Raw genomic sequence first — 72,089 nt, 5'->3', positions numbered from 1 at the left:
CATTCCACGGCATGAACCTCCCCCAGTAACACCATGATTTGCACATTGCTGGGGCCTGTACTTTGTGAGAGGTCTATGTCCATGTCAATTTCCTCATCACTCTTGTCACCGCGCTGCAATCGCTGCAATCGCCTCCTCGCCTGGCATGTTCTGGCTCTGCATATATTCCAGGACAATACGCGTGATGTTCATAGTGCTCATAATTGCACCAGTGATCTGAGCGGGCTCCATGAACCCAGTGCTATGGCATCTGGGCTGAAAAAAGGCGCAAAACTATTGTCTGACAGAGGGAGGGAGGGAGGGAGGGAGGGGCGAGTGACGAGATGGCTTACAGGGAATTAAAATCAACAAAGATGGCTGTGCATCAGAGATAAACACAAACAACTGTCACACAGAATGGCCCCCCCAAAGATTGAACTCAAAACCCTGGGTTTAGCAGGCCGTTGATTTCACGGAGGGAGGGGAAAGCAAATGAATACAGAACAAATCCGGTCCATCTATCTTTTACATCTTAGGCTGGCAGCAGACGGTGCAGCATGACTGATAGCCATCGGCATCTTCTGGGTGCTTGGCAGAAGATGCTGCATTACGACTGCTAGCCATCATCGTCAAGATGGAGCAATAGGACTGCCGGCAGGACTGAGTCTCCAGGAGACAAAACATGTCTGCCCAGGTGCCTCTGACCGAACTCACTGAGGAATACGACGATGATGTATACCAGTGGTAGTACACCATCTACTGCCAAAAGGCAAGGATCTGCTGCTGTATAGCAATGCAGCCCCACGTCTGCCAGCACCCAGATATGACGGCTACCGAGACTTGCATCTGAAGAAGTGAGGTTCTTACCCACGAAAGCTTATGCTCCCAATGCTTCTGTTAGTCCTAAAGGTGCCACAGGACCCTCTGTTGCTTTTTACAGATTCAGACTAACACGGCTACCCCTCTGATACTATTCCAGAATAATTTCTTGAGTAGACAAGGTGCAAAACCCTTCCTCATGTTGTACCCATTCCTTACTCCAGTTGCGGCCCTATTGAGTTCAATGGGGTCACTCACCGAGTAAGGTACTAGTCAGCATGAGTAAGGGTATGAGAATCTGGTCCAAAATGAAACATACCCCAGAGTGACCCCAAGAGTGTCACCATGTTTGAATCCTACCACCAGTTCCAGAACCAGTCTTGTCTCCTACTGAAAATGGCATGTGGCAGAGCATCTCCTTCAGCAGGTGTTCATGTACTTGAGGAAACTGAAAGCAAACAAAAGGCTTTGTCGAATGTCTAGTGAGAAACAAAAGCAGCAAAAGAAAGACGCCTCTTTTCATTTCTGTCTGAATAAGAAATTCCAAGACATTATTATCTTATTTGCTTAAATACACAGACAAGTAACAGGCGAGTCATTTCCTTGTGTGCAGCACATTAGCTGCATTAAAGAATATCAGGCAGGCTGGCCAGGCCCTGGAGTTAGGATGTAAGTTAGCTTTAATTAATAATCTGTAAATTTTGTAATCATTAGTGGCTTCCTTACATTCAGGGGGAATAGCTAGAGGGGGCCACACTGGAGGAAAAGAGAGAAAAGTATACAAAGAGTTTTGGAATGTTTGCAAGAATTAGAACCTCCAGCCTTTCTGCAGACTCTCTCTGAACACTGGAGGGAATGTTACTGATGAGATCCTCTCAGTGCTAAGAACTATTTCCTCCCCAAACATGAACGGACTTTTCCAGAAGCAGGCACCATGCTAGCCCTGCAGTTCCAATCAGGGCCGGCTCTAGGATTTTTGCCGCCCCAAGCAAAAAAAATTTTGGCCGCCCCCCCAGTTTTTTTCTTACCCCACCTCCAGCCCCGCCACAACTCCACCCCTTCCCCAAATCCCCAGCCCTGCCTCCTCCCCCCAGGCTCTCAAGCCTAGGAGGGAAGGAGGGAGGGAGGGGGAGAAGCAGCGCATGACATCGCTCGGGGTCTCCCCCTGCCTCCCAGGCTCTGAAACCTGGGAGGGAGGGTGAGCAGCGGCGCGCGAATCAGCTGTTTCGTGCCCCACGGCCACTCGGGATCTCCCTCTCCCTCCCAGGTTTGAGAGCCTGGGAGGGAGGGCGAGCAGCGGCGTGGGAATCAGCTGTTTCATGCGCTGTGGCGCACGAGCGGCAGCAGCAGAGGTGAGCTAGGACGGCCGGGGCGCATTTTTAGGGGCAGCATGGCAGGCGCCAGAATGCCGCCCCTAGAAATGTGCTGCCCCAGCACCAGCTTGTTTTGCTGGTTCCTAGAGCTGGCCCTGGTTCCAATACAAATCGTGTCTAGCTGCTATTCCTTCAGTAGAAGAATCTGAAACACCTCTCCCGTCTCTTTTTGTAGCGTGGGGGGTAGCATTCCTTTAAATAGTTTGATAGCCCATGCCAGCCTTCCTGTCTTCTACTGCAAATGTCACAGGGACCCAAGTATATACACTGCTGCTCTTATCTAGTAGAGCTGGGCAGGAACCGGATTTTCCATTTGGCAAGACATTCTGCCATTTCACTTTTTTTTTTTTTGGTAAATTCCAAACCAGAACAAAAACAAATTGTTCAGATTTCTCACAAAATGAAATTTGGAAAAAAAAAAAAATCAGGTCAAAGTGTTTTGAACCACTAAAACCCGAACATTTTGTTCTGATTTTGAGCTTTTAAACCTTTTTTGTAATAAAATAAATAAAATCCATTTTGGAAAGAAAACTTGAAATGTCTCCTTCCAAAAGCGTCAGTACGGGACATTTTGACATTATAAAGATGCTTCATTTTGGAGTTTTTCAAAACCAAAGCTCATTGAAATTGGCATGTTTTGATTTTGATGAAAAAGGCATTGTTTGTCAAAATATTTTGACAACGTTCTTCCCACCAGCTCTAGTACCTAGGCCTTGTATGTTTGTATATAGTTAGTAAAAACAGTTATTTGAAACCCAACTCTTTCCCTGTTGTTTCCTCATATTCTTAATGTTTCATACACACAACCACACCCACCACTGCTTTGCTGATCCAGTGGATGGGTCCTGAACTCTCCCAGGCACTCTCTGCTTCCACCAGATATTGAGGGTCATTCCAATACCACCGCTCCCTCCTGCCATGTCAGAGATACCGTCTGGGTGAGGGTCATGGTGGGAGAGACTCCGCTTCTCTGGCTCACTGAACCCTCCTATCAGGCTTGGCTCTTGTGGGTTATATAAATATTCTATGCCTCTTCTTAAAAAATGAGGATTTAGAAATTAAGGACTTAGGGTTAGATCCTCAACTTGTGTAAAATATCATAGCTCCATGGAAGTCAATGGAGCTGATATTTTTCACAGGCCGAGGATCTACATACAACTTCTACAACAAAATGATATGATAATTAACTGGCAGCATCCGGCTAACTCCTGAAATGTAAGCAGCTCCCATGAAATCTTCCATGGCCCGTTAAGAAGAGCAAGCGTGTGAGCACCTGTTTCAGCAATGCACATATTAGACCAGTTTGTTCATGCAGTGAACAAAGTGAAAGGAAATGAAACTGACTATTGACAGATGTAAAACTGACTATACACAACGGGACAAGATAAAGAACTCATCACCTATAACCAGGGCTGGCTCTGGCTTTTTTGCTGCCCTAGGCAAAAAAGCCACCTGCTGCCCCCCCCACCCCACCCCCCACTCCAGTGCAGCAGGGGAGGGCGCCGAGCCCTGCCGCGGGCCTGCAATCCCCGACTGGCCGGAGTGCCGGGAGCAGGGCGGAGAGCCCGTCCGGGGCCCCGCTCTCCCCGACCGGCTGGAGCACCGGGGGGGAGGGCGGTGATCCCAGTCGCGGCCCCGCTCTCGGGCCGGAGGGCCCCACCGCACCGCCCCCCTCCAGGCGCCTCCCCAAGCACATGCTAGGTGGGCTGGTGCCTGGAGCCGGCCCTGCCTATAACTAGGGCCCTACCAAATTCATGGTCCATTTTGATCAATTTCATGGCCAGAGGGTTTTTTAATTGGTCAAGTTCACGTTTTCAGCTGTTTACATCTGAAATTTCATGGTGCTGTAACTGTGGGGGTCCCAACCCAAAAGGTACCTGAGGTGGGGCTGCTCTCCCCACCCTCCAGCAGCCCTGCAGGGAAAGGACAAGTCCTGTTGCTCTCCAGCCCGGCAGGGACTCACAGCTAGGAGCCCAGGTGAGGTGCTCCCAGCAGCAGGGGGAGATTGGACTCACCGCCACAAGGTTCCTCCAGCTACATGGGAGGTCCACTTCCTAGACACCACAGTATAAATAAGCGATGGCCACGTTAACACCACCCTATACCAAAAACCCACCGACCGCTACGCCTACCTTCATGCCTCCAGCTTCCACCCCGGACACACCACACGATCCATTGTCTACAGCCAAGCGCTGAGGTACAACCGCATCTGCTCCAACCCCTCAGACAGAGACCAACACCTACAAGATCTTCACCAAGCATTCTCAAAACTACGATACCCACACAAGGAAATAAAGAAACAAATCAACAGAGCCAGACGTGTACCCAGAAGCCTCCTGCTACAAGACAGGCCCAAAAAAGAAACCAACAGTACTCCACTGGCCATCACCTACAGTCCTCAGCTTAAACCTCTCCAACGCATCATCAGTGATCTACAACCCATCCTGGACAATGATCCCTCACTTTCACAGACCTTGGGAGGCAGGCCAGTCCTCGCCCACAGACAACCCGCCAACCTTAAGCATATTCTCACCAGCAACCATGCACCGCACCATAACAACTCTAACTCAGGAACCAACCCATGCAACAAACCTCAATGCCAACTCTGCCCACATATCTACACCAGCAACACCATCACAGGACCTAACCAGATCAGCTACAACATCACCGGCTCATTCACCTGCAAGTCCACCAATGTTATATATGCCATCATGTGCCAGCAATGCCCCTCTGCTATGTACATTGGCCAAACTGGACAGTCACTACACAAAAGGATAAATGGACACAAGTCAGATATCAGGAATGGCAATATACAAAAACCTGTAGGAGAACACTTCAACCTGCCCGGCCATACAATAGCAGATGTAATGGTAGCCATCTTACAGCAAAAAAACTTCAGGACCAGACTCCAAAGAGAAACTGCCGAGCTCCAGTTCATTTGCAAATTTGACACCATCAGATCAGGATTAAACAAAGACTGTGAATGGCTAGCCAACTACAGAAGCAGTTTCTCCTCCCTTGGTGTTCACACCTCAACTGCTAGCAGAGCACCTCACCCTCCCTGATTGAACTAACCTCGTTATCTCCATACTGATTTATACCTGCCTCTGGAGATTTCCATTACTTGCATCTGAAGAAGTGAGGTTCATACCCATGAAAGCTTATGCTCCCAATGCTTCTGTTAGTCTTAAAGGTGCCACAGGACCCTCTGTTGCTTTTTACAGATTCAGACTAACACGGCTACCCCTCTGATACTTAACTCCCATAGCTACTTTTGAAAATCCCACTCTGTCCCTTTAAGAGTTTGCTCTGAGTACTTATCTTTTCTAAGGAGCATTGGGTAGCACAGAGCAGCTTTCTGAAGAGCTATTAACATTTTATTTTCTTAATTTGGGGATTTAATGAATGCCACTAGAGTTGAAAGGAAAGTATGTGCAGAGAGATCGCCTAAGAGCAAAAGCCTCATGCATCAAAATGGAAGGCTCCTGGGGGAAAACCACAAAGGATTTAGGTTCTCCAATAGTGGGCATCCAGGAACAGCACTGCAAACCCAACGTAGGCACCTAGGCTTCCTATACAGTGCCTTGGACAAACAGGTGCCTACAAACGTGATCCACAGAAGCCAGCATGCTAAGTGGGGAGCCACCTCAGCTGATCAATGGGAGATACTGACAAGAGGAGAGTTTCAAGGAGCAGAACGCAGGGGCTCACGCCTAGTAGCTGGAGCAGGAATCAGTAGCCAGGAAAGGGAATCCAAGGTCAGGAACCCGAGCGGAGGGTCAGAGCCAGCTTACCTGAAGTGCGGGGAAGGCAAGTCCAAGGCAGACACAGGTACTGTCAGAGCCATAGCTGACTCTTTCCCCAATCAGGGAGTGCAGCCAATCAGGCAGCCTGCTACAGGCCAGGTGTGCTCATTAGGTTGCCTGGAGACTGGTTCAGCTACAGGGCTTGGTCCCTGACAGTGAGTGCGCTAAGCTCTGCCCCACTCTCAGAGATAAGTGCCAATGTCCAGGCTGCCAGGAGGCACCCGTCTCTGCTTAGCGATCCACAAACTGGAACCTGTCACCTGGAATCAGGCAGTTTAGACACATGACGCATTTCCTGCTGGAATGAGTTAGGCCCCTGCCTTGTTCCACACAAAATGGCTGGCAGAGGTAGTGGTGGTGGTGCCCCGTAGTTAGAGTGCTCAGCACCAGTGGGGATGGTGGAGACCAGGTTCAATCCCCCCCTCTCCTCCAGAAAGGAAGAAGATCTGTCACCAGAGGTCTCCTGCATTTCAGGTGCATGCTTTAACCAACTGAATGGAACGCTTACAGAGCCAAGGTTTTGAAGACTCTTTTATTGCTACTTATCATCGCTTCATTGATGGAAATCCAGCTGAGGACCTAGCGCTGTATCCATGATGGTTTTGGGCCCTGTATGATCTTTATTTTAATATAAGCTTGTGGAAAGTAACTGAAAATCATGACCATTGGTGGCCCTAAGTCACATGAGTTGGTCTCTATCCAGTTCCTGGATGACAGGTATCGCCTCCATTAGCATTAATTGACAGGCTCGCTGGCATTCTCATTGGAAAGCACAAGGATGGAATGATCTAGAAATCTCACTGCCCTGCCATCTGGAGTGGGTGCCTCCTGCTAAGTGGGGGAGCCAGTTGTTGGAGTACAATGAGGAGTGGGAAGTTTGTAGTACTGCCCAAGCGACACCTGATCTGAGGCTAAAGAGGGAACTTTCCAATAGCTTTCACAAGCCAGAAGTCCACTTTCTGTCTTGAAACAAACAGGGACTAGCACTAAGCCAAACAAATCAGACTGCAGACTGATGCAGTGAAAGCTTCCTCATTCACTCCCCCAATGTACCCCAATAATGATCCGGGTGTCTCCCGAGCAAAGGCTGTCGCTAACTCAAATCGAATCCCCGATGAAACGGAATCATTGCAGGACCTGTTTCACGCTCTAGGCACCAATAATGGCGACAGTCATGTAAAAACAGAATGGGATTCTCAAATGCACCCAGTGTTGAGAGAACTCTTGTCCCATTGAAGACGAAGGTAGAACTCCCAATGGCTTCAATGGGAGCAGAGTTAGCTCAAGGCTGAGCTCTTCTGAAAAATCCCACTCACAGATGATATAACGAGAAGGAACCAGTGGCAACCCCACAAAGTATGAGGATAGCTAAACAGACTGTCCACACAGCACCGATAAAAGGAAATATCTCATCATAGTGAACACCCCCCCTTTGTGCCCCATCTCCCTCTACAATAGCTCCCTTGAAAAGACGACCTCCCTTGCAGCATGTCTTGGAGGTTAACACACCCAGGGGATTTTGGACTGTTTTTCCTGGCTTGCTGACAACACGTGTCTATGTTTGGAGCCTGCTTGTCCACAGTCTTGCCCCTTGTGTTGTTACTTTTGTGCAAAGCAGGTGTAAGATGCTATTGGTAATTGTGTGTGGGGGGGTGTCAGATGCTATTTCCTTGAGGCTGAGGGACCATTTTCACATAACCATACGTACCCACTGGTAGGAATAAGGCCCTGCAGCTAGACAAGCTAAGTCTCCGGATAGCCTGACAAGCACAGCTGGGCTGCACCAGACAGACCAATACAATTCCTTGCCTGAGGAAGCCGGCTGGCTTGCTCCTAAGCCCACCAGCAGTTCACTGATACTTGCAGTGTTCACCCTGTCTGTGATAGTGCCTGTCTTGTGCTAGCCTTAGGGTCCTGCTTTGGGTCTAGCTGGGCCTCACTCCATGTAACCTGTTTCGACTCTTGGCTCTGATTCCTAACCTCTGACTTCAGCTCCGGTAGCTGGCTTCAGGCTCTGACCCTCAGCTCTGGTCCAGACTTGTGTCTCTTGCTCCAACCACTAGGCCCCCGATCCTGATCTCTGACTTCCCGCTACCTATGCACTCTCTGGGGTTTTTCCTTCAGTGACTGATGGTGAACATCACTATCTGTGCACTATCAGAAAGAAGTTTCCTTGCTTGTAGGCAAGTATCTCAACTTAAACTGATGACCCTTTCTTGGAAGTCCAAAAGCTTTCATGGCCCCCCTTCACAATAAAAGTAAGAACACAAATGTACTAAGGATCATCATCATCATCATCATCATGATGTTCATATTATGTCTCTAGCATTTAGGGCAGTGACGAAGCTCCTCCACTCCTGGCTGTTTTTGGCAAGTCTTTCAGTGGTTCCCCAGCTGTGCCCCAGGTTTTTCAGCTCGGCTTCCACAGCTCTTCACCATGTTGTTTTCGGGCGGCCTCGTTTTTGCTTGCCTTCAGGCATCCATCTTATTTCTACTCTGGTGATGGAATCAGTTTCCACCCGAAGCACATGGCCAATCCATCTCCAACGGCTTCTGGCAATGATGATGTTCATATCTTCTTGAATGCACTGTGTCAATAGATCTTGGTTTGAGATTGTTCTGGGCCAAAAGATTTGGAGGATTTTTCTGAGGCAGGTTGTGTGGAATGAAGACAGTTTGGACATGTCATACTTTCTTATTCCCCAGCATTCTGCACTATAAAGTAATGTTGAAAGTACACAGTTTTGGTTTTGTATGTTGATGATTTCCAGACTATATTTATGCTCCTGAAGGTGTTCCTGGCTTTATTGATTTTGTTTTGGATGTCCTGGCTTGTTCCACCTCCTGGCTGATGGTGCTGCCCAAGTATGTGAATGTTTCTACGTTGGTGAGAACATAATTCTCTATCCGTGATGGTTTCAGAGTAGCAGCCGTGTTAGTCTGTATCTGCAAAAAGAAGAACAGGAGTACTTGTGGCACCTTAGAGACTAACAAATTTATTAGAGCATAAGCTTTCGTGGACTACAGCCCACTTCTTCGGATGCATCCACGAAAGCTTATGCTCTAATAAATTTGTTAGTCTCTAAGGTGCAACAAGTACTCCTGTTCTTCTTTTTATCCGTGATGGTGAGGCAATATTACAGGTCATGATGTCTGTCTTATTGCAATTGATTTTCAGTCCAATTTGGTGGCTGAACGCGTTGAGTCGAGTTGTTTTTTCTTGTATATGGTGTTGGGTATGTGATAGGAGAGCGAGATAATCTGAGAAGGCCAGGTCTTTAAAGGATGAGAAGGGTGTCCATTTAATTCCTCCTGGCATGTCTTCTGTTGTATGCTGCATTACCCAGTCGATGGCAATCTTGAAGAAGATTGCAGACATGAGACACCCCAATGTACTCCTGTTTTGACTTCAAAACTGAGCTCACTGTGATCAACACTGCATGTAAAGTTGAAATAAAAGCTTTTGATTATGTTGATTATATGGAAAGGGATTCCATATGCCTGCAGAATGCACCATACGCTGGTCTTATGAATGCTATCAAAAGCTTTCTCAAAAAGTCTATGAAGTTTATGTAGAGCTGCTGTTGCCATTCTAAACATTGTTCTATTATGTTTCGTAGAGTGAAGATCTTGTCTGTGCATCCATGCGCTTTCCAAAAACTGGCTTGCTCTTTTCTGAGAAGCTATCAACTGCGTCTGATGTACACCAGAGTATGATCTTACACAATACTTTGCTTGGCACAGATAAAAGTGTGATACCACACCAGTTATTACAATCACTGAGAATTCCTTTCTTTAGTATCTTCACTATAACCCCATTGGTCCACTCATCTGGCACTTTTTCCCTTTCCCAGACTGATGTAAATAGAGGGGCCAGGATAGATGCTGCTAACTTAGGATTTACCTTGAATGATTCTGCATTCAAGTTATCCTTGCCAGGAGCGTTCCCATTTTTTAAGGATTTGATGGCTTGAATGATCTCTTCCTTAGTTGGGGTGTCTGTGTTGATATCAAGATCTTCTTCTGCTTCCTGGATGTTTGCTTCCTCTTCAGATGGCTCCCTGTTCAGCAATTCTTTGAAATGCTCTGTCCAGCGCATTTCTTGTTCTTTTTCGGTTGTTAGTAGGTGGCCTTGTTTGTTCCTGATGAGAGTGTTTGTTGGTGTCTGCCACTGATAAGCTGCGTCATTTTGTAGACGGTTCCTTGTTCACCACAATAAGGATAAGCATGTATAATTCATGTGTGTGCACATGTTTTGGGGGTCTGACAGAGTCCTTGATCCTCAAAGGGGAAGGGGGTATGGGGAATGAGATTCTTTGCTTTACACTGAAATGAAACTTTCAGTGCTTTGCTACCATCCAATTGCCTTTCATGACCATCTCGCCCCACCCACCGCCCAGGGTGCTGTAGTCCATCAGCTGAAAACCACTGTTTTAGATAATACCAACCCAAAATTTCTCCCATAAGAAAATGCATAAGACCCTGACACATTATTTCCTTTGTAAGACCAAGGCCATCACGCATAGCAGCTGTAAAACTGAACGCCAGTCCTTAAACATTATTTTGATCAAGCTGAAGCCTCTTTGTAAATGAACAGTAGGCTCCTATCTTTTCCAGTAGAAACACTGGTTTTCTGGGACACTTGCATTTAACACGTATTGAGGTGTTGGGTTTTTTTTTGCCCTGGCTCATTTACATTTCTGGGTCTACATCCCACTGGCCTAGTCATTTACACCCATATCCTTGAAAAGCCAGCTCCTAACATTGGAGAGGGAAACGAAACTTGGCAATCCTGCTAATGGGCTTTCATTCCTTGATGCTTCCGAGGAAGCCTTTCGTCTGGTGTCTCAAAAATATCGACTCATGTTAATAATAGCCATCACTCCTGGGATTGCAGGTCTTTGTTGACTAGCTCTCGTAAATTAGAAGTGTGCATGTCTGAGGCTCCAGCACAAGCATGATTTTGTAAGAACAGCCATAACAAGTCGATACTTAAAAGCTCCTGGAAAAGACTCTGCTCCATTGAGCTAGTCACTTGTTTTTTAAGGGAAGTCTTTTTCAGTGGCTTAGATGTATGTGCTCATATAGGATTTCCATCTCTCCAAAAGCTCCTAGGATTGGGGGCCTGCAAGTGTTGTCTACAGTGACTTGTCTCAATAAAGTAAGGTAATAAGGAGACCTGATCACCAAAGCTGTACTCTTTTCAACACCTGGATAACACTCTAGCTCAACCACAAGTTATTGAGCGTGATGCAGGCATCACTGGGTGAGGTTCTCTGGCCTGTGTTATACAGGAGGTCAGACTGGATGATCATAATAGTCCCTTCTGGCATTGGAATCTATGGAACTCCTGAATGTGGAATCTGTTTCTCTGGCTGTTCTGTGAGGACACTTGGTATATTGTACAGACTAAAGGAGTCTCTCTTGTATAATGTCAGAGTTGCTTAGGAAATTTAGTTTTGAATGGCAGTATTTCTAGTAATAAACGATGGCCTTTCTTCTGCGCGCCTGTCTAGCCCTCCAGTAGGCAACACGGTGTTTTCTATGGACAGTGTATTTTCTCCCCACATTTTCAGTGCTCAGAGGATCTCCATGGAAGAAACCCTGGAGGGAGACAAACAACTCCCTCAAAGCTGCACTGCAGAGCTTATGGAGTTTTAGCTATTGCCTCCTCTAAGACTGGTGGTTGGCAGATTCGTCTGGTTGGAAAATTTCAGAGAAAACATTTTTTAATGGAAAATGGGGTTTTGTTAAAACTTGATATTTTTCCTTGGGAAAAGATCAATTTTGCCAGGATTTTCCAATGGAAAATCAAAACAATGGCTCTTTTTGGGTCAGAATTAGCCTCTGGCATCTTCCAGAGCTATTGTGGTATCTCATGGGAGTTGTAGTTCATAGACTCATAGACTCATAGACTTTAAGGTCAGAAGGGACCATTATGATCATCTGGTCTGACCCCCTGCATGCTGCAGGCCACAAAACCCTTCCCTGGACTCTGCTGTTGAAGTCCCCAATCCTGTGTTTCAGTGACTTCAATCGGCAGAGACCCTCCTGCTAGTGATCCCTGCCCCATGCTGCGGAGGAAGGCGAAAAACCTCCAGAGGCTCAGCCAATCTACCCTGGAGGAAAATTCCTTCCCGACCCCAAATATGGCGATCAGTAAGACCCCGAGCATGTAGGCAAGAGTCTCTAGCCTGACCCCTGTTGGCCATTATACTATTTACGTACCATTGCTTGGTTTTCCTTGACTACTATGTTTTACCATTAAACCATTCCCTCCATAAACTTATCTAACTTAATCTTAAAACCAGACAGGTCCGTCGCCCCCACCGTTTCCCTCGGAAGGCCGTTCCAATATTTCACCCCTCTGACGGTCAGAAACCTTCGTCTAATTTCAAGCCTGAACTTCCCCACGGCCAGTTTATATCCATTCGTTCTCGTGTCCACATTAGTACTAAGCTGGAATAATTCCTCTCCCTCCCTTGTATTTATCCCTCTGATATATTTAAAGATAGCAATCATTTAGTTCCAGGTCGTCCCATTGGCTTACTAGGCAACAAGGGAGATCGAGGTTAGATATTAGGAAAAACTTTCTAATTGTCAGGGTAGTAAAGCTCTGGAACAGGTTTCCAAGGTGTGACGTTATTGACATGAACTGTGACTGTATAGATCATGGTTGCAGCCAAGGTCCTATAGTGGCACCAAATGTTGTACAAAGGTTGTCAAGTGAGGTGTCTATGAAAAGATTATGATTTGCTGGTTATGGTTATGCTATCTGTATGCATGTATCATTTTTGTATTTAAAGTTATAAGTATTGGCTCTATACTGTCTGTATTTCAAACTTGTGCTATGCTTCTGGGTGACACCTCAGAGAATTTGGCGTCAGTACTGCCTAGCCTGCTTGATGGCCCATTAAGGACCATCAGCTATACAATTGACCCATTGAGAGAAGGCAGATACACCTTGTGACCCAGCAAGGAATGCAGGGACATGCCTATGGACAGAACCCTAAGGTTTCTCCATGACATGTGCTGGGTAGCTTGTTTTTGGAACAAAGGAAGCACAGGCCGCATGTCAAGAGACTATAAAAGACTGCTGCATCTCCTCCATCTTGTCTTCAATCCTGCTTCTTACCTCTGGAGGAACTTTGCTACACTGAAGCTCTGAACAAAGGACTGAATGACCCATCCAAGCTGGGGATGTACTCCAGAGACTTGATTTGAGCCTGCAGTTAATTCCATCACTGCTACAAGCCTGAATCAAGAACTTGCCAGCACTGTATGTAATTGATTCCTTTAACCAGTTTTAGCTCTCATCTATATTTCTTTCTTTTTATGAATAAACCTTTAGATTTAGATTCTAAAGGATTGGCAACAGAGTGATTTGTGGGTAAGATCTAACGGGTATATTGACCTGGGTCTGGGGCTTGATCCTTTGGGATTGGAAGAACCTTTTTTCTTTTACTGGGATATTGGTTTTCATAACCATTTGTCCCCATAAGGAGTCGTGCTGGTGGTGATACAAGGGAACAGGAATATCTGAGGGAATTGCTTGTATGACTTCTGGTTAGCCAGTGAGGTAAAACCGAAGTCTTCTCTGTTTGGCTGGGTTGGTGTGCATAAAGGAACTCCATTTTTGGGCTGTAACTGCCGTACTCTAAGCAATTTGTCCTGAATTGATACTCTCAGTTGTGTCCTGCCAGAGGCCGCATTGTTACACAAGGGACGTTGTGAAATCCCTGTCATTGGATGGTCAGAGATGGTGTGGGTTTACTTAGTCCTAACTCAGCACAGGGAGGCTCCCTTCCAGCCCTACATATGATTCTGTGCCTGCCTTCTCCATTGCGGGCCCTGCTTTCTAGGTGGATTACATTTCCCACAATGCACAGTGGTCTCTCCCTGCTGCTGCACTGCCACAGTGCATCATGGGAGTCTGTGAAAAGTTTCAATATTTTGACTTTCCAGCTTGATTTGGGATGAAAACAAATGTTGAACTATTGGCATTTTGTGTGGGTCAGAAATGCCATTCTTCAATCAGAGAGACAAGGTGTGGCAGGTAAGATCTTTTATTGGACCCACTTCTGGTGGTGAGAGAGAAGCTTTTGAGCTTATGCAGAGCTCTTCTTCAGGTATTCAGAGTTACAGAAAAAAGGAATTAACAGAGATTGGGAGCTACTTTGAAAAAGTAGAATAACGAGCAAATTGGGCTACTGAGCTGTGAAATTTTACAGAACAGAGGGCATTCCTCTGAAAGGAGGAAATAAAGAATGGTGGTGTGTGGGAAAAAAGACAGGGTGGAAATCTATTTACAACAAAAGCTCTTTTAAAATATAGAACAGTTTTGCTATTTTAATATTTGAAAGAAAATTACAATGCTATTACCATCCAGCCCTGAAGAATTGCTCTGTGTGAGCTCAAAAGCTTCTCTCACTCACCAACAGAAGTTGGTCCAATAAAAGATATTGCCTCATCCTCCTTCTCTCTCTAATATCTTGGGACTGGCACAGCTACAACACTGCATTCCTCAATCAATTCCATTAGGAGCTCTAAACTGTGAAAGGGGTAAGACCTGCAAGTTCCATATTGGCAGGGTGGGAAGCAGACCTCAACCTAGAAAACACCAAGCTGTCACTGGGAATAGCTTTCTTCTCCATCCCTAGGGAGCTTTCCCTACCATTGCTACTCTCCCTATGCACTATCCTATTTTCCACCTGAGAGCGCTGTGTCTGATGACCGTGAATGCTGCAGGATTTCCAGCTCACATTTCTGTGGGATCCTGAAGAGAATGTCATGGAGAACAGCAACTCTCTGTCAACATTCCTCTCCTGAAATTTGTCCTTCTGTGTTATTGTGGAGGCACTCTGTATATTTCCAAGGATGCAGTAAGCATGTGGGAGATCTGTTACTCCAAGTTTACTTAACCATGCTGCTAGCTAGTGCTGCCCTCCACCAGCAAAAGAGGAGGTGCACGCAGGGCAAGAGAGACATGTGAGCAGCAGCTATGAAGCAATCAAATGTGTAAAAAAAAAATCAGAGATGCCCATCAGTCAGAAGGTGCTTCTTTTTTTCCTGCCCTATGATCAGGGGGTGGTGATGTAGGGGACTCCCAACCAGCAGCTACCATTTAACGAGGCGGCAGCCCCTCCCAGTGGACACAGTGCAGGCAGGGTAGGGGAACCCGGGCCCATCCTACTCCACCGGCTTCCAACCCAGGGCCCTGTAAGGCTGGTTTGACTGCTCACCTGTCTCTGTAGAGTGTCAGCCTCCAGTCAGCTTCCCTGGGCCTTTTCCTACTCTAGTCTGTGTCCCATTCGGCCACCTCCCAACTCTGGAGAGCGTCGCCTTCTGGGCTTCCAGCCCTTGTCCCAGCGAATGGGTGCTGTGTCTCCCCTGCTCGCTGGCTCAATGCAGGCTCAGTGCAGTCCTCCGGGGGAGCTCTCAGGGTACTTCCTCTTCCTGACTTGCCAACCACAGACTGAGCTGCCTGGCTGACTTTTAACTTCAAGTGCCTCCAACCTGAGCATGCTCAGCAAGGGCATAGGGTGGGGCCTGCTTAGCTCGTAACTGTTCCTTAACCCCCTCATGGCCAGTGAGGTGTTTATATACCCGGTCACATATCCTTACTTAAAGTGGGTGGCTCCGCACATCTCTACTCCCACAGTGATTCCGTGAACTCAAGCCCTCCTTGAATATTTTTGGTAAACAATTAAATATTTATCAGGCTTTTACTACACAAAGAAGGGAAGTGGCTTTAAGTAATTAACGCAATCTTCTCGGCTCCTACAGCAGATCTTGTAGTTCTTTTTTAGGCCTTAGGACAGTTCTATGTCTATTAATACTTATGCAGTTTGATGTTCAAATAGTAATAACCATTGATGATTAAAATAGAAATTCACATTTTTGTCAGATTTCAATGGCAAAAGCAAACAATGTTTTGTTTTTCAAGCAACTGTAGCAATAACAAAAAGCTTAATTTCTTTTAGCTACTTTTATCCTTAAGAATCCAAAAAGCTTTACAAAGTTTGTACAGGAGTCATTTCACTCACCTGTGAATGCAGCATCCTCTGGGTTGGAATATTACAACTGTGACAGTGTACATCTAGATTACAAAACAGGACAGGAAGTGACTAGAATAATGTATTCATTTAAAACTGCAGGGAGAGTGTATGTCAGCAAAAGACAATTACTTAAACTGGAATTTGGCCAGGGCACTAGGGTTAAAAACCTTACTTTTGCAAAAAAGCAACATGGGATCTTAATGATGACAAGGTGTCAAGAGCTAAGATTTATGGCCTCGATCCAGCAAACACTTAAGCATGAAAATGCTCATCTTCCTGACCTTATAATCAGACTTTGAGGCCAAAAGGGATCATCATGATCATGTAGTCTGACTTCCTGCACATTGCAGGCCACAGAACCATGCCCACCCATTCCTGTAATAGACCCCTAACCTCTGGCTGAGTTACTGAAGTCTTCAAATCATGGTTTAAAGACTTCAAGTTACAGACAATCCAATATTTACAATAGTTTAAACCGGCAAGTGACCCATGCCCCATGATGCAAAGGAAGGCACCCCCCCAGTGTCTCAGCCAATCTGACCGAGGGGAAAATTCCTTCCTGTCCCCAGATATGGCAATCAGTTGGACCCTGAGCATGTGGGCAAGATCCACCAGCCAGTCACCTGGGAAAGAATTCACTGTAGTAACTCTGATCCCTCCCCATCTAGTGTCTCATCACGGGCCATTGGGGATATTTTCAGCAAGCAGTCACCCATCGGCTACATGCCATTGTAGGCAGTCTCATCATACTATCCCCTCTATAAATTTATCAAGCTCAGTCTTGAAGCCAGTTAGGTTTTTTCTCCCATTGCTCCCCTTGGAAGGCTGTTCCAGAACTTCACTCCTCTGATGGTTAGAAACCTTCATCTAATTTCAGGTATAAACTTGTTGATGGCCATAGAATCATAGAAGATTAGGGTTTGAAGAGACCTCAGGAGGTCATCTAGTCCAACCTCCTGCTCAAAGCAGGACCAACCCCCAGCTAAATCATCCCAGCCAGGGCTTTGTCAAGCTGGGCCTTAAAAACCTCTAAGGGTGGAGATTCCACCACCTCCCTAGATAACCCATTCCCGTGCTTCACCACCCTTCTAGTGAAATAGTTTTTCCTAATATCCAACCTAGACCTCCCCACTGCAAGTTGAGACCATTGCTCTTTGTTCTGTCATCTGCCACCACTGAGAACAGCCGAGCTCCATCCTCTTTGGAACCCCCCTTCGGGTAGTTGCTATCAAATCCTTCCTCACTCTTTTCTTCAGCAGACTAAATACGCCCTATTCCCTCAGCCTCTCCTCCTAAGTCATGTGCCCCAGCCCCCTAATCATTTTGTTGCCCTCTGATGGACTCTCCAATTTGTCCACATCCTTTCTGTAGTGGGGGGCCCAAAACTGGATGCAATACTCCAGATGTGGCCTCATCAGTGCCGAATAGAGGGGAATAATCACTTCCCACGATCTGCTGGCAATGCTCCTACTAATACAGCCCAGCATGGCGTTAGCCTTCTTGGCAACAAGGGCACATTGCTGACTCATATCCAGCTTCTCGTCCACTGTAATCCCCAGGTCCTTTTCTGCAGAACTGCCGCTTACCCAGTCGGTCCCCAGCCTGTAGCAGTGCATGGGATTCTTCTGTCCTAAGCGCAGGACTTTGTACTTGTCCTTGTTGAACCTCATCAGATTTCTTTTGGCCCAATCCTCCAATTTGTTTAGGTCACTCTGGACCCTATCTCTACTCTCCAGCATATCTACCTCTCCCTCCAGCTTAGTATCATCCGTGAACTTGCTGAGGGTGCAATTCATCCCATCATCCAGATCATTAATGAAGATTTGAACAAAACCAGCCCCAGGACCGACCCCTGGGGCACTCAACTTGATACTGGCTGCCAATTAGATATCGAACCATTGATCACTACCCATTGAGCTTGACCATCTAGCCAGCTTTCTATCCACCTTAAAGTCCATTCATCCAATCCATACTTCTTTAACTTGCTGTCAAGAATACTGTGGGAGACCATGTGAAAAGCTTTGTTGAAGTCAAGGTATATCATGTCCACTGCTGTCCCCATATCCACAAAGACAGTTATCTCATCATAGAAGGCAATCAGGTTGGACAGGCATGACTTGCCTTGACATGTTGACTGTTCCTGATCACCTTCCTCTCCTCCAACTGCTTCAAAATGGATTCCTTGAGGACCTGCTCCATGATTTTTCCGGGGACTGTAGTTCCCCGGATTCTTCTTCTTCCCTTTTTTTAAAGATGGGCACTATCTTCCCTTTCTCCAATTGTCCGGGGCCTCCCCCAGTCACCACAAGTTTTCAAAGATAATGGCCAATGGCTCTGCAATCACATCAGCCAACTCCCTCAGCACCCTTGGATGCATTGCGTGTGCATGTCCAGCTTTTCTAAATAGTCAACCTGTTCTTTCACTACTGAGGGCTTCTCAATTCTTCCTCATACTGTGCTGCCCAGTGCAGCAATCTGGGAGCTGACTTTGTCTGTGAAGGCCGAGGCAAAAAAAGCATTGAGTACTTCAGCTTTTTCCACATCATCTGTCACTAGGTTGCCTCCCCCATTCAGTAAGGGTCCCACACAAGGGACCTTCTTGATGCTAACATACCTGTAGAAACCCTTCTTGTTACCCTTCACGTCCCTTGCTAGCTGCAACTCCAAATGTGCTTTGGCCTTCCTGATTACACCCCTGCATGTTCTAGCAATATTTTTATACTCCTCCCTCATCATCTGTCCAAGTTTCCACTTCTTGTAAGCTTCCTTTTTGTGTTTAAGCTCACTGAAGATTTCTCTGTTAAGCCAAGCTGGTTGCCTGCCATATTTGCTATTCTTTCTGCATATCGGGATGGTTTGTTCCTGCCCCCTCAATAAGGCTTCTTTAAAATACAGCCAGCTCTCCTGGACTCCTTTCCCTCCCCTCATATTAGCTTCCCAGAGGATCCTGCCCATCAATTCCCTGAGGGAGTCAAAGTCTGCTTTTTTGAAGTCCAGGATTTGTATTCTGCTGCTCTCCTTACGTGCTTCTGTCAGGATCCTGACCTCGACCATCTCATGGTCACTGCTGCCCAGGTTGCCACCCACTTCTACTTCCCCTACCAATTCTTCCCTCTTTGTGAGCAGCAGGTCAAGAGGAGCATGATCCCTAGTTGGTTCCTTGCACCAGGAAGTTGTCCCCAACATGCTCCAAAAACTTCCTGGATTGTCTGTGCACCGCTGTATTGCTCTTCCAGCAATGTCAGGGTGATTGAAGTTCCCCAGGGCCTGTGATCTTGAAACTGCTGTTAGTTGTCTGAAGAAAGCCTCGTCTACCTCATCCTCCTAGTCTGATGGTCTATAGCAGATGCCCACCATGACATCACCATTGTTGCTCTTGTCTCTAAACTTAACCCAAAGACTCTCAACAGGTTTTTCTCCAGTTTCATACTAGAGCGCTGAGCAATCATACTGCTCTCTTACATATAGTGCAACTCCTCCAACTTCTGTCCTTCCTGAACAGTTTATACCCATCCATGACAGTGCTCCAGTCATGTGAGTTACCCCACCAAGTCTCTGTTATTCCAATCACATCATAGTTCCTTGACTGTGCCAGGACTTCCAGTTCTTCCTGCTTGTTTCCCAGGCTTCTTGCATTCATGTACAGGCACCTAAGAAAACTAGTGGATTGCCCTACTTTCTCAGTATGAATCAGGAGGCCTTCCCTGTTGCACCCACCTCCTTGTGTTTCCTCCCAGTATCCTGCTTCCCCACTTACCTCACCAACCCCCAGTGAACCTAGTTTAAAGGCCTCCTCACTAGGTTAGCAAGCGTGTCTGCAAAGATGCTCTTCCCTCTCTTCATTAGGTGGATCCCATCTCTTCCTAGCAATCCTTCTTCCTGGAACAACATCCCATGGTCGAAGAATCCAAAGCCCTCTCTGACACCACCTGCGTAACCATGCATTCGCCTCTACAATTCAATGGTCCCTACCTGGGCCTTTTCCTTCAACAGGGAGGATTGATGAGAACACGACTTGTGCCTCAAACTCCTTTATCCTTCTTCCCAGAGTCATGCAATGACCTGCTCAAGGTCATTCTTGGCAGTATCATTGGTGCCCACGTGGAGAAGTAGGAAGGGGTAGCGGTCCGAGGGCTTGATTAGTCTTGGCAGACACTTTGTCACATCCTGAATTCTAGTTCCAGGCAAACAGCACACTTTGAGTTTCCTGGTCTGGACGGCAGATGGATGACTCCGTCCCCCTGAGGAGGGAGTCCCCGACCACCACCACCCGTCTCCTCCTCTTGGAAGTGGTGGTTGTGTAACCCCCATCCCTAGGACAGAGCATCTCATGCTTTCCGATCGATGGGGTCTCCTTCTGATCCCTTCCCTCAGATAACTCTTGCAAAGCATTCTCCGCCATAGTACCTGTGCAGAGAGCCTGAAAACAGTTTCTTATCTCTATCTGCATTGGGGGTACATGGGTTCTCCTCTTTCAGTTTATATCCATTTGTTTTTGTGCCCACATTGGGACTTAAATAGCTGCTCTTCCTGTCCGGTATTTATCTCTGTGATGTATTTAAGTCTCCATAGTGCAATCATATCTCCCCTCAGCCTTCATTTGGTTAGGCTAAACAAGCCAAGCGCTTTGAGTCTCCTCTCATAAGGTAGGTTTTCCATTCCTCTGACCATCCTAGTAGACACAGGTGCTGACTTTTCCTTTTCCCCAGGGGTGCTCCACCCTGAGGCCCTGCCCCCACTCTGCCCCTTCCCCCAATGCCCCACCTTTGCTCTGCCTCTTCCTGCCCCTGCTCTGCCCCCATCAGCTGTTTGGCTGTAGTGCCACCCCCATCAGCTGATGAGCAGGGGTGACGAACAGCTGGCACTGGTGGGTGCTGAGCACCCACTTTTTTTTTTCTGTGGGTGCTCCAGCCCCGGTGCACCCATGGAGTCGGCACCTATGCTAGTAGTCCTTCTCTTCGTCTGTCCCAGTTTGAATTCATCTTTCTTAAACACAGGGGACCAGAACTGCTTACTTAACTTGAAGCATGAGTAGTCTCATTGACTTCACTGGGACTGCTCTTGTGCTTAAAATTAAGCTACTGGTTAAGCACGTTGCTGCACTGAGGCCACAGTGAGCCTTGACTTGCAAGGAAAAATGACTTTAAGAGGTTTTTCACTCCACATATTTAGCCAGATTTTCCAGTGAGCTCGGCACCCAGCTGCTCCCACTTAGGCACGCAAGTGTCTGGATTTTCCAGAGTTCTCGGTACCCAGCTGTTACCATTGCTCTTAAGGGAGCTGAAGGGTGCTTCCTTTTGGAAGTCTGGCTACTTCATTTGAGTACCTAATGGAAGCTGAGCTCATTAGCAAGTCTGGTCCCAGGGGTGGCCTGTATTTCGCCAGATGCTGGTGACCAACCAGAAGTTTAATAAAACATTGGAGTACTATTGAAATCAGCTGATAAACACATAGTAGCTCCAGGTCCGGGCTTTGAAGGCTAATAATGAGACGTGCTTTCAATCCATGCTTTTATTATTAGAGCCCTGCAAAGCCAGGGGTATCTGCTGCATAGAAAGAATTGTAGTCTCTCTGCCCAGAGTGGGGAAGGAGAGGTATGGGTCGGCGGAGTGGGCAGCAGAGCAGGAGGTCTCTGGGGAGAAGTGGGGTGGGGGGGCTTGACACAGCCCTGCGTCACTGCTGCATGGTGACCTGTGGAGCTGTTTAGAGCCCTGCAAATCTGCAGATAACCTTTTTGTATCCACGCAGGGCACTATTTATTATTTTTTTTATACAGAAGTTTTAATTTTTTATGAAGTGATCCTCTCTGAGTTGTTGCATACAGCATGTCTCTGCATCCTTGGGTAGTGGCCTAGATACTCTAACACAGCTAAGGCCACCACCCAAATGAGATGACTTTTCTTAAACTCTAAATAAAACAATCCACTTTAATTAATTTGATGTGCTTAAGAAGCACATGTATTTATTATGGGTTGTTGTTTTAATGTATCCGTACAGAATGAATTTATTACAGTTGGGCAATTTGGTACATCCTTGTTTTAAAGTTTAATTGGATTCTTCTTTTAACAGTCTATGCTTAACCCTCAGGCTATCAGGTTTTAAATTCCCTTGTGCCGCATCTTTCATCTTTTTCCATTTTACACCTCGATGTCATTCTCTTTGCTGTGGAAGTTTTAAAAGTTGCAAGAGTAACGATGTTAAAAGAACCCATCTTTGTATGTAATAAGACAGCTTATTATTAAAACTAGTCAAATACAAAACTATTCATGACCAATTCTGAATCTTTGAAGTTGTTTTCATGAACAAGAGACCCATTTTTCCTTTTTCCCCAAATAAAATCAATTTTAAAATCAAATTATTGAAAACATTATCAAATTTTCATTTACCAAAACCATTTTTGGTAAACAAAAAATGTCACTACTGTTTTGATAATTATTTCAATAAAAATTGTAAAGTAAAATAAAATAACTAATTTAATTCAATTTTCCCAAACTTGATAGTTTCCTTGTGAAATGGACACACTTTTAGGTTTTTGGATTTTGTTTTTGATTTAAAAACAAATAACGCAACAGCAAAAATATTATTGAAAATGGTAATAAAAAAAGTTGTTTACCAAAACTAGGCTTTTTGTTAAACGAGAAATTCAACATTATTTTTTAATTAAAAAAAATCCTAAAAATAGTTCAGAGAATAACTGACAATATCAACTATTTTTCTTGGGGGGGGGCATTCTGTGTGACTGTTGTTTGTGTTTCTCCCTGATGCACAGCCACCTTTTTGTTGATTTTAATTCCCTGTAAGCCATTTCGTCACTAGCACCTCCCTCCCTCCCTCTGTCAGACAATAGTTTCGCGCCTTTTTTCAGCCCAGATGCCATAGCACTGGGATCATGGAGCCTGCTCAGATCACCACGGCAATTATGAGCATTATGAACACCACGCACGTTGTCCTGGAGTATATGCAGAGCCAGAACATGCCAAAGCAAAACCAGGCGAGCAGGCGATTGCAGCGCGGCGACGAGAGTGATGAAGAGATTGACATGGACATAGAGCTCTCCCAAAGTACGGGCCCCAGCAATGTGCAAATCATGGTGTTACTGGGGGAGGTTCATGCCGTGGAACGCCGATTCTGGGCCCGGGAAACAAGCACAGACTGGTGGGACCGCATCGTGCTGCAGGTGTGGGACGATTCCCAGTGGCTGCGAAACTTTTGCATGCGTAAGGGCACTTTCATGGAACTTTGTGACTTGCTTTCCCCTGCCCTGAAGCGCCAGAATACCAGGATGAGAGCAGCCCTCACAGTTGGAAAGCGAGTGGCGATAGCCCTGTGGAAGCTTGCAATGCCAGACAGCTACCGGTCAGTCGGAAATTCATTTGGAGTGGGCAAATCTACTGTGGGGGCTGCTGGGTTCCAAGTAGCTAACGCAATCAAAGACCTGCTGATATCAAGGGTAGTGACACTGGGAAACGTGCAGGTCATAGTGGATGGCTTTGCTGCAATGGGATTCCCTAACTGTGGTGGGGCGATAGACGGAACCCATATCCCTATCTTGTCACCGGAGCACCAAGCCACTGAGTACATAAACTGAAAAGGGTACTTTTCAATGCTGCTGCAAGCCCTGGTGGATCACAAGGGACGTTTCACTAACATCAACGTGGGATGGCTGGGAAAGGTACATGATGCTCGCGTCTTCAGGAACTCTGGTCTGTTTCAAAAGTTGGAGGAAGGGACTTTCTTCCTGGACCAGAAAATAACCATTGGGGATGTTGAAATGCCCACAGTTATCCTTGGGGACCCAGCCTACCCCTTAATGCCATGGCTCATGAAGCCGTACACAGGCAGCCTGGACAGAAGTCAGGACCTGTTCAACTATAGGCTGAGCAAGTGCAGAATGGTGGTAGAATGTGCATTTGGACATTTAAAAGCACGCTGGCGCAGTTTACTAACTCAGATAGACCTCAGCGAAACCAATATCCCCATTGTTATTGCTGCTTGCCACTCCACAATATCTGTGAGAGTAAGGGGGAGACATTTATGGCTGGGTGGGAGGTTGAGGCAAATTGCCTGGCCGCTGATTACGTGCAGCCAGACACCAGGGCGGTTAGAAGAGTACAGCAGGGCGCGGTGCGCATCAGAGAAGCTTTGAAAACCAGTTTTGTGACTGGCTAGGTTACGGTGTGAAACTTCTGTTTGTTTCTCCTTGATGAACCCTCTGCCCCCCCGCACCCGATTCACTCTACTTCCCTGTAAACTAACCACCCTCCCCTCCCCCTTTCGAGCACCGCTTGCAGAGGCAATGAAGTCATTGTTACTTCACATTCATGCATTCTTTATTAATTCATCACACAACTAGGGGGATAACTGCCAAGGTAGCCCAGGAGAAGGACAAGGACACACTGCAGTTTAAAACTTTAAAACTTTAATTCTTATTGAAGGCCAGCCTTCTGATGCTTGGGCAATCATCTGGGGTGGAGTGGCTGGGTGGCCAGAGGCCCCCCCACCACTTTCTTGGGCGTCTGGGTGAGGAGGCTATGGAACTTGGGGAGGAGGGCTGTTGGTTACACAGGGGCTGTAGTGGCAGTCTCTGCTCCTGCTGCCTTTCCTGCAGCTCAACCATACGCTGGAGCATATCAGTTTGATGCTCCAGCAGCCGGAGCATCGACTCTTGCCGTCTGTCTGCAAGCTGACACCACTTATCATCTTCAGTCCGCCACTTGCTCTCTTCAGCCCGTGATTCAGCCCGCCACCTCTCCTCTCGTTCATATTGTGCTTTTCTGCACTCTGACATTGACTGCCTCCACGCATTCTGCTGTGCTCTGTCAGTGTGGGAGGACATCTGGAGCTCCGAGAACATATCATCCCCAGTCCGCCGTTTTCTCCTTCTAATCTTCACTAGCCTCTGTGAAGGAGAAACATTTGCTGCTGGTGGAGGAGAAGGGAGAGGTGGTTAAAAAAGACACATTTTAGAGAACAATGGGTACACTCTTTCATGTTAAATTTTGCTGTTCACATTACACAACACATGTGCTTTCGCTACAAGGTCGCATTTTTCCTCTTATATTGAGGGCCTGCCGGTTTGGTGTGAGAGATCACTCACGCAGTGCCAGGCAACAGAATTCGGCTTGCAGGCAGCCATGGTAAACCACAGTCTTTTGGCTTTTTTAACCTTCCTAACATGTGGGAATGGTTTCAAACAGCAGCGCCCTCATTTCCCATACCAAGCACCCATTGGGTTGGCCAGTTAAAATGGGTTTGCAATGTAAAAGGAGGGGCTGAGGTTTCCGGGTTAACATGCAACACAAACCCAACTAACCCCCCAACCCCCCACACCCAATTGTCTGGGATGATCACTTCACCCCTCCCCTCCCCCACCGCGCGGCTAACAGCGGGGAATATTTCTTTTCAGCCGAGCAGGAATTTCCCCTTAATAAAATCACCCCATTTCAACCAGGTGACCATGAATGATATCACTCTCCTGAGGATAACAAAGAGAAATAAGGAATGGATGTTGTCTGCATGCCAGCAAACACTGAGACCATACGCTGCCATGCATTGTTATGCAATGATTCCAGACTACGTGCTACTGACCTGGCGTGGCAAAGTGTCCTACCATGGCGGACGGGATAAGGCAGCCCTCCCCAGAAACCATTTCCAAAGTTTTGGGAGTAAATGGAGAGTTTTCTGGAGATGTTCCTGGAGGATTTCCACTCCATCTCCATACACGTTAACAGACTTTTCCAGTAGCTGTACTGGCCGTGATTGCCAGGGCAAATTAATCATTAAACACGCTTGCTTTTAAATCATGTGTAATATTTACAAATGTATACTCACCAGAGGTCCCTTTTGCACCCTCAGGGTCTGGGAGCACGCCTTGCGTGAGTTCGGGGGTTACTGGTTCCAGGTCCAGGGTGATAAACATATCCTGGCTGTTGGGGAAACTGGTTTCTCCGCTTCCTTGCTGTGAGCTAACTTCCTCATACCCCGAACCCGCTTCCCTGTTGCGTGCTTCTGCATTAATGGAGTCAAAGCACACGGTTGGGGTAGTGGTGGCTGCGCCCCCTAGCATGGCATGCAGTTCCGCGTAGAAGCGGCATGTCTATGGCTCTGCCCCAGACCTTCCGTTTGCCTCTCTGGTTTTGTGGTAGGCTTGCCTTAGCTCCTTAATTTTCATGCGGCACTGCTGTGCGTCCCTGTTATGGCCTCTGTCCTTTGTGGCCTTTGAGACTTTTTCTAATATTTTGCCATTTCGTTTACTGCTACGGAGTTCAGCTAGCACTGATTCGTCTCCCCATATGGCGAGCAGATCCCATATCTCCCATTCAGTCCATGCTGGACTTTTTCGCTTTTGCGATCCTGAGACTCCATCACGGTTACCTGTGCTGATGAGCTCTGCATGGTCACCTGTGCTCTCTACGCTGGGCAAACAGGAAATGAAATTCAAAAGTTCGCGGGGCTTTTCCTGTCTACCTGGTCAGTGCATCTGAGTTGAGAGTGCTGTCCAGAGCGGTCACAATGAAGCCCTCTGGGATAGCTCCCAGAGGCCAATACCATCGAATTCCATCCACACTACCCCAAATCCGACACGGAAAGGCCGATTTCAGCGCTAATCCCCTCGTCGGAGGTGGAGTAAAAGGCCCTTTAAGTCAAAAAAAAGGGCTTAGTTGTGTGGACGTCTCCAGGCTTAATTCGATTTAACGCTGCTAAATTTGACCTAAACTCTTAGTGTAGACCTGGCCTTTATGTTTAAGAATGAGGTAGTGAAACTAGTGACACTGCTAAGAGTTTAAAAAGTGGCCGACCTGTTCAGCTTAGCGGAATGAATAACATGAAATGCCAATGACAACATTAGTGCAGTAGTGTGGCTCAGAATTTGAATGCATGCAAGTCACAAAAATTGAATGCTAAGGTTCCCATATCGATGTTAACTTGGTCCAGCTGCTCAGATAGTACCCACCGAAGTGGACGCTGAATTATAGCTGAATGAACATCTGTACAGTGTGGCCATGTTAGCTTTGGTGTGGAACATCAGCACCTGGATTGTCCCTTTCACTTTGAGTGGTGGGGACTCTGGGGCAGGACAGGGTCATTGTAGAAGAAGGGGGGCTGTGACTCTGGCATTGTCCCCTTTCACCTAACCCTGCAGAAACTCCCCTATGGCTACATCAGGTGGACAGAGCTTTGTATGTACTGAGGGATGATTGTTTGTTTGTTCCCCCATCCATACAGTGGGGCAAAACAATGGTAACATTATCTTGTGCAGTGTGGACACCACATGGTGACTTCCATTCCTGAGTTGGGTTCAGGGGAGCCCCTGGGAGCATGGATCCTGCAGGGGTTGTATTGCCATGGGAGTCGAGGGAGGGAGTTACAGGAGGCAGTGCAGAAGCACAAGGCTGTCTGCCCGGAGGCCTTGGTTTTCCCAGGTTTTGGGACAGTGGTGGGTTAGGTGTAAGTGTGATAACTGATGCATTGGGAGGAGATAATGGCTGGACTCGAGGAGCTGGGAGGTGGGTGAGCTTTGTTTTGACTGACCTGGGATTATACCAGTTTCATGCAAATTGCATCACAGGCTTTTTTAAGGAGCAAACGCAGACAAGAGGCCGGTGCCCTTGCTACAGACTCGAGTATGGAGGCCACTTGGTACTGCCTCTTCCAATACAGAAGGGTCTTCTGGGGTAGCGAGGGACCTGTCTCACTGCTGCTGTCTGAGCCACGGCCAAACCCACCGCAGAACCGCCTATGGTTCCCTAACAACCGTCTGCTGGGGAGGAGATGCCTGATAATCCCTCCTAGCTCAGGAGGCACTCAGTTGTTATCCTAGCAACTGTGGGGAGGGGTTATCTTTTCCCTTTCCTCAGCAAGTGAGATGGCTTCTCCCTGGGCTGGCAGGCACTTGCTGTCCCCTTCCAAGAACCCATTGACTGCAGTAGAAGTGCCCACACTGGGCCTCATAAGGGCCTGTTTGAGGGAGTGACACCTGGTGCCCCAAGAAACAAGGAGATAAGGTGACAGCCCTAGGAGGAGCAGCAGTGGAGCAGATCACTAACCCCCCACTAAAGACAGCAGAGGTGAAGGGCCCTTGCGGATGGTTGGAGGCCATGGCCCTGAAGTTTCACGTCCCCAGTCTCTGCAATGCTGCCCCATCCAATGACTTAATTGGGATCATTTTCTGCTACCTGCAGCATGGAGAACGTTCCAGGTACCCTTTCTCCATCCATGCATGGTGATGAACATATCAGACAGGAACTATACCCGCATGGACCTCTGCTAGGTTTCCTAGGGTAACAACCACACACTTTTCATTTAAATGATGGGGGCTAACTAAATTCTGCTGTTAATGGAAACTGTGCTGGGAGGCCAATAAAAAGGTAATCCCTGTACCTTTCACTGCACCCACAGGGAGAGCTGCCTTGTGCAATTTTAGGGCCTTATTACTAATAACACTTTTATCCAGCTTGTAAACACACAGGTGTCTCTGGCTCCTGCATGCATCCATGACATGACCCAGAAAAGTATTAAGTAGAGATACTCAACAAAGAGGGGAAGGATAGTCCAGTGGTTAGGATAGTTGCCTAGGATTTAGGAGACACTGGTTTGATTCCCTGTTCTGCTAAAAGCTTTCTAGCAAGTCACTTAGACTTTTTGTCTGCATTTCCCTACCTTGCAGAGGTGTAGTAGGGGGCCAGATAAGTATGATAAAGAAAATTCACATGCTTCTTTTGAATTTCTTACTGCTCCTTCAGAATTTTGCAGTTTTGAAAAAACAAACACCAAAACACACCCAAATGTTTAACTCTCTCTAATACTGACTAGGATGGCTTACATTTCATTTAAAGGTTGCATGGTCATCTATTAGGATTTAGGCATGTACACAGGATTGATTAGATACTGTGGACCAAATTACACCCTCACGTATATCTTTGCAGCCCCACTGATGATCAAGGAGTTGCGCAGCTGTAAATAAAGGCAGAATTTGCCTTGTGAAACATTCATTCCTGGTAATGGTGCAGAAGCCAGGAAGAACCTGACCTCACTGTCAGACCTGGAGGTGAATTAGCAGGGTTTAGGGATATTTTAAATAAATAAAAACAAAACAGTTTTTTTTAACTTGTAATCTGAACTAATTTGATGTGGAAATCAGTGACACACTCTTCCAGAGTCCCCTTTCCCAGGCATTGCTCTCCCTGGTCTGTAAAAAAGGGAACAGAGGGTCCTGTGGCACCTTTAAGTCTTAAAGGTGCCACAGGACCCTCTGTTGCTTTTTACAGATTCAGACTAACACAGCTACCCCTCTGATGTAAAAAGGGAATAGCAGTGTATGCTTACTTCCTTGGCATGTTATGAGACTTAACTCTTTAATGGATGTAAGGCACTTAGTGATCCTCGGGGCCAGTTTAATCTCTGCTGTAACTTCCATTGACTTCAGTACCATTACAATAAGGATGAATTTGGTCCGTTCTGCGTAGGTGGTTTATTCTTTTGCGTTTGCAGCCACTAGAGGGCGAATTGATCTCTCTCTTGTCACACCCAGCCACATTTGAACAAGTCTAATATATGCCATTCATTAGAAGGCATTGGCAAATTTATAGAGTGAGATACTTAACCCCCCACTGGCCCCTTTATTGCAGCCCTTTTAACATGGCATACTGTAAAGTGGCCATCAAAGCCCTGTATTCAGCTGGAGGACAACTTCCCTGATGCAGGCGCTGTAGTAGACAGCTGTAAGACTGCCCTCCGAGGACTGCCTCCCAAACCCTGGCACAGGGGACAAGCCGGAGTCAGGGCTGGGGTCTGGAGAGGTGGGCATGCAGTACTGCAAAGATTCAGGCACTGCCATGGCCCATAGGGAAGCCCGAGGGGGCTGCTTTAGCTTAGACAGAAATGGCTTCCCAACGCTATGGCACCTGTAGATTTCAGAGGTCAGAGTCATCCTGAATGGAGGGCTGCCCCCATGTGCTTCTCTGCTGGCTCTCTGACCCTGCTTCAAGCAACAGTGCCCAGTGGGATTTCTGCATGCAGTCACTCCTCTTCCTTCCACAGCCCCAACATGGATTTCCAGCCCCATGATTGGAGAGGAATGGTCTGGGCCATTGTGTTGCTATAAGGGGCACGCCATGTTTCACACCCTGGACAATCAGTCTGGAGACAAGGTGGAAAATGTTACAGAGGAGGTAGTTCAAGTCTTCTAGTCACTGCCTTGTAAAACAGAGACAAGGGGGCAATTGAAGAAATTGAAAGGCAGGAAATTCATAACTAATACAAGGAAATACTTGTTCCCATAATGCACAATTAGCCTTTGGAACTCATTGCCACAGGATATCATTGAGGCCAAAAGATTCAAAGAGGATTGGATAATAAAAAAAACACTTTAAGACCAAAACAATAATAAAAAACTAGAGTTTTGGAAGTGATCTAAACCCTTAAGCTTCAAGGCATAAGCCAACTTCATACTAATTGGGGTCAGGAGGAACCTCTCTCTGGAGTCAGGCTACCTCATTTTTTTTTTTTTAAATATAGAGATATACCTAGCTCACAGAACTGGAAGAGACCTTGAAAGGTCAGTGAGTTCAGTCCCCTGCTTTTGCAGCAGGACCAAATACCATCCCTGACAGATTTTTGCCACAAATCCCTAAATAGCCCCTTCAAGGATTGAGCTCACAACCCTGGGTTTAACAGACCAATGCTCAAGCCACTGAGCTATCCCAGGGCTTCTTGCTTGTGATCTTAAGACTAAAATCTTCTCCTTAATGTGTCCCATTGCATTTTGGTATTTCTATGGACAACTTCCACACGCCATGTACACTTACCTAGAGGACTTTCAATGCCTGTAATTCAGCCACACGCTTGAGTTTGGATCAGAATGTGAGTCTCATATAGAGAACACTGAGCATTGGAAGAGGGAGAAGAGGAGCCTTTTGAGTAAACCCTACACTGGTTAGCCACGGGTTGACAGGAGCCTAAGCCCAATTCCCTCACTGGGTGGCACCTGGCGGGGTGTTGGCCATAACTGGTGATCAAACCCAGCTGGGGAGCACTTGGTTCTTTGTCATGGAAGAAACACAGGTCAGTGAGAACCCTGCAGCCACTGTCTTGGTGGTAGACAGCAGAGCAACAGGAAGAAACAGCAGGAGCAGGTACAGAAAAGATTGTGATGGAACTGGCCAGAGGGGGGATATCCTGCTGGGTCAAAGGCTTGTGCAGGGCCCTGAGGTAAAGGGGAAGAACTGGCTCACCCAGGCAGAGGCTGATCCCAGGAGCAGGAAGAGACTAGCAAGGATAGGACTCAGAGGCAGAGAGGCCTGGGGAGTGGAACCCTGCTTGATGTGAGGCTTGTGGTGGACCCAGAACACAGCCCTGGGATGTGTAACTCATGACAAGGAGCTGGGGAGAAGGCCTGAAAACAGGCTATAGTAGGAAGGAGACCAGGGAGTCAGCAGCAGCAGAGAATCTGATGAAGCAGACCTTGGCTACTGGGTGTATGGTCTCAGTGTAGAAGGAGGGCCTTGGTTCCTCACCCTCTCACCTGTGGTAGTAATGTGGCCCCTGAGAAGGGAATAAAGACTACTGAGAGCCCTGCGTGAAGGGGTGTAAAGACCACAGGGCCTGGAGTTGAAGGCCAAAGACCAGATATAAGGATTGGGACTAATATTTGTCAGACCTCTTGTTACCTCTGGAAGAGGTGGAACTAAGAGTGATCTGGCCAGAAGCTGAGTTGCCAGAAAGGAGTGACAGTAAGCAGGGGGTGCTAGAGACAAAAGCATTGTTATGCCCAGACTTATTAGGGGTGCACCAACGGTGGGTCAACCCATCTACAGTATTTCTGTGCAGAAGCATGCAAGGTATATGTTAAATAGGGGAACGAACGAATACTTGAGAAAAACCGTACCTTTATTAGTAAGGCTACAGGTATTTTTGGTAAAAGTTATGGACAGGTCAGGGACAATAAATAAACAATCACGACCGGTGACCTGTCCATGACTTACCAAAAATACCCCTGACTAAATCTCTACTTTTGGGGCCCTGCTGCTCTGGGGGGCCCTGCTCCAGTGCTGGGGGTTGACTTCCCCACAGCCGCTACTCCCAGGGACTGCTCTCCAGACGGCCTCTGGGCGCCCCTGGGGCCGCTCCTGCTCGGGCAGTCCCCAGGGCGCCCCCAGGACCGCTGCTCAGGCACTCCCCAGAGTCAGCCACACTGGCTGCTATTATGGTAATCCCCGGAGCCAGTTGCCCGGGGCTACCCAAGCAGCGGCCAATGTGGCTGGCCCCAGGGCACTCCCCAGGACTGCTGCTTGGGCAATCCCTGGGACCAATTGCACCGGCCCCTGCTCGCGCAGTCCCTGGAGCCAACTGTCTGGGGCCAACCAGCTGGCCATGGGGTGCCCAAGCAGCTTGGGTGGCCCTGACATCAGCTGCACTAGCCGCTACAGCAGTCACGAAGGTCACGGAAAGTCACAGAATCCGTGACTATCGCAACCTCAGTGAAATAATCGCAGCCTTATTTATGATGAGCTCATAAAAGCCTGGGAGGTGAGACCCCTTCAGCTTCTTTACTGGTAATTCAAGTATAATTTAAGCAAAGTTCCTTTGTATTATGCAAGGTAGTTCAATAGTGCATTCCCATTAATGTGCTATACATTCCAAAGAATAGCCCAGCAGAGACAAAAGGTAAAAAGCTCGCTTTCAGAGCTGAGAGTTACATGATTAGCTGCATAGATTGAAAAGCTTATCTGGATGGCTTGCAGTCCCAGTTGGGCTATAGAGAAGTGAAATTCTTCTCTAAAGCACCCCCCAAAAAGCTAATTTTGAATAGCTGCTGTGTGTGTGGTTTTTTCCTCTCGTGCGATGTTCATTAAAATTTAAAAACAGAAGCTCTTAAAGATGAGAGGACATGTGAGTTTCTTGTGAGTACATTTATTCAAAATGAATTTCACGAGGACAGGAAACATCAAGCACTATAAAAGCACAGGAACAGAGAAAGCCAAATTGTGCTTTCAGGTGTGGGCTACGCTTCTAACTTATACCAGCATAGCTCTGTCGGCTAGTAGTATGAAAAACCGCTCCCCTAACCACATAGCCATGTCGAAAACCCATCCAGTGTAGATGCAGCTCTACTGCTGGAAGAGTGCTTCTGTCAGCATAGCTAACGTAATTTGGGGAAAAAAGAACAGGAGTACTTGTGGCACCTTAGAGACTAACCAATTTATTTCAGCATAAGGTTTCGTGGGCTACAGCTCACTTCTTCAGATGCATAGAGTGGAACACACAGACAGAAGATATTTATACATACAGAGAACACGAAAAGGTGGATGTACGAATACCAATTGTAAGAGGCCAATCAATTGAGATGAGTTAGCAGCAGCAGCAGAAGAAAAAACTTTGAAGTGATAATCGAGATGACCCATAGAAGGTGTGAGAAGAACTTAACATGGGGGGAAAAAAATTCAATTAGTGTAATGGCCCAACCATTCCTAGTCTCTGTTTAGGCCTAAGTTAATTGTGTCTAATTTACATATTAATTTGAGTTCAGCAGTCTCTCTTTGGAGTCTGTTTTTGAAGTTTTTTTGTTGCAAAACTGACACCTTCAAGTCTGTCACTGAGTGATTAGAGAGGTTGAAGTGTTCTCCCACTGGTTTTTGAAAATTATGATTCCTGATGTCAGATATGTTAGTCTCTAAGGTGCCACAAGTACTCCTGTTGTTTTTGTGGATACAGACTAACACGGCTGCTACTTTGTAACCTGTCATTTGGGGAGGCGGCATTCCAGCACCAGTAGAAATGCTTTCTTTCAGTGTAGTGTAGACATAGCCTCAGTCCCACTGGAATAAGGGCGATGCACAGGAGTCAATGAAGTTACTCTGGACTTTGGTTTAGATAAGAACAGAATTTGGTCCAGATATTGTTAAGCTGGCCATAGTGTGGTACTGATGGCTCTCCCCAAGGCAGGATAGGTTGATAATTAAGTGAAAACCCATCTCACCTGACCCTAGTGACAATAACATTCAACGTGCAATACGAAGTATCTGTCTTGTAAGCAATTAAAAATCAGTTACTTACAGGGAGAGATTAGTGAAGAAAGTACAAGAATGACAGTAATGGGCTCAGGCAAAGCATCAGTGGCTCCGACAGGAGACGTTCCTGCATCAGGATTTCACAAGGTGCTCACTCCTCTCTTCCTTAGTTCTCCAGCTATAGTGCCGTGGAGTTACTCAGAACTTGCAGCAGGGTAGGTGAATGGAGAATGAGGCCTAAGGACTGCAGCGTTGGACCCTGTAGTTGTAGCTTAGGTTAATGGATGGGGGGAAAAGGACACACCTGATTGTCTTTTGCATCACTTCAATCTGTATGTGAAATCGTGGCCCTGCTGAGTCAATGGAGAGATTCCTATTGATTTCAGTGGCCTCTGGATCAAGCCCTACGGCACAGTCCTGCGGTGGCTGGAATGGAGCAGCCTCTGGTTTGCTGAGCAGGCTGACCAAAAGTAAGTGGGGAACATGGGGCCTTGCAACCACACCTTCCTGCTGCTCCAGAAAAGGAGACACATGTGCCTCCTGCTGACTGCCAGGTGAGGGAGGAGCAGGGCCCTTCTGGTGAGCTTGTTTGCTAGCTGTTGTGTGCTGTGTCAAAAGGAAGCATGGTCTGGTTAGGGCAGTAGGCTGGGCATCGAGACACCCAGGTTCAATCTCTAGCTTTGCCACAGACTTTCCTATGTGACCTTGGTCAAGTCACTTATCTTTCAGCTCCATGGCTGTGCAAAGGGGTTAATAACACTGCCCTACCTCACAGGGGTGTGAGGAGGATAAATACATTAAAGACTGAGATACTCCACTACTATAGTAACAGAGCCCTGATAGTGCTAGATGGGGAATAGCATGTGAGGAAGAAACAGTTTACCTTCTAATGCACCTGCACAGGACAGAGCAGGAATTTCCCCAACATCTAACAACATATGAGTGCAGATTAGTTTAGAAACTAGGTAGGGAATAGTGGCAGTAGAACAGCAAATGCCTTTCATCTTACAGCCCTGCATCTAAACTCACTGAGCAATACCAACGTGACTTTCTGTGAGTCAGCACACGTGAAATGTAAAGGAACCGGGAATACTGCAGAAAACGTACGACATTAAGAGCATCAAATAATAACTGGTGGGAGGGAGCAGTGCTGATTAAATACGCACTTGAAAAGCAGTTAAATAATTACCCAGTTATACTGTAGAATAACTGTAGTTATACTGTTCTCAGCACTAAGATGCTGGCACAAGATCTGCAAAACATACTAGCTCTGGGTTTCTGAACTCTACCAACTGACTAGTGTGCTGCCCCGCAGAAACTAGTGCCAAAGGTCACATTTATTTGCGACTGGTTATTTTTTGGCAGTGAGGTCTATAGTGGGTCAAAATCTCTAAGCTCTGTTCTCTGCCACTAAATGGGGCAAACCACTTCCTCCCTGGGTGAGATTCACAAGGCAGCCGGAAGTGCCTAACGTGGAAGCTAGGCCCCCAAGTCCAACATTTAGGCCCCGCTGGTGTTCACCATGCCTCCCTCCCCCTAGCTTAGCACCTATGTGCCTTTCAGGGACTTTAATCGTGGAAACTTAAATTTTGGTGACTGGGCGTGCACACAGCTAGCTCGGTCCTGACACCACCCAGGAGCTGAGACATTCCCACACCTAGCTTGCCTTTGGGGCCCAAGCTGATCGATGTGCTAAGAGAACATCTAATCTCATGCCGAATGGCCAGAGGAGGAGGTGGTGCTTCCCTTCTCCCGCTAATAAATCTTAGCCCCGTGGTTAGGGGCCTTCACCCAAGATATGGGATACCCGGGTTAAATTTCCCCCCTCTGGATGCCTTGGAGAAGGGATTGAATTTGGGTCTCCCGTCTCCTAAGGAGTGCCCTTACCCTTGGGCGATGGGGTACCCTGTTTCCCTGTTGAAGCCATTCCACTGCATATAAATAAGTAATATCCACTGGCTGAGAAGGACTGATCCCTGAGTCTCCTGCCTCCCAGATGATTGCGCTACCCACCAGCACAGAGTGCCGGTCTCTCTCTCTCTGATCTAATTCATATTTATGGAGTTGTACAAAGTGGAACAGCTTCGACAGGAGAGATGGAAAGAGCTCTGCCATAGCCTGGGGGTTAGGGCACCCTCCTAGGAGAGAGAGGCTTGCGCGTGAAATCTTTTAACATGGGGAAACCGGTGCACAGGCAGTAACCACACAAAACTTGACAGGAGGAAAACCCTGACCAGTGGCAAGGAGATCCAAGACAATCAGGGGCTTCCCTCCTGTTGCCGCCTTCACAGCCGCAGAGTACTAGAAAGTCCTGTGTATGCGCCCGATCCACCATTGGGGTCTTCTCGTGGAGAGACGACTCCCGCCTTCAATCCCTTCTGCACATCAGGCAGAGAGGGGAATTGAACCTGTCTCTCCTCCATCCTCAGTGAGTGCTCTAACCAGCGGCCTAAAAGTTATTGGGGTGGGGAGGCACCAGCACCTCAATTGCTCTGGCTTAGATGTCTAACTTCAGGAAAGGAGCCATGGCTGGGGAGACCAAGCAGAGAGAGACGCCTGTCTCTCTTGTTCTGGGGTGGGACTTCAGGTCTACCCCTATCATTGGCACTTCCTATTGGCTAGGTTAAGTGACTCCCTGCTCAGATTGCAGGTGTTTGTGAATCCCGCTTTTAGGCACCTATCTGTCCCCATGCATTGTATAGGGAGTCTGAATGCCTAACTCCAGATCATGAATCCTACTTGGTGGCAGGGCACTTTGACCCAAGATTGTGGGTCACCTTATTACACCCTGCCTCCAGTGGTGGCTGGGTGTCAGCTCTCTGATGCTACCAGCCCTTCTGCCTCTCAAACGCTTTCCTCTGCCTTGCAGGTTAACAATAGGTGCACTTTGACTCATTCCCTCATGATAGCCAGCCCCTGAACTGGCTATTCACAGATTCCAGCTTCTCTGCCCCCAGAGGTGTAGTGTGCCTCAGTTTACCAGTTTTACCTTAAACTGCATAGCACTTCTGACCACTTACAGTAAAACAAAGGTTTCAGAGTAGCAGCCGTGTTAGTCTGTATCCGCAAAAAGAAGAACAGGAGTACTTGTGGCACCTTAGAGACTAACAAATTTATTAGATGCATTATGCATCCGAAGAAGTGGGCTGTAGTCCACGAAAGCTTATGCTCTAATAAATTTGTTAGTCTCTAAGGTGCCACAAGTACTCCTGTTCTTCTTTTTTTAGTAAAACAAAGGTAGATTTAATTAACAGAGAATAAAGATTGAGCCAGAAACAAGAGAGAGTGATGAAAACAAACAGTAACAACCAAAAACAAAATCATAAAACATGAACCTGGGTCTACACTTATTAAGTTACTATTAATAGTTTTATATCTAATAAAATAGGTTTCCTGCCCAAAGTTGTCGGCTGCAGAGCTAGCTAGTTTCACAAGAACCAGGATCCAAACGTTAATGAAGGACCCCTGCTTTGCAACAGGTTTTCTCACTGAAAGGATAAAGAGTGCTTCTCCCTAGTTTGTTATATTGAAACGGCATTTTGTTTCTATTCACAGATAGGGCAAACCCCCATCTTAAGTTTCTTCTGTGCTATTAAGTGGTTTTGATTGTTTGTCATTGCCTCCGATTGTTTCCCATTCAAAATCTTAGTATTGTGCAAGGCTAAACAATTGAGGCCTGCATTGCATCACTGGCCAAACAGGTTGGGATGACAAGTCCCCCTCTTACCCAGACAGGCCATCACTCAGATATACCGTCTCCCAGTGACCAATTTCTACTCCAGGTCCATAAAGCCTACTTTCAGTATAAATACACTATTCCTTAAATATTACCTGTACATGCATCTCACAAAGTTTATGAATCTTGACAAGTTATGAGCTTCTTGTAGACACCATGCATGTTACCTTTTATAGATAAATATCCTGCTAGACATGTTTGGTGTAGTGAGTTCCTAAGGTCTGAGATGAGAAATGTTTGCAAAGAACAGGGGATCCTTTGCCAAGGCTGTGTCACAGGCATGAAAAGTTAAGAACTACAGTGCTCAGCATTGCAACTACTAAGTCCCCCCGCCCCTTGTGAATTCCATCCTTTGTGCCTTAATTTACATACCTGTAAAATGGACACAATGATAGCTCCTTCAGAGGTAGTGCTGCAAGCCTGAATTAATCGATGGACAATTGGAACAATTTACCAAGGGTCATGGTGGATTCTCCATCACTAGCAATTTTTCAATCAAGATTGGATGTTTTTTTCTAAAAGATCTGCTCTAGGAATTTTAGGGGGGGAAGTTGTCTGGCCTGTGCTATAGAGGAGGTCAGATTACCTGATTGTAACAGTCCCTTCTGGCCTTGGCGTCTGTGAATGATCGTCAAGTTCTCGGAGACGCTCAGATGAATGGCACTACAGGCTTATTAGTTATAAATACACCTCTACCCCGATATAACATGAACCGATATAACATGAATTTGGATAGAACGTGGTAAAGCAGTGCTCCGGGGGGGGCGGGGCTGCGCGGTCCGGCGGATCAAAGCAAGTTCGATATAACGCAGTTTCACCTATAACACGGTAAGATTTTTTGGCTCCCGAGGTCAGCGTTCTATCGGGGTAGAGGTGTATTCTTAAAATAGTGGCCTCCCCATTGAATGTGTTCTTCTGTTCTTTATGAAAATCCCAGGGCTGAAGTCCTGGCCTCACTGAAGTGACTGGGAGTTTTGCCATTGACTTCCCTGGGGTCAGAATTTCACCCTAGGTGTCTCTGCATTACCATTCTTGACTGCTCGTTCCGAGCATGCCTTCCTGGAATGCAAAAAGCAGTGTTCTGGTTCTCAGAAATATGGAGACAGAAAGAATGGCTGACACTGTAACCCCTGTCATTTAGATTAACTGATAACCCTCAAATGGGATACATTATCTGTGTGTGTGGGGGGGAAATGTCTTTCTCTCCTGGCATTCCTGAGGTAGCACTCGATGTAGGTGGGGTGGAAGAAGGGCAGGTAGCGAAGGCTCAGACTGTAATCCATAAATGTCTCTGTTTCCAGTATTCTTCCTCTTGCAAAGTCTTGATCTAATTAAACTGTCATCACACGGTTACAGTAATGGTTTGAGGGCATTTGATAGAGCTTGACTGAAGTGGAAAAGAGGGAAATGAGGGATTCATTATGTCGATGACACAATGCATCACAAACCTGGGTGCTGATATCTAATCCTTCAGTTAAGTTAAAAAAATATTTATAACTGGAGGAGGAGGAGGAAGGGAATGTTTTCAATGATCTGTCGTCTAGCCTTCTTAAAGGGTCACTGTCTAACGTGAGATCCAGGGTTTAAGAATCTTTTGTACTCAACCCTGTTATCCCCATCTAGAGAGGCACTTGTGTGTGTTTGCTTCTGCTCTGTTGGGGATGGGTCCTATGTGGGGCCCATTGGCTGAGCAAATGGTTCAGCTCCCAGAATCCATGCAGAGCTCTATGCCTCTGCATCTGTTCCACACCCAGCTGCTCACGCGAGCTCCCTGGCAGTGCTATTGAGCGATGGATGAAAAGTACTATCGAGGAGCTATGTAGTAGTATTACCCCACTGGATCCCTGCTTCCAGGATAATATTTTCTTCCTGCTTTGCTTTGTGGCTTTGAAATTGCATTTAGTGTCCAATGCTGAAAGCACAGGCTTCCCGAACTGATTATCATTGTGTAATGCCTCCGCAAAGGTTTTTACTACATGTGTATTCGCTGACCCTCTTTGAGATGTCTGTGCTCTGCAGCGACTTAGTACTGGTCTGAAGCCACGGTGGGAGCACGGCGTGAGGCTGGGACTTGGGTTTGGATGGCTTTTTGATGCAGTTGTTAGGATTTCCAAATTGTGTCAAAACAGGTGTCTGTTGCCACGAGCATGAGAACGTGTTCTCCTAGCCCTTAGGGTCTGCTCCAACGCCCATTGAAATCGTCAGGAGCCTGTCCGTTGACTTCAGTGGGCACTGGATCGGCCCTTTAATTGTTTCACTTTGCTATATGTACACCACTGCAGAACTCGTACAACTACAGTCACACCTCCAGATACTTCGATTTCACACTGCTACTGGCAGATAATAGAACGGCTGTGACACGGGGGGCAGGAAATATTTTTAAGTGTAAGAAAGTGCCCACACCACTGTTACTTTAAAACCGAAGGGACCCGATTCTGCAAAGACTTACACACGTGCTTAACTTTACACATTTGTGAGTAGCCTCATTAGCTTCAGCAACATTGCATAATCCTGGTGTAAGTCATTGAGGACCGGGGTCTTACATTGTGCCATACAAAAGAACTGACAAATTCTTCTGGTTGGCTCAGTCACCTGTGGTGTTGCACTGCAACCAGCCAGGATAAATATTAATAAGAACACCATTTCTGATGGGTCTTGGGGTACCCAGGACTGCGAGGCACCTGCCTCTAGCTTGAGAGAGTCTTGCTGGTGTTTAGGTGTGTGTGGGCTTCTGAACACCCCCAGTCTCTTAGCTACTCAAGCCCTCTTCTCTTGGCTATGCCAGCCCTTACTTTGCCTGCAGGTTAAAAATAGGTGCACCCTGAGTCCCTCTGAAGCATTCCCCCCTGTGATATCAGCCCCTGACACTGGCTTCTCTCAGAACTATCAGGTCTGCTGTCCCCAAAGGAACAGAACACACCAGCTCGTAAGATTCAATGCAGGATCTGCACCATGCTGAACATCACAGCGCTTCAATATATTTATAGTGAAAACAAGAATAAGTTTGGTAGCCAAGATTCAAGTGATAGTGAGTAAGAAACGAATGGTTACATGCAAAACAAAAACGTAACACACTTTCTAGAGACTAAACTTAACAGCCAAGTTCCTGTCTGAAGAAGCTTCTCGCCTGAAGTCCTCTACAACATTTTCAACCACAGCTGGTTGAGGTCCTGTTTTCATGAACGTACGTGTGCTGTCCATTAGCTTCGTAGGTGCAGGATACCAGGCTGTCTTCTTTGCCTCATAGCAATACCCCCACAGTCCGTTGTCTTTATTCAGAGACAGGATAACTCCCAGGGCTTGTTTCCTGTGGACTCAATTCCTGTTGATTTCACACCTTTGTTACCCTTTGCCTGGGCACACATTCTGTTAGCTTACAGTGCTTAATTTATGTCCTGACAGAAACACATTTCTTATCGCCTGTCCGGAGGAAAACCTCTTTTTCACCTTTGGTGGTGAATTTGGTTGATATAGATTTAAAAAAAACCACCATATTTTCAGTGTGTATGTGTGATACTCCTTACTTCCTGTCTGTACATATATTTTACAATGATATTAATGGTCAGCGTGAAACTGGTTTTCATTTGAGACTTCACATAGTATTCTTTGAGCTACAATGTACACACCAGACTCATGAGAGTTCTGTAACCCCTCTGTTGGTATTATGAGGTTCTCAGGTCACATCTTTACAGCACTCTATAGCTGTAGATCTCAGTGTTTTACACAGGTAGGGAAATACTATCCCTGTTTTACAGATGGAGGAGAGTGAGGTGCACAGAAGGCTAAGTGACCTGCTTAGGATCATGAGTGGATACTAAGCCATGGCAGAACTGTCCTCTGAAATAAATACATTTAAAAGCTTTAACAGGAAAGCGGATTGTGTCTCCACCTTCTTGACCCCGCCCCCCGCCCAAAAAATCATGAGGGCAGAGATCTGAAATATAGACATTTTATAAAGGGTCTTATTTTCAAAACACTTTTTTTAATGGTTAGGTGAGCCATCAAATATATAACAAAGGGAATATATATATTAGGGCTGTCAATTAATCACAGTTAACTCATGTGACTAACTCAAACAAATTAATCGTGATTAAAAAATTAATCGCTATTAATCGCAGTTTTAATCGCACTGTTAAACAATAGAATACAAATTGAAATTTATTAAATATTTTGGATATTTTTCTACATTTTCATAGATGTATTCTCTGTAACTGAAATCAAAGTGTACATTATTTTTTATTACAAATATTTGCACTGTAAAAATGATAAACAAAAAAAAAATAGTATTTTTAACTCACCTCATACAAGTACTGTAGAGTAATCTCTTCATCATGGAAGTGCAACTTACAAATGTACATTTGTTTTTGTTACATAACTGCACTCTAAAAAACCAAAACAATGTAAAACTCTAGAGCCTACAAGTCCACTCAGTCCTACTTCTTGTTCAGCCAATCGCTAAAGACAAACAAACTTGTTTACCTTTACAAGAGATAATGCTGCCGTCTTCTTATTTACATCACCAGAAAGTGAGAACAGGCATTTGCATGGCACTTTTGTAGCTGGCATTGCAAGGTATTTATGTGCCAGATATGCTAAACATTAGTATGTCCCTTCATGCTTTGGCCACCATTCCAGAGGACACGCTTCCATGCTGACGATGCTCGTAAAAAAAAAAAATGTGTTAATTAAATTTATGACTGAACTCCTTGGGGGAGAATTGTATGTCCCCTGCTCTGTTTTACTCACATTCTGCCATGTATTTCATGTTATAGCAGTCTCAGATGATGACCCAGCACATGTTGTTCATTTTAAGAACACTTTCACTGCAGATTTCACAAAACTCAAAGAAGGTACCAATGTGAGATTTCTAAAGATAGCTACCGCACTCGACCCAAGATTTAAGAATCTGAGTGCCATCCAAAATCTGAGAGGGATGAGGTATGGAGCATGCTTTCAAAAGTCTTAAAAGAGCAACACTATGATGTGGAAACCACAGAACCTGAACCACCAAAAAAGAAAATCAACCTTCTGCTGGTGACATCTGATTCAGATAATGAAAACAAACATGTGTCAGTCCACACTGCTTTGGATTGTCATAGAGCAGAACCTGTCATTAGCATGGACACATGTCCCCTGGAATGGTGGTTGAAGCATGAAGGGACATACGAATCTTTAGCACATCTGGCTCATAAATATCTTGCGACACTGGTTCCAACAGTGCCCTGAGAATGCTTGTTCTCACTTTCAGGTGAAATTGTCTGAGCAATTGGCTGAACAAGAAGTAGGACTGAATGGACTTGCAGGCTGTAAAATTTTACAAAAATGATTAGGGGTATGGAACAGCTTCCGTATGAAGAGAGATTAATAAGACTGGGACTTTTCAGCTTGGAAAAGAGTCAACTAAGGGGGGTATGATAGAGGTCTATATAATCATGACTGGTGTTGAGAAAGTAAATAAGGAAGTGTTATTTACTCCACACAACACAAGAACTAGGGGTCATTAAATGAAATTAATAGGCAGAAGGTTTAAAACAAACAAAAGAACGTATTTCTTCACACAACGCACAGTCAACCTGTGGAACTCTTTGCCAGAGGATGTTGTGAAGACTATAACAGGGTTCAAAAAAGAACTAGATAAATTCATGGAGGATAGGTTCATCAATGGCTATTAGCCAGGATGGACAGGGATGGTGTCCCTAGCCTCAGTTTGGCAGAAGCTGCGAATAGAAGACAGGGAATGGATCACTTGATGATTACTTGTTCTGTTCATTTCCTCTGGGGCAATCTGGCATTGGCCACTGTCGGTAGACAGGATGCAGGGCTAGATGGACCTTTGGTCTGACCCAGTATGGCCGTTCTTATGTTCTTAGGTGCATAATTATACATTTTAAACTTCAACTTTTATGATAAAGAGATTGCACTACAGTACTTGTATTAGGTAAATTGAAAAATACAATTTCTTTTTTTTTATAGTGCAAATATTTGTAATAAAAAATAAATATAAAGTGAGCACTGTACACTTTATATTGTGTGGTAGTTGAAATCAATATACTTGAAAATGTAGAAAACATCCAAATATATTTAAATAAATGATATTCTAGTATTAACAGTGTGATTAATCATGATACATTTTTTAAATCGCGTGATTAATCGCAATTGATTTTTTTAATCGCTTGACAGCCCTAATATATATAATATATACACACACATACACACACACACACACACACACCTTTTCAGGTTGAGATGACTCAACAAACTAACCCAGCTTCACTCATGTAAATCATAGAACCCCTTTGATGTGTGTGTACATGAAGCCTTTTAAATTATAGTTGTGCAGTATCTCGAAGAATATGGCTATTGGAAAGGGCTTTTATTCCAGTGAGTATTTTGTGCTGAAAAAAGCTGTATATAAAAAGAGAAATATCAGTGTGCAGAGCCAGGCAGAAAACTTCTAATTAAACCGTCTGTGTGAGAAAACGGGGTTTAATTGAAATTGATTTTTTGTGTGGAAATATCAATTTCAAATTTTTTTTTCAAGCTTTAATTTTTTTGTTTAGAAAAAAACATTGGTTAAAAACTCCCTCCAATTGTTAACGTTGAAATGGTAGGTTTACTCCTCTTGGTTAATGTTTTCCAATTTGAATAGTTTGTACAGGGCTAATAAATGGTGTACCATTAATATAAAAGGTGACTGAATTATTATTGATAATTGAAAATAAAAAAACATGGATTTTTTTTCTCCTAGACTCATTGGATCTGATTCTCCACTCTCCTCCACTGCCTTGCATCTTATGTAGTCATTTAGGTGAAGAATTTTCAAAAATGAGAGCCTAAAGTTAGTCCACATTTAGCTTCTTCTGTGGCCTGATTTCTAAACATGCAGAGCTCTCAGCAGCTCCCATTGAAGTTAACGGAGTTACTCTGCAATTACACAGGTTATACCTAAGACCAGAATTTCTCCTCTTGAGGTCTGATCCAAAGCTTATTGAAGAAAATGGGAATCTTCCCATTTCTAGTTCATATTACAGCTGTGGAATTTTTTTTTATCAAACCCATTTGTCATTGAAAACTTGATTTGATGTGAATTAAAGTTTTCCTGGGAAATTTTCGTTGTGGTGGCAATTAGTTTTCCAACAAAACCCCCAAAACAACAAATGTTTCTTTATTTCACTGTAAAACTGAAATTCCATGAAAATGAAAATTCGGTTTGCTCAAAAATGGTCAGCTAGCATTTTTTTTCAACCCACAGTTACATATCCTTCTGCAAGAGATGCAGCTTTGTTTGGATAACTCTGAAAATTCAAAACTCCTGTTAAAGTTCAATAGTTTCCTAATTTTAGTAGTTCTAAAGATTTTGGCATTAGTGTAACTGGAACCATTCACTGGACTTGTGTTTGGGTGGCCAGGCTGTTTTACAGGAAAGTATGAAGCTATCTTTCTTTATCCTATTTAGTAAAGGCATGAACTAACATGCTGAATATATATTTAATGGCTTTTATATCTTTTTCTCAAACTAATTACAGCACAGCTCCTAGATTGGCTTACATAGCCATGATTAAGCTCTTGCAAGACAAGTGTATACTAATTTTAATCAGAAAATGATGTTACCTGGGAACATGGACAATGCTTCATCCACATTTTTGTTCCACTTTAAACCTTTGCTTTCTGATCTAGCATGAAACTAGTATAAACTAGCAGGTGCTGACACCACCTTGACAAAGAAAGAATTCAGCCCGTTAGGAGGAACAACATTCAGTTACCACCATCACTGGTGCCTCTGATCAGTAAGTTTCTTGGCCAATACACAAAGCCAAATATAATGTTCAAAATCTTGCTTATGTAAGGGGACTGTTGCCCCCTTACTAACATCCAGTGGGGTGTTTTGGTTGCTAGCTCCCAGCACTGAAAGGGGAAGGGTCGATGGCAAATCAGGAGCCTGAGACTGACAGTCCCCAGGGGCAATGGGGAGAGGCCAATGCTCCAGATCAGCCTGATTGACAGGGCGGGCAGGCTAATCAGAGAGTCAGGAGGCCAGAGGGGGTCCCGTCCTCCGTGTGAACTGGAATGGCCTGAGTCAGACTGAGTGGGGCCGAGCTAAGGAGAGAGCAGGGGCCCAAGCTGAGCTGGAGGGCAGAACCGTGCCAGATCCAGAGCCAGAGACGCAGCCCAGGGAGAGCAGATCCTGTGCTGGGAGCGGAGCAGCAGCCACAGAGCCAGAGACGCAGCCCAGGGAGAGCAGATCCTGTGCTGGGAGTGGAGCTGCAGCCACAGAGCCAGAGACGCAGCCCGGGGAGAGCAGATCCTGTGCTGGGAGCAGAGCTGCAGCCACAGAGCCAGGTGTGGTGAGCAAGTGGGGCCAGCCAAGGGGGAACCTGGGCAAAGGGCCCAGCACAGAAAGACACCCCCAGACAAGGGCCCTTGCAGGCCAGACCGGGAGGGGGACCTTAACCCTACGGGGGGCTGACGCTGGGAAGAAGGGTCCCACCACTCAAAGCCCGGAGGTGTGTGGCCACCACCATTGCAAGTGTCCAACCAGCAGCGTCTCTGCAGCAGGGCCTGGGCCTGAGAAGGAGGCCTGGGACCTACAAGAAGCAGACTGTGACCTGCCCTGACATTCCAGAGACACTGTTTGTAATGTTCCCTGCCACAGAGCAGGGTGATGTGTTTTCCTTTAACCTTTCCCATTTTTCCTTGTTCTTTTCTTTAGATTAATTGTTAATTAAACAACTTGTATTTGCTTTAAATTGTATGGAATAATCAGTGGGTCAGGGAGGTGCCCAGTGTAAAAAGAGTACCCCGGAGTGGGGACACCCTAGCCCCTGTCCTAGGTGACCACAGCAGGGTTGGGGGTCGAGCCCCCCAGGAATCCTGGGCCCAGCCTTGTTGGGGTTACGAGGACTCAGCCAGACAGGAGAGTGGAAGGGGAGCCCTCAAGGGCAGGGAGGCCTCTGGGTAAAGGAAGTGGGAGCGGGGACTCAGATCCTTTCGCTTGCCCACCTCACCGGGGTAGTGCAGAAGTCAGGAAATTTCCCCACAATAGCGGGACCATTCCCCCGCTTACACTTAGAACCAAAATCAACCTTATCTACCTCCTTTTCAAGCCAAGAGAGCCAACAGCTTGATGTCTAGTTGGCAGTTGGTATCATGCGGAGTGCCCCAGGGGTTGGTCCTGGGGCCAGTTTTGTTCAACATCTATATTAATGATCTGGATGATGGGATTAATTGCACCCTCCGTAAGTTCTCAGATGACACTAAGCTGAGGGGAGCGGTAGATACTCTGGAGGGTAGGGATAGGGTCCAGAGTGACCTAGACAAATTGGAGGATTGGGTCAAAGGAAATCTGATGAGGTTCAACAAGGACAAGTGCAGAGTCCTGCATTTAGGATTGAAGAATCCCATGCACTGCTACAGGCTGGGGACCGACTGGCTAAGCAGCAGTTCTGCAGAAAGGGACCTGGGGATTACAGTGGACGAGAAGCTGGATATGAGTCGACAGTGTGCCCTTGTTGCCAAGAAGGCCATCAAAATTGGGCTGTATTAGTAGGAGCATTGCCAGCAGATCGAGTGAAGTGATTATTCCCCTCTATTCAACACTGGTGAGGCCACACCTGGAGTATTGCATCCAGTTTTGGTCCCCCCTCTACAGAAGGGATGTGGACAAATTGGAGAGAGTCCAGTGGAGGGCAACAAAAATGATTAGGGGGCTGGGGCATGTGACTTATGAGGAGAGGCTGAGGGAACTGGGATTATTTAGTCTGCATAAGAGAAGAGTGAGGGGGGCTTTGATAGCAGCCTTCAACTACCTGAAGGGGGGTTCCAAAGAGGATGGAGCTCGGCTGTTCTCAGTGGTGGCAGATGACAGAAGAAGAAGCAATGGTCTCAAGTTGCAGTGGGGGAGGTCTAGGTTGGATATTAGGAAACACTTTTTCACTAGGAGGGTGGTAAAGACTGGAATGGGTTACCTAGGGAGGTGGTGGAATCTCCTTCCCTAGAGGTTTTTAAAGCCCGGCTTGACAAAGCCTTGGCTGGGATGATTTAGTTGGGGATTGAGCCTGCTTTTAGCAGGGGATTGGACAAAGTGACCTCCTGAGGTCTCTTCCAACCCTGATATTCTATGAAAGAATATGTCCTCCTTCAAAATGAAAATGGGGAAATCATTTATTTGAACAAAGCAGAGATTTGTCAAAGGGTTTTAAGGTTTTAAAATAAATAACATGCAAACATTAGCAAAAGAGATGACTTTCAAGAATTCAATGTTGGACCACTGTGATGTACAGTGGCTGCAGCTCTGGCTGTCCAGATATATTCGCAGTATCTGAAGTGTACATGGTCAGGAAAGGAATATTTCATCTCTGCTCGTTCAGCCTGTATAAGTCACTGATGCATTAACCTTCTAGAGAGGAGTGATTTTTAGTAAATGTTTGGACTGGTGGGGTCCTCTCTCTAAGTGCTTCAGAGAAAACACATGGCTCACAGGTAGAGAATGAATGGGAGAGTGCTCTACATACACCCTCTACTGGTAAAGACATTTGAACAACTGAAAATAGGCATGCTCTGGGGTCAACATCTACCCTTCTTAACACCAAGGAAACAACACCACCTTCTACAGCAGTGTTGTAAAGCTCTAATTGAAGTCATGGTTTGGTCCATTATGTGTATTGCTTTCTTCATTTTTAAAGGGTCTTAAGCAAAGTTTTCTAGACACTTTCAGTTATACTAGGTGGATAGACTGGAGAATCTTTAGCTTCAGGCAAACCTAGTAATGAGCATATGAAGCTTTGTTCTGAGTTTCCATTATGCAAAATGTGTTCAGGAAGCTCAAGGATTTAAGTTACTGTATCTTATTGTGTAGTTTCACTGTTCTGTATGAAGGAAGTGGGAAGAATGTAATACTAGGTAAAGTGCACTGATATTCTTGTTGGTGAAAATGTTTTCAGAGCTGAGAATTGCATGGGAGGCTGTTTGCTGAGGAGAATAAGGGAGTTTATGAACCAAAATGTTTTCTCAGTGGAAATCTGGAAGAGGGATGGGACAGGGAAGAAGGATGGAATACATTTTCTGTTAGTATTCTCTCCTCTGCTGCATTAAGAAAAAAGGAATTGTGCAAGCTTGCTTTTAGAAACCTCGTAACCGGTATTGTACAACTGGGGATGATGGCAATTTTAAAATAGTATTTCTTTTAAACAGAAGCGTAAGGTGGTAGGTAGTCACTTTTAATGCTTCGTAAGGGCATTTTGGTTGGCTAATGATACTACTTAGCACTTGCCTAGCACATTAGGTCATTCAAAGGGATCTGACAAACATGATCTAATCTGCATAGCATCCCTGTGAGGCAGGCAGCTGCTAACAACCTCATGTTGCAGATGGGACAAGGAAGGCCGAGAGCTGAAAGGCTAGGTAGTGCCCTACAGCTCAGTGCTTTGTGGAGGAGGGGGTCACTAGAGTGAGAGTTTACCCTGGTGCAGAACCACCACTACTCTTTGAAAGGGTGGAGTTCCACTGGCTGTTTCATTTCAGCTTCATCCTGCTCCTGGGTGGCGCGTGGACCCTCCTGTTCGGGGAGGCTAGCTCCCTGTTCCACGTCTTCTGCCTGAGGTCCCACCCCCATTCTGCCCCTTCTGGCCTCCAGCTCTCACCAGCTGGTCCACCAGTGCAGCTCCGAAGCCTGGCCGGTGCCTGGCGCAGCTCTGAGCCCCAGCCTGGCCGGGAGGTGCCTGGAGCAGCCCATGGCCCGGCCCCCACTGTGGCCCGGCTCCAGGGCTGTGGCAGGGACCATTAGCAGAGGTTTGGAGAGGCCTAGCCCCAGCCTCCATTACCTGCCACCCAGGATCCCGCTTCCTTTGATTTGCCAGCATGAGCCAGAGCACACCTTGGCTGACGCCCAGCACAGGATGCGGAAGTTTTTGTGCCTTTACCCCTGCCTACCTATGGCTCCACATAAACCAGACACGCTTTGGGCCTGGGCATCTTGCCCTAGCCAAAGAAAGAGTCCGTGCCAGAACTAGGATTAGAACTCAGCACTTCACAAGACCCATGTCTATGCTGAAAACAAGAGAGCAAGAGTTTGTGGTTTTTTAGAGCAGACCACAGCTTAATAGAGAGGTCTTCTCATGGACCACTCCCCATACCTAACTCCCCTTCATGATTTCAAAGCTGCCAAAAGCAACTGGACACACATGGCCCTTAAAATGTGTGAGAACTGACTTTCCATAGATGGCATTGAAAATCTTGAGCCTAAAACCCCAACTGACCGATTCTGCCATCGTTTCTCAGAACGAGTAACATTTATTCCGAGTAGGCCCTTTGACACCAGCAGAACTACTTGCAGAGTGACGTGCTGCTCAGCACAAGAAAGGATAGAGAAATCTGACTCTTTAACTGTTTTCTTTTATATAGTGATATATCAATATAATCACAGTGAAGTTTATGAACCTAAACCAAATTGCTTTACAGCTGACAGTGCCTAAAACAATATGGAGATATTGGGATTAACTATTTCCATATTGCAACAGGTCAGAAACCATCAAATGCAGACAAACCATTGCGTTAGCCTGCTAGTAATCTCTTGCTGTCTATTTCTATGACCCCTATTACACTAGTATCTGAGCATCTTAGAATCATGGGGGTAGGAGGGACTGCCAAGATCTTACAATCTTTAACCTCAGAGCACCACCATGAAGTAGGAAAGTGCTGTTATCCCCATTTTAGAGGGGGCAACTGAGACCCAAGGACTGAGTGACTTTCCCAAGGTGACACAGGAAGTCTGTGACAGAGCAGGGACTTGAAACTAGGTCTCCCAAGTCCTAGAAGAGTGCCCTAAACTTAACTCGTGAGACATTCTCCTGTTTCATGAAGGTTAGCTCACCCAAATTGTTGCTCCCAGCATTAAACAGCCAGCCCTGCTTGTCCCGTAGGTGAAGTATACATGGGTGTATCTCTGCACCCCCAGATATAGTTCCCACTATCCATTGTCCTCACTGGTAGACACTTAATAGCCTGAGTATAGCACACTGTATTTTTGCCTCACAGTTTTTGGAAGGGCCATAGGAACCTAATGTTGTACATCCAGTAGCGGATCTCCTTTAATATTATAGTGTAGAAAGTGGTATGCTATTACCAATATTCACGGCTCTTTAAAATTACATACCCAAGGGCTAACATTAAAGTAACACCAAGGATATTAACTCAGAGTCAAGACAACTGGGCTCGCCCTCACTTACCTTCTTTCTAGAACATTGTAAAACACACATTGGAGGCTCACCTGTGCCTAACAGCAGCAGGATTAACGAAGGACAGAGTGAAAACCTTGACTCTACATTTCCATTTGGGAGTTTAATTCATGCCTTAAGTGCTGCTGCTTTAGCCTTGTATTTAGACGCTGACTCTTACACACAAAACAATAATACAAACCAGATTGTAGCAGCTTATCATGATCATGCAAGATGGTGCCGGTGAAGCTCACACCAACTAGTTCTTCAACAGAGACAGTGACCAATTCATGTTGACGGCAGCAGCTTCTCTTAAAGTATCTGTAGAGCCAGCTTGTGCTCAGAGAGGATCATACAGGTGATCTGCACTCCCATGTTAGCTCTGCACAGGAAGAGCCAAAATATGGAATCAGGAGAGGTACCCAGGGGGTAGCCACACGTTGCACGGCTGGGTTCCAAGGGCCGAGAATGGCCAGCATGGCTAGTCTAGCTGCTTTTGGGGCCATTGCCCTGACTCCTTGTGCACCTGACCTTTTCGCTGCAGGCCGGAGAACAGCTCGGAGGAGAGAACAGCCAATCTCTGTAGAACAAGGGAAGAGAGGGTCATTGAGGGCTCTCCTGCCAGCATTCTTGAGCACATTATGGTCTCCATGGACATTATGCCCCATCTAGCCCTGCTACTACATCACTTCTCCTCCTGGCTCCACTTGTGTAGGGCCACATGTTTATTATTATTTATTTATTTACTATTAGCAGCAGCTATATAAAGGGTCCAGTTGTCTCTACCAAAATAACAATGACATTTTCCCAAAACAAAATAAAATAATTGAAATAAAAGGAATAAACTGAAGAGGGAATTATGGCATGAGAACAGAGTGGATGTGAATGGCAACAATAGTAATACATGGGGGCGGGGGAACCTTTGAAGAGCAGTGTTAAGGTTTGTTTGAAGGAGGGGAGACTTGGACTCAGACAGCTGTCAAGGGGGAGAAAGTTACATACTCCGAGACCCGCCAGCATCAAGGCAGGATCACCTGTAAATGTATGATTCGACTGTAGGGTCTCTCCAGCCCATGGAGCACAGCTGTGATGCTCATGCTGACCAGTTCCACCACAGGCGTGAGCTGCCCTGTGCCGCATTGGCATGTAGCTGCAGGTCATCCTACAAATGTCCATATGGCAAAGGAGCTGTTCACGAAGGACTGGGCTGAGAGCCGTGTCCTCAAGGAAAGTTCGCAACCTCTTAGGCCCCCACAGATGAAAACAAAATCCAGGATGATTCTCTCCAAGAATCCAAGAGCAGGAGCTAGAGGCTGTGTGAAGCTCCCATTAAGATGCTCTGCCCATCAATGGAGCAATCACAACTGCCATCAGTCCTTCAAATGCCTTCCTTCACATCACCTGCTGTGAGCAGAGATCGTCCTGCTGTGTCCGCTATGGATTCATTACAATGGTCGCTATGAAGTGGAAGGCTTATTTTAAAGGGCAGCTTTTCAAAGGCAAATTTGGGCTCACAATTAAAGTCACTTGGAAATGGGCATCTAGCCCCACTGTGTGCCTTGGAAATTCTCCCCCAAAGCATTTAGTGGTATAGGCCCTGGATCCATTAAAGACCTCCCCTGTGAACCTCACCCTGTTGTGCTTATTCACCACCCTTCTCCCATTCAGATGAGCTGCTCCAATCACTTAATTTAAAAAAAAATCCTTTTAATCACTGTGAAGGTTGTGGCACCCTGTGATTATAATTGTCACAAATTGGACATGGATGTCATAAATATTCTAGGAAATGGGTATATATCTCACAAACCAGATGAAACAAATAACATTCATAAGCATGTAAATGCTGTTTCCAAATTGCTCTCTCTTTCCAGATGACGCAATGAAGCTCTTTGTCCTATGTACAACACTGGCTAGAGAACACTTTTCATACCGCAGGAAGTGACTGAGAGCACAGATATTGGTAGGACATTTAAAGTGATAGTATGACCTCATTGAGGGTACTATTGTAAGTTTTGCTTCCCTAACCTAAATGTAGGACAGCTTACCTGTCTCCCCAGCCCAGGAAAGATTAATACCACACCCAAAGGCTTGTCTAACTCTTCCTTCAGAGCATGTTTTTTTCTTTTAAACACAATAAAACAGTCCTATCTAATTCCACATTCATATTCTGCTAGCTTTTCTGCCGGGGCCCAGAGGTCTTTCCCATTCTTCTTCTCTTCCCCCTGTGCCAGGAGGACCTACCACAGGATCTGATCTCTCTACAGCAGCTCTTCTTTCCAAGGAAGCCACTTGCTGGCTTTTATCCTCACTTGCTTAGTCTCAGCTGTGGGGCAAAATCCCTCCCATGACACTAACGATATAGCAGAACTTGGAAACAGTCCGCAGCAATGAGTTAACAATAGTTAGAAGTTTGATGAAGCTTTCATATTATGAGCTATTGAACAGATTGGTGTTATTGAGCCTGGGTAGAGAAAACTACAAGCAGATTTTAATGAGGTGTTTAAGTGTCTGAATATTTGTATTGATTTACCATGAACATAAAACAATGAGAGAGGCACATAAATGGAAGACACCAAGTAACATTAAAGGAAAGATAAGAGGAAAGGGAATAAGAGATTATATAGTGAAAATAATTGCTAGAACAAAGCAAATCATTCACCACCAATAACATATTAGATGTATTTAGTCTCTTTATGCTTGTGGAGTATCTACAAGGATGATTTCCTCAAATGTATTCATCATGAGAGCTCCTCTGATGAAATTGCTGATGGCTTTTAAAGCTCCGTAGATTGTTCATGTGGTTCTGAGTGTTCCATATTTGCTGTTTGAATTATGGTGGTGCTGAGCCTGTGAACATACTGCCACATGCACGCTCTTTGACTCAAATTGGACTGCATGCAGGAATGGGTGTGTTCAGGATTGTCTACTGGCTTGATTGTGATTGGTTAGCTGAATCACATGGTGCTGTTTCTGTTCCCTGACTGGTAAGCTGACAGCATTCTGGTACATGCAAATGTAAAAAATGTGGCGCTTATTTGTTATTTGTTGCAAATACTCATCTATGTAACTTTGTAATTTTATTTTCTGCAAACATTCATGCCAAGGACTGTTTGTACAGCACCTTGCACAACGGTAGCTATCCCACTGTGCAAATCGCCACTTTCTTCTGCTAGGAGTTCTGGAAATGGATCACAGTGCATCATGGGGGTGGGATTCCCCTCCATGATGCAGTTTTCTTGATCCCATAATTCCAAGGGCTTCTGACTGCGTTTCATGCCATTTTTCAACTGCCCCTGTAAACTTTGCTCCTGCTATCTCCGCCTGAAAGCATGGATCCTGCACTGCTCACCAATCTTGTGATGAGCGTTATGAACACAACACAGCTGAACCTGCAGTATTTCATGAGCTGCGAATCTGAACAGTAATCCATGCTGCCTGTTCTGCTGTGTGCCATGGAAAGAAACAATTCAAGATTGATGTTGGCATTCATGGAGCAGCTACACATGGTGGATCGTCACGATTGGGTTCAGGAAACAAGCACTACGTGTGGGTGCAAGGACACAAAAATGAGAACTGCTCTAACAGTGGAAAAGCGAGTGGCTACCAGTCAGTTGTGAATCAGTTTGGGGTTGGGAAGTTCACTGTTGGGGTTGTAGTGATTCAATATGCAGGGTCATTAATCGCCTCCTGCCACAAAGGACTGTGACTCTGGGCAATGTATTGGAAATCCCCTGGGAAATAGTGGATGGCTTTGTGGCAATGGAACTCCCTAACTGCAACCGGGCGATAGATGGCATGCATATCCCAATTTTGGCCCCAGACCATCTTGCAACAGAGTACATCAACAGAAGGGACTCCTTCTTTATGGTATTGGAGGGTCGTTTCACTGACATCAACGCGTGGTGATCAGGTAAGGTGCATAATGCACACATCTTCAGGAACATTGGCCTGTATAGAAAGCTGCCTACGGGGACTTTCTTTCCAGACCAGAAGATTCTGTTAGGGAACGTGGAAATGCCCATAGTGATCCTGGGAGATCTACCCCTTACTCCTGTGGCTCATGAAGCCATACACAGGAAACCTTGACAGCAGCAATGAGGACTTCACCAACAGGCTCAGCGAGTGCAGAATGACTGTAGACTGTGCGTTTGGCAGTTTAAAGGGTCGCTGGTGCTGCCTTTCTGGCAGGTTAACGAGGAAAGTATTCCCATGGTCATAGCAGCCTGCTGTGCTCTGCATAACATTTTGAAGCCAAGGGGGAAAAGTTTCCGCAGGGATTGAGCATTGAGGTGAATTGCCTGGCGGCTGACTTTGAGCACCAGATACCAGGGCTATTAGAGAGGCTCAACAGGGAGCTTTTTGAATCAATGAGCCCAGTAATGCGTCTTTCTGTATTGAATTGAGCCAGGTATTGTTTACTCGCCACCTTGAATGACCCCTGTAATGATTCCTGCTAAGCGTTAATTCTAGTCTGAAAATGTGGTGATTGCCACTGTCTGAATTTCTGTTGCAACCATCCTGTGTAGGTCACAAATCAAGAATCGCTGTCTTTGTAAGACTCCATTTTTATTAAACAACAATACACAGATTAACATTTCTTACAAGGAACATGACCCTGAGCAGCACTCTCAGAAGTGAGGATCTCACAGCTGAGTGTAAGCCCAGCTGTCACTATGGAAAATGTTCCTAGATGTGGCATGCAAGGGGTACTGCAATGGGCCAGGAATGTGTGTGGGGAGTTTGGGGAGGGCAAGGAAGGAGGTTCTGTATGGGCTGCAGTGGGAGTCAAGTGCACATATGTTCCACCGACAGCCCAGTCTCTGTTTGGTCCTCCATGAGCTTTATTATCTGCTCCTGGCCCTGTCTCCTCTCCTGGCTATCCATCTGTAGTTTCTCAGTTATTGTCTCTCTCTCTACGCTCTGTGCTCGCTATGAGTTTGATCAGGTGAATACAGCAGTTCCCAAAACATGTCTTCCTTCCTCCTCCTCGTTTGCCTCCTTATCTGATGGTGTGTAGGAGCTGGCCCTCAGGGGCACATCTGTAGAAGCAAAAGAAACAATACACAGTCAGTATTGTGTGTGCACTCACAGTCTTGAATCATAAAAGTTACATACACCTCTTTCTCACTTTCCCTTGGCAAGCACGCAGCATGGCCAGACCACTAAACATGGTGAGTTCGGCCTGGGGAGGGGGAGACGGTGCAAGATGGGATGAAGAGTCTGGGAGGTTTCAGAAGGATATCAGTATAAATGCATGGGGACATTATTCTGAATACTGGCACCGGTTTCCATCGAATCTGAAATCACACTACTGAGGGTAATCGAAGATGCAAGTGGGCCTCTCCGACATGCGAGCAGCTTCGGACCGGTCTGTATGCTGCTTGCTTGTGTGCTGCTTTGGTTTCTCCAGCAGTAATTGCTGATTGGCTGGCAAAGTTTCCTACAATGGGGGAAGAAACAAGGCTGCTCTGCCAAGGAACCTTCAGCAGAGAATTGCAGAGTCTCTGCAGGAAAGTTTCCTAGAGATCTCTACGGAGGATTTCCGGGAGAGCTTGGTGTGCATTAACAAAGTTTTCCTCGGGGCCCACACTGCATAGCTGCGCAGGGGAATGTGAAGCAGATGCAAACAGTACTTAGTTGTTAATTTCAATCCCTTCTCCCATGTGTACCATGTAACGAACTATAGGACACCTCTACTTTATGTATCTGTGCAGTATCAAAGCAAAATGAGATCTTCTCTCTTGGTTCAGGCATGCCAGAGCTGGACTGCTGGGACTGGCTAGACCCCTCCAGAGTCAAAAAGAGGTCCTGGCTTGCCACGCCACCAGACGAGCCTGTTGCTTAGCCCATCCCCCTCCTCCAGTTCGACCTCCTTGTCCACCGCTTCATCCAATCTGCTCCTAGGTATAAAAGTTCCTAGGGCTGGATTGGAGCTGTGACTGCACAGCCTCCTCTCCCAACAGATCCAGAAACTCCACTGTACTTCACGCAGGAGCCTGTTGCTGTACAGAGACAGCATGGTCAGCTGGGAAGAGGCGATGTGAGCTGCCCAGGCCGAGCAAACAGGACGTGGAATTTCAAAAATCCCCAGGGCTTTAAAGGAGGGTGTGTGCCTGTGTACTTGGCTGCAGGCCGGCGGAGTTTAAACTGCTGACCCAGAGCAGTCATGATGGGCATTGTGGGACACCTCCTGGAAGCTACTTAGGGTGACATAAGCAAGCGCAATGTCTACACTGACACTGTGTCTCTCTAACTTTGTTGCAAAAAGCTCTATGCTGCTTGTTGAGGTGGTTTTATTATGTTGGTGTAGCAGGAGAGTTAAATTGGTGGGAGGAGCATAGTTGTGTGTACATCTCCTCTGTTTTGTTGATGAAACCCGACTTATGTCAACAAAACTGTAGTGTAGACAAGGCCTTAGTTCTACAGAAACAAGGTGAGTGAGGCAATGTCTCTTATTGGACCAACATCAGTTGGTGAAAGACAAGCTTTTGAGATTACATAGCTCTTCTTCAGATCTGGGAAAGGTACTCAGCGTCACAGCTCAACGCAAGGTGGAACAGATTGTTTAGCATAAGTAGTTAACTCATTTCAAGGGACCATTCAAGGTGAATTGACCTCTTCAGTCATAGAGGGTGAAAGCGGGCAGGAAAAGAGCTGGTGGAAGGGAAGGGGTGGTTAAGTGGGTTACAGACTGTTGAAATAAGCCAGAAATCCAAGTGTGTCTATTCAGTCCATGATTTTTAGTGTCTAGCAAAGTTATGAATTTAAACTTCTAGGCTGGTCTCTTGTAGGTGTTGTGCAGGTTTCCTTTCAGGATGAGGACTGAGGTCAGATAGAGAGTGATTGCTTTTTCTCCTTTTCCCCCCTATGACTGGAGAGGTGTTAATTGACAACTTCACCTTGAATGGTCCCTTGAAAAATGTGTTAACTAGTTATGTTAAATAATCTGTTCCAATTTGTATTTAGCTCTGACACTCTGAGTACATTTCCCAGACCTGAAGAAGAGCTCTGTGTAGCTCAAAAGCTTGTCTCTCTCACTAACAGAAGCTGGTCCAATAAAATATTACCTCCCCCATGCTGTCTCTCTAATATCCTGGGACCAACACATCTACAACAACATTGTGTACCCAGTTCTAATACTTAACATATCAGACAAAGCTTCCCCTAACTTCAGTGGAAGCTTCACTTGAATAAGAAATACTGAATGAGTCTCCACAATTGGTACAATATGACATGATAAAATTATGATATAGAGTACATTGGTGGATATGAAAAATAAGCATTTCTCTTATTCTACTGAGAACTGTAATGCGAAAAACAGTGGTATATTCCTATTCTACGAGTCAAATATTTTTCAAATGAGATGTTTTTATGCTGATAAAATAAATGTCATCTTTATAGTGTCTGTTGAAATTTATTAAACCAAGTGTTTTGGTGCCCTTGTATGGAAGCACATGGCTAATACCTTAACAACTCAGCCACGCTATTCCAGAAAACAGTGCTTCAGTTTGAAATATGATAGTAGTCTTGTGCTATCTTGTTGCTTAGTTAGACCCTAGTCCACCCCTTTCCTCAATACCACACCCCTGCCCTGCCTCTTTCCGCCCCCTTCCCTGAGCGCGCTGCGTCCTCCCTCCTTCCCCCACCCCAGACTCCTGCATGCCACAAAACACGTGATTGCGGTGGGCGGGAGGCGTGGGGAGGGAGGGGGAGGTGCTGATAGGGGGCTGCCGATGGGTCCTCAACACCACCATTTTTCCCTGTGGGTGTTCCAGCCCCAGAGCCCCCACAGAGTCGGCGCCTATGCTGGCAAGGGAGGCAGTGGGGAAAGATTCCTGCAACAGGACAGTACGCTGCTAAAAACAGTCATGTAGATGGGGGAGGCACAGATTAAGGGTGTAGAGAACATATTCCAAAGGTGCAGGTATGTCTTTATCGTACATGCCTAAGCAGTGCATAAGTGTCTACACTACTTTTTATAGCTGTGCTGGGGGGCATGCAGTGTATGTACTCTACATGCCATCGTAAGATATGTGCAGTGTAGACATACCTTTAATGAGGAATAGCAGCTAGTAAACCATGAGCACTACTTTCTATATCACCTGGGACTTTCCTTGGAGGCTTCTCAGCCAAGTGCTAACCCATCCCTACTTAGTTCATGAGCTCTGGAGAGACAGCAGCCAGTTCTTCGCACTAACACAAAATGGCGATGTGATAGAAAAGGATATCAAAATAGATCTTAAAGTGACACATGAGCCTCTTACACCAAAGGTGGTGACTGAAGTTTGTTTTCGTGCAGGGATTACAGCATTATTTTCTTTCATTTTAGTGTTGTCCCAAGAGAGAACATTCGTCAATTATTCAGCAATCTCCTGGGGAGAGATGAATTCCACAAAACCAATTTTCAAGAAAGGACAATTGACCCGGCGGTGATTTTTTTTTTTTTTGTTTCTTTTCTCTTTTAAGAAAAACTACAAAGCCTATTAAGATGCATTGTGAATAACTGAGTCTGACAGTTCACGGCTTTAACAAGCTTGCCACTAAGGGAAAAAAGTCTAGAAACAAGTGGAAGGACAGACCAGGGATCATAGTTCATCCTCTCATTTGAAAAGCACACTGCAGAAACAAAGGTAACAAGCAGCTTATTAAATCACTCTTTTAATGTAAACCACTGTTCCATGTTTATAATATGTTCATGCCACTGTGTATAAAGAAGAACATATACACAGGGCCGGCTTCAGGCACCAGCTTAACAAGCAGGTGCTTGGGGCAGCCAATGGAGAGGGGCGGCACCTGCGGCAATTCGGGGGCGGCAGGTCCCTCACTCCCTGTAGGAGCGAAGGACCCGAAGGACCTGCTGCTGAACTGCCGCTGCCGATCGCGGCTTTTTTTTTTTTTTCTTGGGGCGGCAGAAATGCTGGAGCCGGCCCTGCATATACATGTTCTTAGACAGAAATGATAGTCATGACTACTTCTGTGATTATATAGGAACTGCATCATCAATTAGCGTATGATAATGTGGGTACAAGAACAGATGGGAATAAACTGGCCATGAATGCATTTAAGCTGGAAATTGGAAGAAGGTTTCTAATCATCTGGGATGGGGTATGTACCTCCACATAGGTCATGAAAGGGTTAACTAGAAACGGGGGACAATTAATGCTCCTGGCTGCACCAGAAGGATGGGTCTGACCCAAGTGAAGATGAGGCCCAGCTGGGTGGGAGCATAACGGGAGGAGCTCAGATGAATGCGGGAGATGCAGGGAGAGAGGGGAGCAGAGAGCAGGGGGAAAGGCCTGGAGCCAGGCAGATGTACAGTAAGCCTCTGGAGGGACTGCAGAAAAGGGTCTGAAGAAAGACCAAGGTAGGAAAAGTCCAGGGAGGAGCCTGAGTGAGCAGAGCTTAGCTGCTCACCATGGGGTTGCTGGCCTGGAGCCCAGAGGAGTGCAAGTGCCTGGCTTCCCTTACCAGTCCACTGGGAAAGGTGGGGCGGAAACCCCCTGACACAAGGGGTGGGGGAGAACTAGTCTGTAGAGGGATGAGCTCAGGTAGGGGCAAAGAGTTGTGCTGAGTTGAGTTTATTGGACTCTGTTACCTCGGAAGGGGCGGGGACTAAACATGACCTGGCCAGAGCAATGAGACAAGGCAGACTCCCACAGGGGCAACATGGTGACAGCAGAGAGCACTAGAGGAGGAGAATTTGCTACATCAGTCGTGCCCCTCCTTATTACACAAGAGGGCAACATAACCCTAAGCACAACCTTGTCTGGGCCAGACAGATCCGACAGATTTTAATGAGATTTAAAGTCACCAGCATTGATTTATATTTTAAGTTCAGCTTGGTTTCTATGTATTTAGATAGGTGATTTCTCTGTATAGTATTATCTATTTAAAAACAAAGAAAGAAATCAGTGCATAAAACGTGTATCAGAATGATAGAAATCAGGGGGGGAAAAACAGCAAAGAACACACAACCCTCTCCCAAATCCCAAATCAAGAGCTGCCCAGGGCTGACAGCCCAAGCCCTGCCACCCAGGGCTTATGATATGCTCTGGTGGATCGTGTACGGCCCACAGGCCATAGGTTGGGCATCCCTGTGCTATACATACCCAGTCGTGAGGCAGTACACCAGTGGTGAGACCAGTCTAATGTGGACACGAGAACGAATGGATATAAACTGGCCGTGGGGAAGTTCAGGCTTGAAATTAGACGAAGGTTTCTGACCGTCAGAGGGGTGAAATATTGGAACGGCCTTCCGAGGGAAACGGTGGGGGCGACGGACCTGTCTGGTTTTAAGATTAAGTTAGATAAGTTTATGGAGGGAATGGTTTAATGGTAAAACATAGTAGCCAAGGAAAACCAAGCAATGGTACGTAAATAGTATAATGACCAACAGGGGTCAGACTAGAGACTCTTGCCTACATGCTTGGGGTCTTACTGATCGCCATATTTGGGGTCGGGAAGGAATTTTCCTCCAGGGTAAATTGGCTGAGCCTCTGGAGGTTTTTCGCCTTCCTCCGCAGCATGGGGCAGGGATCTCTAGCAGGAGGGTCTCTGCCGATTGAAGTCACTAAAACACAGGATTGGGGACTTCAACAGCAGAGTCCAGGGAAGGGTTTTGTGGCCTGCAGCATGCAGGGGGTCAGACCAGATGATCATAATGGTCCCTTCTGACCTTAAAGTCTATGAGTCTATGAGTCTTCTACACCATCAGAGGGGTGAGGTTTTGGAACAGCGTTCCTATTGGAAGAGGGGACAAAGAACCTCTAGTCTTAAAATGGAGTTTGATGAGTTTATGAACAGGATTGCATGACAATTGCCTGAGACAGTAGAGGACTGGACTCAGTGACCCAGGTGGTCCCGTCCAGTCGTATGTTCCTCTGACATGCATCGCCAGTGAAAGTAAACTCTAGTTGAGGATTAACGTGTTTTGGAATCAGGCTAGTTATAAGGACGTCCGTGCCAAAGCTTTGAAGACAGTGCGGCAAAGCCCGCATCAAGGCTCCTCCTGACACAACATCTGTATATGCTTCAAGGTGGAACCTCTCCTTCCATCCAGTAGTGACAATGACTTTTCTCAGCCTGCAGGTGTGTGGATCAGCGCTCCTTGTGGAAGGATGTGGGTGTGGCTGCAGAGACCAATGGCCGCTCTCTGTTTTGGAAGGCGGGGCTCCAGCCTGCAGGGGCAAGAACAAGCAGCAGCAGGCTGCCGCTTACCGCAGGCTCTGGCTTCTGTGGTTTTTGTCAGGGGAAAAAAATGTCACTAAGGACAAGCTCTCATTGCGTCAGTGCGAAGAACACCAAGACAGTGTCATCAATCCTGCAATGTAATCAGTATGCACGCTCCAGCCCCTACTGTATGCCGACACTGGAGACATCAGCAGCAAGTGCTGGAGCAGTACGCCCCAGGTTGGGAAGGACTAGCAGTCACATGGCCCTGGACTGCAGGGCATACATGTCTAAGGGAGATCTAATCAAACAGCTGGGCAAAACACAGGACATGCCCTGCCACCAGCTCCTGTGTGGGTCTGCATCAAGAAATCTCATCTTATTGTTGAGCTCTAAAGCTCCCATAGACTAATATCATGTTTTATTTATACATGAATACATTGTTTTCTTTAGACATTAGAATATTTTAAAAAGATAATTACTTTATTTTATTTTGTTTTATTTTCAAATTTGTATTTATAATTATTGTAATTCCCGAGCGACGAGGGTGGGTACAGGCCTGTTCTGAATCAGGGAAATGCAAACAGCTCCCTAGTGGAAAGATGGCACACAGAGAATCTGAGACAACACTTTACAGTTCTTCTATATTTTATAAACAACATAAAGGGAATTGATGGTTTCACTTAAAGATTTCGAGCTGGTATGTGAATTTTTTTTTATAGATACAGGAAATATGGACGAGACAAACGAAGAATATTTTTTTTAAATGATAGTTTTTTAAAGTATAGCTGAGCCCCTTCCCCAGTTTATTTAGATGATCCTGTATGCAAAGAAGTGATCAGTTTTCCAAATCCCTGAGCAGGAAAGAGACTCAGAGGATTGTCTGAGCCGCACAAGTACCTTCTTCCTATATAACAGGAGACAATGTAGGAAATCTAACATCTGAGTATCAGCAATGAGTCTAATTTAAAGCCTGCTGAATACTCCCCAGCAAGTGTGTGAATCCAGCATTTCAGCCTTTTGTGGAAATAATTAGAAAATGCAAATGTTTATGAAGTACATGAATTACGTTCCTTAATCTTGTTTTGAGCAACAAACAATAGACTTCTGAAAACGAAGTGCCGCTTCTTGGGGAAAGGGAGATGGGACATAAAGATCACCAGGTGCTTCCCACAAATCACTACCACCATCTTCTCTTTGGATGGCAACTGTCAAACCTATGGAAATGAGAATCTCTTCCTTCAGCCTCACTTGTAATAAAAAATCAACCTCAATTTTAAGATCCCAGCTTTTGGCTAAATAACGCGGTGTCCAATCCAGCCATCAAAGTTAATGGGAGTTCTTGGAGGGAGGGACTGTGGTTACAGGAGGGAAGCATTTGGATGAGGCACCAGGAAGTCAGTCTGTGTGCACATGGCTGGAAAACTATCTGCAGCTGCAGCACCTCTGTAAATAGTTCTCTTAATTAAGAGCCAGTTTAGCTTTAGAAACACTGAGTCCCTCCAGGTTACTACCTGGCATGCAGCACCTGAAACAATAATATTAACTGAATAGTCTCTTTAACAATGTGTGTTTAAAAGTGTGCACATGTAGGTCTTGATTTCAAAACTGGCATTGAAACAATACCGTGTTAATTTTAATGCTTCCCAGTCATCAGTGAGCACCAGAGAGTTAGTAAAATTTGTTTGGGAGAGAGGGTGGCGTAGACAGAAGATGGATTCTGGTGCTCATATTGACTTTGGTCAAAGGGCGCGCCAAGGGTTATATCAAACTGCTCAGGCTTCATGGGAGTTACCTGTCTTCACATACACTTTCTCAGCAAATGATTGGTGTCCATGGGGCAGATTCTGCTCTCAGACACACAAATTCAACCCTGCTGAAATGAAGCGGGGCGAAGGTCTGTGAGAGAGTGCAGAATTTGGTCATGTCTCTCTTTTCATTCACTTCTGCTTTGGGTTCTCAGTCTTTTCCCTTTCTAACTTACTCCTGGTTGTCAACTCTTGTGAGCCTCTTCCCTTGCAGGTGGTATTCGGGAACTAAGGTATTGGGTAATTTCCTCTCTCTGGGAACCTCATGAGCAGAGTGCAAAGACAGAGTTGTTTGGCATCATGCACAATAGAATAAAAATCACATTTTGCTGATGGGAGATTTTTTTTTCTTTTTTACCTGGTGGCACCCGGAGATGTTTGCAGAATCTGACAGCATCTGAATACTTATCTTTTAATGCAGGTATTGCCTTGAAAAGTCTTGATATTGTGTCAGCTTTGATTAAGCATGGCCTCTGTCTTTTACAAGAGACGTTGTGGCAGCTTTTCTGTCTTTCTAGTGTGCTCATTCTAGGTCCCCTCTGAAAAACTGGTGGATCTGACTGTCTCTTCCTTTATTCACCTTGATAAAATGGATGAAAATCCCCTCTTTCTTCTCCTCTGTTTTTGCAAGCTGTTAAAGAAACAGACACTGAGGCAACTTGGAAATGATCAGATGTATTCTGCTTGGTGTTTACTGATGAAGACCCCTTAAGGCATCTGATGGCTAGCAAATCTCAGCCCGTCCCTCATTTGTTTGGAAAGGAATTGCTTCTGACATCTCTTCCTGCTGTATTCCCACTATAGATCTTTTATCCCATCCAGGAAGGTGAAACACTCAATACAAGAGCTTCCTGCTATGTTAATTCTATGGTGCAAACTTTCTGCTGTCTTGCCCACACCAAAATGTCACCTCCTCAAAACCTCTGGGAACAGGATTTCCAAAGAGACTATGTAATGCAAGTCCCCCATGTGATAGCAAAACACACTGTGGCACATAAAACACCTTGTGTGTTACATTCATGGCTTAGAAACCATTTCTAGTCAGAAGTGCTGTGGAAGGATCCTCTCTGTTCTTGTGATGACTCGATCCTGGGCGCTGGAACAAATGTGTCAAGAATAACTGGGAGTAGCAAGCTCCTTAATCATAAACATAGGGCGCTGATTTCATCAGTGTTGAGTATTTGGGCTAGGGAGGGTGGGTGGCTGAATAAATGTTTCTCTTGGTTGTGCTTTGTATTGGCAGTGGCTCTCCTTCTGTTCTCCAGAACTATTAGTCCCTTCTCTTTGGGGGCTTATCTAACTTCAGTCACTAGAGCAATTTGGCAGGAAAGTGCTAACCGAACAGAAAGGTGCCCTACATGCAGAATTGTGAGAGCAAACATCACAAGCAAATCACTTGCTGTACATTGCGTTTTTCTAATTTGCTCCTCTCTTCCGAGGGAGCTTTAGGAGATCATGTGCATAGGAAGCAATAACAGGTTAGTGGGATTGGAATGCAAGGGAGTGCTAGAACTATGAGTCTGTGTGACTGCGTTAGAAAGGAGCTGGACTATGAGGAGGGAGAGTAACAAGCCTAACACTAAGGCCGTGTCTAAACTACCACTTATGTCGTCAAAGCTTACATTGCTCAGGGATGTGAACCCTCCCTTCTCCTGCCCCCGAGCAACATACATTTGCCAGCATAACTGGTAGCGTGCCCGGTGCTATGTTGACTCCTGCTGACATAGCTACCGTTGCTCGTTGAGGTGGTTTTATTATATCGGCGGGAGAGCGCTCTCTCATCTTCAGAGCAGCCACACGAGCAATCTTACAGGGGTGCAGCTGCATCAGTACCGCTGTGCCGTGGTAAGCGCTCTAGTGTTGACATGGTCTGTTCCTTCAGCAATCTGTCACAGACCTATTGATGGACGAACCTTTCAACGCCCCTTTGTTTCCTCCATTACTTGTGAGATTGTTCCCAGCCCTATGCATGTGGCTCAGAGAGGGGAGGGTATAAGCAGCCTTCCCCTTGGTGTGTAGAGTGTCTGTGAGTCTAGCACTTGTAGTGGTTCTAGAGCGCTCCGCAGGAGGGGAAGGCAGACAGCAGGGCAGAGGAGTGTGTACTGCACCCATTAACCGGGTGTCCCATGCCCATGCTCCCCTTGTTCTTCAGGGTCAGCCTGTCAGTAGAGCTATGCTGGTTTACTTCAGCCAGAACATCAGTCTCTGTAGGGTGGTCACCTTTTTAGAGGAAGTCCATATGCTCTGTAGTCAGAGCAGCACAGCTCACTAACCACTTACCCTCCTTGGCAGCGATCCTGCTCCCCCTGAAATCAATGGGACCTTTTATCATTCGCTGCAATGGGAGCTATTTCAGGGTGTGTGCTGATTGGTTTGGCCCACAATACCCTTTCAAAGGTCCTCTGCTCGTTGCAGAAGTAACTTCACCAGTAAACACCTCTCTACAGCAGCCAGGGAGCTGCGTGACCTCTATGCTCTTAGTTACTGAAGGGGTTGATGTAAACACGTTCCTCACCTTGGGAAAGGCTGGTTGTGTCCTTCTGAAGAGGATGCTCAGAAAATTCTGCCAGAAATGTGTTCAGACTACGTTGGCACTGGATATTTTGTATTTTTTGGGGCGGGGGGGAGGGGGTTGATCCAGCATCTTGACTCAGATTTTTATTCAAAGTGTGCAATGTAACTAAAAGACTGTTTTCCCCAGTTAATGATTTTTTAAATATTTTTATATTTAATCACATTAAAATGTGCTATAAAGTAAATAACTGAACTGAATTAGTCATTGCTGGCACATGGGAGTTCAGCTTTTGTTATTCCAGCTTCCTCCAGCATCCGATCCAGGCCTGACACCAAATCTGACTGCACAGGCAGTTATCCCTGTGTCAGGGAGAGAGAAGCTGGTTTTTTGGGTTACAGGACTGGGAGTAAGGAAATCTGTGTTCTAACCCTAGCTCCACCACTTCCCATATTCCCTTGGGCAAATCGCTTAACTTCTCTGCACCGCTGGCTCCTCAGCTGGTGTGTATCTCATGCACAGCTGGGCATCACATCCAGTGATGTGGGAGAACTCAGCCTCCAGGAAACTCACAGTGCTGAATCATAATACACCACCACTAACTTGGCCACTATTGACCAACTCCCTCCTCCTCTGGAGACCCAACAGGAGCAGTGAAGTCCCAAGAATAAGGCATTCTTGCAGGGGAATGTGTCTTGTGTAAGGTGTTCAAGGCGGGCACCATGTCTTTAGTTTGTCTGGAAAGCACAATGTGCCTTTACTATACTGTAAAACAATAACCACACTGAGGGCCAAATTAATCCCTGGTGCAAGTCAATGGTGTTACAACAGGGATGGAGCTAGCTCAAGGGCTTTGCTGGTATTTTCAAGTTCTGGTGATAATTTTGCCATTTTAGACTAAACTAAATACAAGCAAAATATTCCTTCTTGTACTTTAAAGCGGAGCTGCGACATTTATCCAGTTTTGATGGTAAGATTACGGCACTGGCCCAAGTAGACATGGACTGACTAATGGCTCTGAAAACTGCAGCATGGCTTCTTGCATCAGTGAATCACAAACTTCATACCTGAACTCCTAAAAATCTCTCCTTCCTCCGCTTGCCCCACACCGTGTGTGTGTGTGTGTGTGTGTGTGTGTGTGTGTGTGTGTGTGCATGTGAGAGAAAGAAAGAGGGAGAGAGACTGAGAAAACCAGAAGCACAAATTATGGGTCCTATTCTGATCTCAGTTTACAGGTGTAAATCTCGAGACTTCATTTAAATCAATGGATTTACAGTGGGGTAATTCAGATAAGAACGTGGCTCTGTAATGTGTGTTTGTAACCAAGGAAACAATTTAAAAAATAATACTACCGCCCTAGCACACAGAATGACCATGGTTTGCCAAGATTTATGTGTATTTGATGGCTAGACAATCAGGCCCAAATACAAGGCTGTTAAAATGTATGACCGTACTCGAGATTTTCCACAGCATTGCCTCTCACTTGCTCTCATGTTCAGCATGTTTATGGAGCTACTGGCAGGGTTAGTGGCTCTGGTGTTTTCAATGTACTGGTGCCACCCTTCTCTGTGTGTCATTTGCTGCCCTCCTAGCCAATACAGTTAAGTGGCTTATCCAGCGTTGGCTAGGCCTTGGAAGTGGGCAAGCTGGCTGAGGTCCAATCTGAATAAGGGCATGTCTACACTACAGTCTTAAATTGACCTATGCTAGGTTGACTTACAGCTACCTCAGTAATGACTGCAGTGGCTGATGTCCACACTACCCTCCTGGTGGTGGTGCGCATCTTCACCAGGAGCGCTTCCACAGACTAAAAAGGGGCAGTGTGTGTGTGACTCTCAGCCCTGCACAGCTCCCCACTGGGAGCCCAGCTGCCCCACCAAGCTTCTCACCTCCCCATTCCCAGCTGGGAGTGGGGGTGAATCTGATCAGGGCTTCTCACCTCTGGCGGGGAGATCCGTACCCGGAGTCCAGTTTGCTGCCACACTCCCTGTGGGGAACTGAGAGCCTGGGGGGTGGGGAGCAGCCAGGCAGGCTCCTGGTGGGGAGATCCATGCCTGGAGTGTGCTTGGCTGCTGTGCTCCGGGCGGAAAGGTAGCCGGGCTCTAGTCAGGGAGCATGGAGCTGGGACCCGGGACCCCCGGGGATAGCAGGGCTCCCGAGGAGTGGGGAGCCCGGGTAGCAGCGCAAACTGGTAGCCTGGTGGCAGCCCAGCCACACAGAGAGCCAGTAGCAGCCTGGCTGGGGAGCTGGGAGACGGCTTTCTTGTGAATTTCACAGCTCCAGCTGTAGTGTGTACACTGACATAATTAGGTCAATGTAAACTGTCTTACATCGACCTAACTGTATAGCGTAGACTAGGCCTAAGACCGAAATGTTGTAGCTGTGTTGGTCCCAGAATATTTAACAAGACAAGATTGGTGAGGTAATATCTTTTATTGGACCAACTTCTGTTGGTGAAAGAGACAAGCTTTTTAGCTACATAGAGCTCTTCTTCAGGTTTCGGAAAGGTACCCAAAGTGTCACAGCTAAACACAAGGTTGAACAGGTAGTTTAGCATAAGTAATTAACACATATTCTAAGGGACCATTTAAGGTGAAAAGGCGGGTTAGTGGGTTACAGATTGTTGTAATAAATCCAGTGTCTTTATTATACCATGATTTTTAGTGTCTAGCAAAGTTATGAATTTAAGTTCCCAGTCTCATCTTTTGAAAGTGTTGTGCAGGTTTCCTTTGAGGATGAGGACTCTCATGTCAGCTATAGAGTGATCGCTTTGAGAAAAGTGTTCGCCCACAGGTGACAGGGTGTGTTTGTCTTTTATCATTTTCCTGTGTGAATTCATTTGAGAGCGTAGTGATTGTCTGGTTTTGCCCTTATACTGGTTATAAGCTCTAAGATATAACCGCATTTGCTCCAATCCCTCGGATAGAGACAAGCACCTACAAGATCTCTATCAAGCATTCTTAAAACTACAATACCCACCTGCTGAAGTGAAAAAACAGATTGACAGATCCAGACGAATACCCAGAAGTCACCTCCTACAAGACAGGCCCAACAAAGAAAATAACAGAACACCACTAGCTGTCACCTTCAGCCCCCAACTAAAACCTCTCCAGCGCATCATCAGAGATCTACAACCTATCCTGAAAGATGATCCTTTACTCTCACAGATCTTGGGAGACAGACCTGTCCTCGCTTACAGACAACCCCCCAACCTAAAGCAAATACTCACCAGCAACCACACATCACTGAACAAAACCACTAACCCAGGAACCTATCCTTGTAACAAACCCCGATGCCAACTCTGTCCACATATCTATTCAAGTGACATCATCATAGGACCTAATCACATCAGCCATACCATCAGGGGCTCGTTCACCTGCACATCTACCAATGTGATATATGCCATCATGTGCCAGCAATGCCCCTCTGCCATGTACATTGGCCAAACAGGACAGTCTCTACGCAAAAGAATCAATGGACACAAATCTGACAGAAGTGGGCTGTAGTCCACGAAAGCTTATGCTCTAATAAATTTGTTAGTCTCTAAGGTGCCACAAGTCCTCCTGTTCTTCTTTTTGCGGATACAGACTAACATGGCTGCTACTCTGAAACCTATCAGGAATCAAAATACTCAAAAACCAGTGGGAGAACACTTTAACCTGTCTGGTCATTCAGTGACAGACCTGCGGGTGGCTATATTACAACAGAAAAACTTCAAAAACAGACTCCAACGAGAGACTGCTGAGCTTGAATTGATATGCAAACTAGACACAATCAACTCCGGTTTGAATAAGGACTGGGAATGGCTGAGCCATTACAAACATTGAATCTATCTCCCCTTGTAAGTATGCTCACACTTCTTATCAAACTGTCTGTACTGGGCTATCTTGATTATCACTTCAAAGGTTTTTTTTCTCTTAATTAATTGGCCTCTCAGAGGTGGTAAGACAACTCCCACCTGTTTATGCTCTCTGTATGTGTGTATATATATCTCCTCAATATATGTTCCATTCTATATGCATCCGAAGAAGTGGGCTGTAGTCCACGAAAGCTTATGCTCTAATAAATTTGTTAGTCTCTAAGGTGCCACAAGTACTCCTGTTCTTCTTTTTGCGGATACAGACTAACACGGCTGCTACTCTGAAAACTGGTTATTGGGGCATTTAATGCACCAGATGAGGTACACCACATGTTGTGACAGGCATGTGTAGAACCCATGAATCTTGAAAGGTGTGTTGTGGGGGGGGTGTTGATAATTGTAGCAGAGGAGATATGTCTGCATCTGTTGTTCTGGCAGGATCTGGTGCTGTTGTGAGTTGACATATCCTGGTCTGTGGGGAGCTTACTTCTGATGACGAGTTTAGAGAGATTGGGGGGGTTGCTTGAAGGCCAGAAGAGGGGGTTCAGGAAAGATTTCTTTCAGGATGGTGTCCCTCTAGAGTATGGGTTGTAGTTGTTTGACGATATCCTGTATGGGTTCCAGTGAGGGGTGGTAAGTGACAACTAGGGGTGTGCAGTTGGAGGGAGTGCTATTTCTGCATTGAGCAGGTTCTCTGAGGGTATTTGGGTGGCCCGTTCCATGAGGCGATCTACTTCTCTGGTGCAGTGTCCTTGTCTGGTGAAGGCAGGTTTGAGTGTGTTGAGATGTATATCCCAGACCTTCTCCTCTGAGCATATTCTGTGGTATCTGAGTGTCTGGCTTTAGAGAACAGATTTCTTGCTGTTTGGGTTGGTTCTGGATTTATGAAGGTAGGTGTGCTGATCCGTGGGTTTCTTGTATATGGCTGTCTGTAGGGTTTCCTTGTTAAAGCTGATTGTGGTATCCAGGAAGTTGATGCTGGTGTGGAGTGTTTGTTTAATGGACAGGTAGTGGTTGTTGAAGTTTTGGTGGAAATCTCTGACGGAGTTTTAGTCGTCCGTCCAGAGGATGAAAATATCATCGATGTACCTCAGGTATAACATTGGTTTTGTGGTGCATTTGTCCAGAAATTCTTCTTCAAGGTGGCCCATAAAGAGATTGGCACATTGGGGAGCCATCCTAGGACCCATGGCTGTGCCCGTGGCTCGGACAAAGCGTTTGCTGTTGAATGTAACGTTGTTATGGGTGCGGGTGAAATGGATGAGTTGGTGGTGTGTTTGGGGTGGATATCTGAGGGTTGTCCATTTCCTTGTAAATATTTCAGGCAGGCAGCTATGCTGTCAATGGCAGGGAAGTCGGTGTATAGGGAAGCGACATCCATGGTGGCAAGGACAGTGTTCTGAGGGAGGTTGATGATGATGTGGAGTTTTTCGGAGGAAGTTGGTTGTGTCAAAAGACAAACTTGGGAGCTTAAATTCATAACTTTGTTAGTCATTAAAAATAATGGACTGACCAGAGACACTGTATTTATGGCTGATTACAACAATCTGTAACCCACTAACCCCCGTTTTTGTCCTATGGCTGCAGAGATGTCACTGGCCACTTCACCTTGAATGTTCCCTTAGTTGGTCCAATAAAAGATATTGCCTCCCCGACCTTGCCTCTCTAAGACAAGGCTGGCTGACAAGGCAATGAATCAATCTGTCCATTTGAAATCCGAGAGTGCATCATCATTTACAACTTGGGTCCAC

General features: G+C 46.0%; 1 long non-coding RNA gene across 1 annotated transcript; it reads left to right on the top strand.

Moving 5' to 3' along the window:
* Window positions 1–31,036: 31,036 nt before the first annotated feature.
* On the top strand, window positions 31,037–66,607 carry LOC135983511 (uncharacterized). The gene is made up of 3 exons (XR_010601186.1): window positions 31,037–31,169; window positions 59,320–59,620; window positions 62,072–66,607. It is a non-coding gene; the product is annotated as an uncharacterized LOC135983511 (long non-coding RNA).
* The last annotated feature ends 5,482 nt before the right edge of the window (window positions 66,608–72,089 follow it).

This window comes from Chrysemys picta, chromosome 5 (genome assembly GCF_011386835.1).
Source record: "Chrysemys picta bellii isolate R12L10 chromosome 5, ASM1138683v2, whole genome shotgun sequence".
Classification (NCBI taxonomy): domain Eukaryota; kingdom Metazoa; phylum Chordata; order Testudines; family Emydidae; genus Chrysemys; species Chrysemys picta.
The sequence above is the reverse complement of the archived record's forward strand: the minus strand, read 5'-3'. Positions and strand labels throughout refer to the sequence as shown.